Source organism: Haemaphysalis longicornis, unplaced genomic scaffold, assembly GCF_048455015.1.
Source record: "Haemaphysalis longicornis isolate Haplotype H1 unplaced genomic scaffold, Haemaphysalis longicornis Haplotype H1 scaffold_3, whole genome shotgun sequence".
NCBI lineage: Eukaryota > Metazoa > Arthropoda > Arachnida > Ixodida > Ixodidae > Haemaphysalis > Haemaphysalis longicornis.
In genome coordinates, this window is record NW_027526335.1 from 180,586,278 (window position 1) to 180,658,366 (window position 72,089).

Consider the following 72,089-nt stretch of genomic DNA (forward strand, 5'->3'; position numbering starts at 1 on the left):
GAGTGTCCAGTATTGAGGACTTGGAAGCAATTTAGTAGTGTCACTGTATGTTACGCGGTCGTGAACGTATTTCTTTAACCTCATGGTACGGGCAAAATTTTTCAAATCTCTAAAAAGCAGAAATTCGAAAAAACCTCCTGTTGGGTAAAAACTCAAACCCCTAGAAAGTATGCTCAAATCGGCATTGGACAAAACCGTATCTGACAAGTTGGCTATCTTACTATTCGCAACATGTTCATGCTGTGTGACTGGTAACGTGCGACGATTGGGCCTGTATGGTTTAGGGATAACATTATCACGCGATTATTTTCTGGCCTTGACTAGAGACAGCTTATCTCGAACCTATAATTCGTGCGAGGCCAGTGACTCGATCTCATGCTTGGTGAGATGGGGAAAGAGAATGTTTTTGTTCCTTACTTAGAGTTCAAAATTTGTCTAGTAGTGATCGATAATTATGTGGATAAAGTCCAATGAAGCGGGTTTGAGCACACTGTCCCACTTTTCCTTATTCGCCGGCGACAACTCAGATGTGGGTGGTTTTAATTCTATTGCAAGACCTTTGGGCACAATGGAGGAATTGAAATACTGTTTAAGAGTGAACGCATGCATCTCATATCGGACACGTTTGTCAGTTAGTTTTCTGGCATATAAACATCTCCTAGAGACATTATGGGTGTTTTTTTTGTTTTTAGATGATGTCTTTAGGTTGTGTTACCGGCATCAGTACGTCACAGTCAATCCTGGCGGCCGCTGGGCGGTAACTTTGAGGTGTTCGAACGGAGGTTGTACTGACGGCTCGAAGAAGCTGCAGTCGAAGGCGCCGCAGGGGCAGCGGCTGCGGTGGCGTAGCTGCACGGCGGTGATATTGAGGCCTGGAGGGATAGCACCGTCGACGCAGAGTTGGCGGGCCAGGTCGAAAACCAGGTTGCAGACGGGCCCCTCCTACTGAGGCACATGCCATGGAGGTGGCTGGCCTGACAGCGACACCTTCGAAGCTGGGGTGAAGGCCGTCTGCTGCAAGAGCTCGTGCCGCAGGATGGAACTGCAGTTCGCGGTCAAGGTAGAACACCGTTCTTGATCGTCGGGGGCAGTTCTGGAGAACCCGATTGAAGAGTGACGCCGCTCGGTTACACCGTCCAACAAACCGGTAATTACGGATCCTAAGGTGGCGGTTCTTGCTTCTTGGCAGCACCTGGGTCGCGTCCACACAATACACATTCGGACATCTTTACTAATCAAATCCAGGAGAGGCAGTGGATCCATTGACGGTGGCCATTTGGTTTGTTGGGACGTGCAGGAATATGGTTTTCACAGTTTCCGGAATGAAGTTTAGGAGGGACTGCACGTGCTCCGGGCTGGGATATAAAAGCTGGCGTACCTGGATGGTTGGGGTCAAAGTGCTGGTGAAGATGCTTGGTTTGGGAGTCGCCGATAACTACTGTGGTGGCATGGACCTTGAGGATTTGTAGATGATGTTTTTAGTCGTGGTCATGGCTGGTTCCTTCGTGGATTGGTAAGCGGTAGAAGAAACTTCTCGAGGAGCCAGAAGAAATAGTTGAGAAAATGGTTGACTCACGATTAAAAACAAAAACAATGGTTTACTGACGTTTCAACGGCAGGAGCAGTCTTCGTCTGAGTAAAATACAACTAGGAAGCACGCACGCTTTTATAGGTGCAGAAGGTGTGCTACAGTGCACCCTTGCTCAGAACATTGGCGGGTTGGGGCGAGCGAGCAGGGAAAGGGAGGGCACTATACATGTGCGTACAAAATTTTGTACCGTTGTGCTCCTCAAAAGCTCTCCACAGCAACAAAAAGAAAGCAAGGAGGTGCGGTACCCCAGACGAAAAACTTATTTCTATAAAGCAAAGCAATATACAACTTCATACAAAAAAGACAGGGCGGGAAGCTGGTGAAAAACAGACACTTACCGCACGATTTACACGAATACACGAATGGTGCAGGGAGCGTCCCGAAACACGATATGCGAAAGTAGAAGAACAAATACAGAACGGAGACCACCAGTCACACATCCATTTCTTAAAACACCAATGACTGGCGGCGCTGGCGATATATATATATATATATATAGTTATACAAATATATATATATATATATATATATATATATATATATATATATATATATATATATATATATACATATAGCGAATCAGAATAGGAAATGAGGGACTCGTAGAAATAACACAGAAATAAGGGTTGGCAGTCAAGAAGACCTCGGAAAGCAAAGGGGAGGTTGTGGTAGGCCATTGAAACAGATCAAGAATTTGGAAAGAAAGAAAGAAAGCGAAGAAAAAATGCCCGCCAGGTGGGATCCGAACCCACGACCTCCAGAATACCGGTCTGGTGCGATCGCACCAGACCGGTATTCTGGAGGTCGTGGGTTCGGATCCCACCTGGCGGGCATTTTTTCTTCGCTTTCTTTCTTTCTTTCCAAATTCTTGATCTGTTTCAATGGCCTACCACAACCTCCCCTTTGCTTTCCGAGGTCTTCTTGACTGCCAACCCTTATTTCTGTGTTATATATATACATATATATATATATATATATATACATATATATATTTGTGTGTGTGTACGAAAGAGAAGTCAAACTGAACAACATAACATTTATTCTAACGTTTCGACAGCGTACCGGTCGTTTTCAAACATACAAATAGTGCAGATCAGTTGTCTTTAGATACATTTCAGTTGTGGGCGGAGCAAGCGGATGTATAGAGCAAAACGTAGGCTCTACGCGACAGAGAAGTATGCCAGGCCCCAGAACGCAAGGGGGGGGGGGCGAACCTATGTACATTCGTGCCTATATTGTGCGGAAAAAGTACACAAGCAGTACACTGACACAGTACAAAGTACATTACGTACTCAGTACACTATACAAAGATTTGAAAAAAGAGAAAAAAGAAGAAGTAAAAAAGCTTCTCTTTAAGAACAAAGTTTCTCAGTTGTTCGTTGCATCAGCCTTCTCCGGTGCCTGATTGGCAAAGCAAGACAATCGGCCTGTGTTTTCATTTATGCCGCTCAAGACAGTGTTAAACTTGTAAATAAGGTACAATTCACGGGCTTCACGGTCAAAATGCGTTTTGAAATTCTACTGAAGCACCGTGGCTGTGAACGCGTGGAAGGGGTGGCCTAGATTATTTATATGTTTAGAGAGGGGAAGGTGTGGTAGGGACTTTATGTGTGCTCGGTGGCTGTTGATTCTCATTTGAAACCGATTCTCAGTTTGACCAACGTACTGGGGGTGGCATATGGTGCATTCAAGAATGTAGATAATGTTTGCGCTGTCACAGTCAAAGTTTCCTCTTATCTGAAAAGAGAATGAAGACGTGGTACTTGTGGCGACAGAGGCTTTAGTCATCATGAGGCACAGTTTGCACCTAGGCTTATTGCAGGGTCCGCTTGCTGTGAAACGGCGGGTGTTGTCCTTAGATGACGTTACAATATCTCTGTTGATCCTCGCACGTCGGTACACGACGCGGGAGGCTCAGGGAAAACACTTCGCAACCTTTCGCTTTGAAGCAAAATGTTGTGGTGTTTCCTGAGTATGCCGCTTACGTTGGAGGACGAAGCGGCATATGTCAGAATAAAGTTGGGGGTCGTAATTCAAAGATTTGGGTTTTGAGTTGGTTATCAGGTGGAGGGGGCCCTGTTTTTTAGACTTCCTAATGGCATCACTGATGACAGACGGTGGGTATTGTTGTCGTGTTAGTTCATTAGTTAGTTGTTGACAGTTAGAGGCAAAATCAGCTGGGTCAGAGCATATCCTTCTAAAACGCAGAGACTGGCTGTATGGTATGCCGAGTTTACAGTGTCTAACGTGGTTGCTTTCGAAATGCAAGTATTCATGTCGGTCTGTTCGCTTCCTGTACACTGAGGTCACAAGCTTGTTGTCTGATATTCTCACTGAAACATGGAGAAAATAATGGGAGATGCGGAATATGGGTGGGAGAATGAAATGTTCTGGTGGGCGTTTTCGGAACCAGTTATAAATTTTAGAAGTTCCTCTTCGCCATTGCACGAAATGAGAAAAATTTCGCCAATGAACCTTCGATAGAAGAGCGGCTGAAGCTGTGCGTTACTTGGAAATTCGGACTCCAATGTGCCCATGAAAATATTAGCATAGTTGGGTCCTATTTTTGCTCCCATCGAGGTCCCGTCCATTTGCACGTAGTGCTTATTGTCGAATTCAATGTTGTTCAGCTCCAAGGCAAGCTTTAAAAGAACGCCGAGAGTTTCACCATCAATTGAATTCTCTTGGAAAGCATCATCGTACGCATGGATGAGAGATCGGATGTCATCCGAGTGTAGAATAATTGTATATAGCGAAGCCACGTCGAGAGTGACTAGCAGGCTATCTTCCGGTATAACTAGATCCATAATATCAGCCAGAAAATGGTTTGTATCCTTTACATACGAAGGTAGTGTGGGAGGAATGTCTTTGATCAAGCTATCAATAAAAGTAGAGATCATTTCTCTTACCGTCCATATACCGGAGATGATTGCTCTGCCTAGATTTCCTGCTTCATGCATTTTAGGCAACATATAAAATCGTCCTGGAACTGGACTAAAAACTTGAAGTGAGGCTGCAGATTTTCCGGAAAATTTTGTCCTTGTCGAGCGCCATCAGTGTCTGGCTTACCTTGTTCTTAAATTGGGAAGTCTGATCGGTGTCGGTTGGTTTATAGAAAGTATAGCTGAGCTGTCTTTCTGTCTCAGTGATGTAGTCCTGCTTATTCATAATAACAATTGCGCCACCTTTGTCGGCGGGTTTGATTGTAAATGTCGGAGCGCTCGCTTAAACCTTTTAATGCATCTTGCCCTTTCTGTGAGAGATTTTTGTGATGCGGTGATCGATTTTTACATTGAGCTAGAATGTCACGTTGTACCGCCTTGATGTAGACGTCTAAGCGTTTGTCTCTTTGTGGGGGAGGTGTCCAATGGCGTAGTGATGGCAGCCTAGTGTCCATATTAGGTTCTTGTGATTTGCCATAGTAATATTCGCTGAGCCTAAGCGTTCGCGAGAAGTTCTCTAGATCCTTATAGATTTGGAATTCGTCTAGTCTGCTGGTTGCAGGGCCAAAACTCAAGCCTCTTGATAGCACGCGTTCTTCGTCATCAGTGAGGGGGGTGTCAGAAAGATTTACTATGTGGCACTCTTTGGGTGCACTCTTTGGGTGCCAGGGGTTCAGGTCAGGAATATTTTCGGGGGTTGCATGGAAAGGAAAAAAAGACGTGCCTACTTTTTCACGAGGGGAAGTTATACCGTCCCGAAGCAGCTTTTTCTGTTTTGTTAGGATTACTGGCCGCTCTTTGTTTTCTGCAAACACTTTTGAAAGGTTAATTTTATGGGGCGTCAAGTCTACCAGGTCAGTGAGTTTTCGTTCCTCACTGAGGATGTGCTCTAGTTGTGAGTTATCTTGGTCAATAACAATATTCAAAAGTTCCTTGGATGCTTCCTGTATGCAAAGCGCCCACCTAACCTGAAGCTCTTGAGACATGTCCGAGGTGGCGGCTTTAACGTCAATGCGCAGCCCTTTCGGAACAACATCACATCTGCGATAGAGAATGAGGGTACTGAGATAGCACTGATGTCGTACTCGCTTATCGCCAATTTTCCTAGCCTTCAAAAATTTTTTAGACGCGGTTGGTCTGTTCTGACCACAAGAGTCACCTGATTCTAGTCAGTTCCTTCGGTTTTGGTTCACGACGGCCGAGAAGGTCTTTCGCAAGTTGTAGCGAGGCTCCGATGGAGCCTGGGATGCTGCCGCTGGGTCCGATGGAGTTTGGCCTGAGGTTTGGGCTGGAGACCGGGATGCTGCCGCTGGGTCCGATGGAGCCTGGGCTGAAGCCCGGGATTCTGCCGCTGGGGAGGCCGGTGCTAGTGGAGGAGAGGTAGGGGCCGGTTCAGCAGCTGTCTGGCCCACAGAGTGCTGCTACCACGTGTCGTCTGCGCTTGCGTATCCTCGACGTAGGGTCTGATGCAGGTGGCTCGCCAGGATAGCCACCCTCTCGAAACTTGGGTGGAGCCCGTCAGCGGTTTGCCCCCGAGCCGGCGAGAGCCACTGGAAGCCGTGGTCGAGGAAGAAGAGGCCCCTCGTCTGCCGGCAATGCCGACAACAAATGCTGTTGAAGGGGGCAGCCTCCCTGTTGCATTTCCCGACGAAACGGCGGTTCGTTCCCCCCCGGCGGCGAGTGATGGAGCGGGGCAGGATTAGGGTGGCATACACCCTCTTGATGATGGGAAAGTCTCGTGCGATGACGTCCAAAAGGGTGCGATAGCGCCAGAACGCCTCTTCCGCTGAGGACTGGGCCATATCGTTGGTGCCGACATGTGGCACGATGGCGGTGGTTGTTGCAGGGACGAAGTCCAGCAGGGAGCAGGCGTCGTCGATTTTTGCACCGGATTGAGAGATGAATGCGGGCGTTCCTTTCCGCCCTGGGTTGAAGTGGCGATGCAGGTGCTTGCAGTGCGAGTATCCAAGTACAACTGAAGTAAGTATATACTTTGGAAATTTACAACTTATGTCTCTCGCGTTGACTGTGCCTCTAGCCATTGTGATAAAGTTAAGAGAAAAGGTTCCTGGCTATGAGGTTAGCTGTACGATGGAGAAGTCAAACTGAAAAACATAACATTTATGCTAACGTTTCGACCGGGGACCGGTCTTTTTGAAAGATACAAATAGTGCAGATCTTTTGGGTTTAAATACATTGCAGTTGTGGGCGGAGCAAGCAGATGTATCAAGCAAAACGTAGCCTCTACGCGACACAGAAGTATGCGAGGCCCCAGAACGCAAGGTGGGGGGGGGGGAAGCGTAGAAGTAGTGCCGGGGAACAGAGAGGAAAGGGGTGTGTAATCAAGGCAGGTGAGGCTACAGAATATGAGACGCTGCATGGCACTGAAGTCACCACGGGAAGCAAGAAAGTGAGGGACTAAGGAGGAGCTCGTTTCCTGCTCGTTTCTCGTTTCTTAACTGGACATTGACTGGTTAGGAGAAAAGCGTGGGGGAGACCAGAGTTAATTACGGATGCCTAGTGCAAGCGCTCACACACTCACACACAGAAACACACACGCACACACACAAAAAAAAGGAGGAGGAAGGAAGGAAGAGGGGGATTGAGACAAGAGAGGGGGGGGGGGTTAGCGGGAGGGGTGCGAGAACCGCAGCGGGGGAAGGCGGGTATGAAAGAGGTTCGAAGAAAGCCTCAAAATTGCACGTGGTTTCTCATGGGGTGAAAACGCGGAAGCGATTTCCTGCGTAAAACGGGGTGGGGGAATGCGGGCCAGAAAGCGGCTGAACCGGCCCCTACCTCTCCTCCACCAGCACCGGCCTCCCCAGCGGCAGAATCCTGGGCTCCAGCCCAGGCTCCATCGGACCCAGCGGCAGCATCCCGGTCTCCAGTCCAAACCTCAGGCCAGACTCCATCGGATCCAGCAGCAGCATCCCAGGCTCCATCGGATCCTCGCTACAACTTGCGAAAGACCTTCTCGGCCGTCGTGACCCAAAACCGAAGGAACTGACTAGGATCAGGTGACTCTTGTGGTCAGAACAGACCAACCGTGTCAAAAACGTTTTTGAAGGCTAGGAAAATTTTCGAAAAGCGAGTACGATATCAGTGCCATCTCAGTACTCTCATTCTCTATCGCAGATGTGATGTTGTTCCGAAAGGGCTGCGCATTTACGTTAAACCGCCACCTCCGACATGTCTCAAGAGCTTCAGGGTAGGTGGGCGCTATGCATACAGGAGACATCCAAGGAACTTTTCAATATTGTTATTGACCACGATAACTCACAACTAGAGCACATCCTCAGTCAGGAACGAAAACTAACTGACCAGGTAGAATTGACGCCCCATGAAATAACTCTTTTAAAAGTGTTTGCAGAAAACAAAGAGCGCCAAGTAATTCTAACGAAACAGAAAAAGCTGCTTCGGGACGGCATAACTTCCTCTCTTGAAAAAGTAGGCACGTCTTTTTTTCCTTCCCATGCAACCCCCGAAAACATTCCTGACCTGAACCCCTCACAGCTCAAAGAGTGCCACATAGTAAATCTTTCCGACCCCCCCCCCCGCCCACCACTGATGACGAAGAACGCGTGCCATCAACAGGCTTGAGTTTTTGCCCTGCAACCGGCAGACTAGACAAATTCCAAATCTATAAGGATCTAGAGAACATCTCCCGAACGTTTAGGCTCAGCGAATATTACTATGGCAAATCACAAGACCCTAAAATGGACACTAGGGTGCCATCACTACGCCATTGGACTCCTCCCCCCCAAAGAGGCAAGTGCTTAGACATCTACATCAAGGCGGAATAACGCGACATTCTAGCTCAATGTAAAAATCGATCACCGCATCACAAAAATCTCTCACAGAAAGAGCAAGATGCATTCAAGGTTTAAATGAGCGCTGCGACATCACAATCAAACCCGCCAACAAAGATGGCGCAATTGGTATTATGAATAAGCAGGACTACATCACTGAGGCAGAAAGAGCTCAGCGATACTTCTTTCTATAAACCAACCGACACCGATCAGACTGCCCAATTTAAGAACAAGGTAAGCCAGACACTGATGGCGCTCGTCAAGGACAAATATTTCCGGAAAATCTGCAGCCTCACTTCGAGTTTTAAGTCCAGTTCCAGGACGATTTTATATTTTGCCTAAAATACATACAGCAGGAAATCCAGGCAGACCAATCATCTCCGGTATAGGGACGGTAACAGAAATGATCTCTAGTTTTATTGATAGCTTAATCAAAGACATTCCTCCCACACTGCCTTCGTATGTAAAGGATACAAACCATTATCTGGCTGATATTATGGATCTAGTTATACCGGAAGATAGCCTGCTAGTCACTCTCGACGTGGCTTCGCTATATACAATTATTCTACACTCGGATGACATCCGGTCTGTCATCCATGCGTACGATGATGCTTTCCAAGAGAATTCAATTGATGGTGAAACTCTCGGCGTTCTTTTAAAGCTTTCCTTGGAGCTGAACAACATTGAATTCGACAATAAGCACTACGTGCAAATGGACGGGACCTCGATGGGAGCAAAAATAGGACCAACTATGCTAATATTTTCATGGGCACATTGGAGTCCGAATTTCCAAGTAACGCACAGCTTCAGCCGCTCTTCTATCGAAGGTTCATTGACGAAATTTTTCTCATTTCGTGCAATGGCGAAGAGGAACTTCTAGAATTTACAACTGGTTCCAAAAACGCCCACGAGAACATTTCATTCTCCCACTCATATTCCGCATCTGCCGTTAATTTTCTCGGTGTTTGAGTGAGAATATCAGACAACAAGCTTGTGACCTCAGTGTACAGGAAGCGAACAGACCGACATCAATACTTGCAGTTCAAAAGCAACAACGTTAAACACTGTAAACTCGGCATACCATACAGTCAGTCTTTGCGTTTTAGAAGGATATGCTCTGACCCAGCTGATTTTGCCTCTAACTGTCAACAACTAACTAATGACCTAACACGACAACAATACCCACCGTCTGTCATCAGTGATGCCATTAGGAGGTCTGAAAACCAGGATCGCCGCCACCTGACAACCAACTCAAAACCCAAATCTTTGAATACGACCCCCAACCTTATTCTGACATATGCCGCTTCGTCCTCCAACGGAAGCGGCATACTCAGAAAACACCACAACATTTTGCTTAAAAGCGAAAGGTTGCGAAGTGTTTTCCCTGAGCCTCCCCGCGTCGCGTACCGACGTGCAAGGAACATCAGAGATATTGTAACGTCATCTAAAGTCAACACCCCCCCGTTCCACAGGCAGCGGACCCTGCAATAAGCCTAAGTGCAAACTGTGCCTTATGATGAATAAAGTCTCTGTCGCCACCAGCACCACGTCTTTATTCTCTTTCCAGATAAGAGGTACTTTGACTGTGACAGCGCAAACATTATCTTCCTTCTTGAATGCACCATATGCCACGCCCAGTACGTTGGTCAAACTGAGAATCCGTTTAAAATTAGAATCAACAACCACCGAGCACACATAAAGTCCCTACCACACCTTCCCCTATCTAAACATGTAAATAATCTAGGCCACCCCTTCCACGCGTTCACAGCCACGGTGCTTCAGTCCAATTTGAAAACGCATTATGACCGTGAAGCCCGTGAATAGTACCTTATTTACAAGTTTAACACTGTCTTGAGCGGCATAAATGAAAACACAGGCCGATTGTCTTGCTTTGCCAATCAGGCATCGGAGAAGGCTGATGCAACGAACAACTGAGAAACTTTGTTCTTAAAGAGAAGCTTTTTTACTTCATCTTTTTTCTCTTTTTTCAAATCTTTGTATAGTGTACTGAGTACGTAATGTACTTCGTACTGTGTCAGGGTACTGCTTGTGTATTGTTTCTGCATCGTATAGGCACGAATGTACATAGATTTCACCATTGTACCCTTTGCTTTATAATATTTTTGTTTCATTTTTTTATTATTATCATTCTGTGTCCTTTCGCACTGAGCAATTGCTATTGGTAATATGATCTTGCATGAACGCTCTTCTAGAACTTCATGTGGCACTGTATAGCTCCCGCTTTGTATGTGTTATATAGCCTTATGTCGACTTATATTTCGGTATTAATGTGATCTAGCTTAAATTAGCATTAGTTTGCATTGTATTGTCCTTGCATTGCATGACCTTGCCTTTCTGCGTCCGCCTCGTGGACGGCCGTCATGTTTTACGCAGGAAATCGCTTCCGTGTTCTCACCCCATGTGAAACCACGTTCCGTTTTGGGGCTTTCTTCGGGCCTCTTTCATCCCCGCATTCCCCCACCACGTTGTACGCAGGAAATCGCTTCCGCGTTTTCATCCCATGTGATACCACGTGCCATTTTTGGGCTTTCTTCAAACCTCTTTCATCCCCGCCCCCCCCCCCCCGCTGCGTTTCTCCCCGCTGCGGTTCTCGCCGCGGGTTTCATCCCCGCTGCAGTTCTCGCACCCCTCCCGCTAATGCCTCCCCCCTCTCTTGTCTCAATCCCCCTCTTCCTTCCTTCCTTCCTTCCTTCCTTCCTTCCTTCCTTCCTTCTCCTATGTGCGTGCGTGCGTGCGTGCGCGTGCGTGTGTGTGTGTGTGTGCGTGTGCGTGCGCGTGCGTGCGTGCGTGTGTGCGTGTATGCGTGCGTGTGCGCGTGTGCGTGTGTGCGTGTGTGTGAACGCTTGCACTAGGCGTCCCTAATTAACTCTGGTCTCCCCCACCCTTTCCTTCTAACCAGTCAATTTCCAGTTAAGAAACGAGCAGGAAACGAGCCCCTCCTTAGTCCCTCACTTTCTTGCTTTACCGTGGTGACTTCAGTGCCATGCAGCGTTTTCCTCTTATCCTGGAGATAGTAGTCCCTGATACAGTGATTTACCTAGCGGTTAGTTTGCGCTAATCTCTCCTGTGCAACCAATGGTGTATGTGCCGGAGGAAGGACTGCTATACGCCGCATGATGATGGCATGTTCAAGGTGCTGGGCGAGAGAAGAAGAGGCACGGTCGGCAATTCCTCCAGCACAAGAAAAAAAAAGCTTCCAAATTTTTCTAATTTTCTTTGAATCATTCTAATTTTCTCATTCTCTTTGAATCTCATTCGAATTAACGACTGATGTTTGGCCGATCCCCTGATTGGGTATGCGCCAATAATATCAAGGAACAACAACAACAACAAAACCTAGAACGCACCGAGACATCGGTCTCTGCAGCCTTGCCCGTCTCTAGTCTGTGTCTCTTTCCAAGCGTCTTGCTGGTCCCCAGCTATAATCCTCCTTATAGTGTGGTAGTTCCCCTACGGCTTTCCAGCCTGGAATTTCGGAGGAAGCGCATAATACGACCAGTATTCTAAGAAATCGATGACGAAATGGCGCCTCCGCAACATGAGCCGATCATGTGCTTCGGATCCCTCCCTCACCGCGACCCTGCCAAGTTCTCCGGCACCGACGACCGCGACGCAGAAGACTGGCTCTCGTACAACGAAAGAGTGAGTGCCCACAACCGCTGGGATAATCCGATAAAGCCTGCTAACGTCGGCTTTTGCCTTAACGAAGTAGCGGAGCGGTGGTTCCTAAACAACGATGCCGACATGACAACGTAGTCTGCCTTCAAAACGAGATTCTTGGAAGTGTTCGGTCGCCCCGCGGTCCGCAAGCTTCGGGCTGAACAGATCTTACGTGGGCGGCATAGCTTGACGACGAAACGTACACAAGCTATATTGAGGACGTTGTCGACCTCTGTAGGCGCGTAAATCCTGCTATGCCCGAGTCCGAGACGATCAAGCACGTCTTGAAAGACATCGAGGATGGCGCGTTCCAGATGTTGCTCAGCAAGGACCCGCAGTCGGTTGGCGACGTCATCAAATGGTGTCTTAGCTACGACGAGCTCAGGAAGCAGGGCATTTCTACCCGCCAGTGCTCCCCGAATGACGACCCGCTTCGGGCCTCACTTTTAGCGCTGGCAATGTCCTCTGATCTTGCGCCTCTTCTACACACTGAACAATTCGCGCGCGAGGAGGTTGCGCGTCAACTGAACCTTCAGCCATTGGCATCCACGCCTTCTTGCCCCTTGCCTACGACGGTGCGCCGCGTAATTCAAGACCGAGTCGCCGAGGCGCCGCCGCCAGACTACCAGCCTACGTCCTCGACTGCGCACATGGTCCCGGCTATTACTGCCCACCCCGGCTCGCGCATGCCCGCGCCCGCAGCCGTACCCGTGGCCGCGCCTTTTTTTTCACCAATGGCAGCACTTATACCTCTCGTTAATGCTGCCGGTCATTTCACTTATGTGGCCACTATTTGCACGAGTTTATTTTGTTCGTCTGCCCTTCTCAACTGCAAAATGTTTTTTATATCCAAATTGGTTTTCCTTGCCAAAACGTTTTGGCTCCTAGCCCTGTCTGTTTATTGGCTTTAAAGCTTTAAACCTGCCATGGCTTTGCTGGATCAAGTTAGTTCCCCACATTATTTTTCTCATTCCTCATTGTGAGAGAGGGGGATGTGAAATTTTAAAGGGCAAAGATCCGTGGGGTGATACTAACGAACGCTTGCACTACTTTCTTGGTGTTTGTAAGTACTGAAAGCTATAGTTACCACCAACCCAGGATGGCAGTGTATGTTTTGCATGATACACTTTTAGTTTCTGGTTTACTTTTGCCATACCTCAGCAAAGTTGGCGTCCAACTCACTCACAATTTTTTTTCGAATCACCACTCACTCAAACTCAGGCTCAATGCTGAGCAGCACATCTGTGTTCCCTCAAACTCAAACTCAAAGTGAGCGCAAAACTCAAAACTCACTTAGACTCAAAACTCAAAATGCACTCAAACTTAAAATGTACTCAATCTCAAAATGTACTCAGTACTCAAAATATACCCAAACTCAAAATGTTCTCAAACTCAAAACGTACGGAAAACTCAGTGAACTCGGCCCTCAAAATGGACTGAAAACTCAAAATGAATTCAGAACTCAAATGTACTCGCAACTATCTCGTGCTAGGAATTTACTCGGGCTCAGATGGACTCTGATTTTATTAGCATTCGGTGTTTTAAAAGTCACGTGTGGTAAAAATATAACGGGTGCTAATTCGTGCACTCCAACTCGTGCATTCGGTACGCCATGACACCGTAACTCCTGTGAGGTCAGATACAACTTTCGTTGCAGATTTAATACAGCTGTACCTGCGGGTCATGATTATTAGCGCTGCTTGCAAGCAATTGTACGTATATATTGGATAGCAAACTCTTGAAGTAGGCTCCGTGTTCATGTTCATGACAGAGGCGGTCCAGACTCGATGGTGTGCCTGGGCCCTGGGGCGAAACAAACAAGATTGGGCGGGGGGACGCGCGCTCACTGCTCAGTTCATTTACTTCGAAGCTATTTAGGGTTACGCTTCCGTGCATTCTTCCACTGCATCCTGAAAAAAAACGCCTTGTATCAAAGAGAACTGCCCGCGCGAATCTCTGAAGTGCGAGGCGTTCATGGACATGCCTTTGCTTTTTAATCCATAGCAATCTTTGCCAATTACCCCCTCCACCTACCCCGACCACGATCGTTTCCCGAAGTGCATTTCCACAAAAATGCAGATATCACGGCAGTTCAACTTGTAATCATTATAAAAGCGTAAGTGTAGATCATTCATCAAACGAAATTAAAAAAAAATATTAGGCAAAAAATATCGAAAATGGCTAACCGTGTAACACGGGTGTCATGGATAGCCACTGATTGTGTTCAAATTCAAAGTGATGTGCCGCTAGGGCATGTGAGGTATCACATTGAAGGTCTCGAGGTGGAAAATAACGTGGGACAAACAAAAATGCTTCGTGTTCATATACATTACTTAGTTATCGTGAGAACACATCCTGGTAGTAATAATGACATAGTCACGGTGAATGATACAAAGATTTAAAATTTATTGGGATGTCGCCAGTGTGTCCCCCCCCCCCCCGCACTGAATTGAAGATTTCAGTGCGGGGATTCGCGTGGGACAAAAAAAATGCTTCCTGGTTATAATCGGGACACAGTCATGGTGAGTCATAGATATGGTTAAGATTCAAAGTGATGTGCGCTAGGGCGTGTGGGGTGTCAAATTGAAGGTCTCAATGTGGGAAATCACGTGAGACAACTAAAAATTTCTTCTGGTCATAATCATGACATATTCATGGTGAGTCATCGATTGGGTTAAAAATCAATTGATGCCGCCGCGAGGTATGGAGTATCAAATAGGAAGTCTTGATGAGGGGGATCACTTTATACAAATAAGTGATGCTTCCCCGTTATTCTCATGCGATAGTCATGGTAAGTAAATTAGGTTAAAGTTTAAAGAAATTCCCGCAGAGTGAATCGGGTATCAAAAAAAGGTTTCGATGAATAAAATCATGCGGGGCAGATAAAAAGGCCATCCCGCTTATCAGTGCTTGTTAGGATTAAACTGCGCAAATTTATCACAGATACTAGAACGGTAGCACAAAAGGAATTGTGGTGTCAAAGGGAAGGGTTTGTGGGAGCAAATTTACACAGGGCAATGACATTATCGTAAGATCATTATGTGCACTCACTTCATGAATAAAAATTCGGAGTTGTGTCGTAAGCTCATCGGGGCTGTACAAATATTGGTTTCCGTGAAGAGATTCGCAGTAGCTAAAGCGAACACATGCTACTCAGTAATGGCAAGTTCAGTTTTGAAGGACAGCCATAATGTATGCGCGAAGCTCCGAAGCGTGAAAATTCATTTAGTTTATTTCCACATTATCCTCATCATCGAACACGTTGAGGAACACTTCGTCTTCTTCTGGACAGACCATAATCATCGTTGGTTCCTGGACTGGTGTTAGGAGACGGCTGTGTCGTAGAATAAACGTCCTACTTCACCAAGTACCCAAGCCCCTTAAAATATTCAAAAACCCTCATCTGGTGCTTTAGACAGCTCAATCGTGATTGCGGCATTTCACCAGGCCATCTTTAAAACATAGCTTGGTCGACACCCTGCGGCTCGCAATGTATGGAAAAGCCCGCTTAGCCACCAAAACAACGCTGGTGAACAGCCACAGGGACAAGATGGAAATCGAAATCGGGAAAACGTTTTTTGATGTTGGAATGGGTCAACATCAGCAGTCAACCACTCGCACTGCACCCCGCTTCTATAAGTTGTATAGACTAGACTTTCGCCGGGTCGGCCATTTTCTAACAATCGAGGCACCACCTGACGGGCATTTTTTGGGGACTGCGAGGCCAGCACTTGACGTCGCAGTCCCACGCTGTTGCTCCGTTCCGGCCGTGGATATCAGACGTCCAGGCGGCATCGAAAATCTGTAAGTGCCCTTTATTCCGTATGTCAGCAGCGCCAAGTTCAAGAGGGCTTTATAGCGCTTTCCATTGGGCGAACAGGAGCACTTCTAACTGCACCCAAAGTGCTCGTCTTCCAGTGGTCGGGCAGGATCAGGGGCGTTGTGTTTCATTGGTCGAGGAGGAGCACTTTTTTGGCGCCGAGAGCAGCCGAGAGCAGTTCTCGGTGCTCCGTCGCCAGCGGCGGTCTAACAGGGAACGCCGAGAAAGTCACATGACCTCTTTTACGTCATTTCTGGTTTTATCCCCGGGTGGCGGAGGAAAAATGGCGGAATCCAGCAGCCGCGATAGTCGCTCAGTGCGTACGGCAGCAGCTAAGCGCAGCGGTCTGGACGATGCTGCTACTTTTAGATTATGAAAGCACCACAGATTCAAGCGCAAACTCATCATCGGACAGCAGCAGCAGCAGCGACGACGACGACGATTTGACATTGCATGAGTTTATGTTCGAGCACCTGTTCACCCCGCCGGAGCAGCGACCGAAGGTAGAGTAGTATCTGGAAAAGACGGCGGATGCTGTTATCGTTCGCAGCTATTTTTTGGGAGACACGATGGTGACCCTATCATGACATGAACATCCGCTCGGCTTCTTCATTCATCGCCATGCGGAAGGCAGACACAAAACCGCCGGCACGTATCTGGCAAAACTGGCGAGCAACAGCGTGCGGACAACACGAGCGTGCGAAATTCTCCGGCAAGCGTGAGCGGGAAAAGTTTAGTCACATGACTCTTGACATCACGCCCTCCCCCTCTTTTCACTGCTCCCGGAGCAGCGCGAATGTTTCATTCGAGGAACGAAAGTACACGTCCCCGTTACTCCCGTGTGCTGCTCTGGCTGCTCGCTCCACATGCTGCTGTTCTCCCAATGGAATTCGCCATTAAAGAGAACGCGCAAAGTGTCCGAGAGCTGTCAGAATTGCCCGTAAGTTCTGTCCCCAACTCGATAAGGCGGCGTGCCACCCCACACACGTTTTGTCCTGACGGGGCTTGCCAGTGAAGCTACGTTTAACCGTGCGCGCAGTAAGCCCGACTTTTCAACCAAATGGATGTTTATTTTCATAATTGGGGCAAGTTGCCGTCATTGCCTTTCCTTGGCAATGTGCAGGAGCCACTCGAACGGGCGTGATTACGCCATTGTTGGCTGCACCAGCAATCAGCGTTAGGGCGAAGGGCTCGTGTAACAAACGCGTGAAGTGCACCACGACAAAAGAAGTGTCTGCCTGTGCGGAATCTATTCGCTGCACAAATTTCCTGCGCCGCGATCTGAATAAGAAAGACTTCAACCCAAGCAAATTTGCCAGAATACGTACGGTCCTACGCTGCTTCCGGAAGAACTATTTATCCACCCTCATGTTCAATCCAATCGCACGTTTTTTTTTCTCTGTATATATGTGCTGTTCATCTCATCGACGGGAAGCCGACAAAAATCATCCGGACACCTATGCTGCAGCTCGGGTATGCGAAAAAGTTGAGCCGAGAGCGAAATAAAGCGTCGCGGTGGCGGGAGAATGCCAGGTCGTGTCCGGAAAAGGCTGTTTGGGGTTCCCACCCACCGCTGAAACGCTACATTTCGTCCAAGCAAGCAAACGGCCATCAAATATTGACATATCAATTAAGTTGGCCCTTGTTACGATCGGCGTATTGACATTACGACGCCCGTCTGCAATGCTATCGGGTTCAGTCACCCAACGCTTCCGTCGGCCCATTATCGCAAGTTTTCCTCTCCCCTACCCTCATCGATGGGGAGCGACCCGGCTTTGTATGCGATGACGCGGCGGAGCGGGACGCTTCTGCTGGACACAAGGCGCCTTCCGCGGCTTCCCGCCGGCGAGGCAGGGAGGCAGGGGGGGATTTACAAAGACGTGCAGCATTGCTTTTCCGGCGGCAATCGTCAGCGGGGGACTGCTTTGTTGTGGTCCGAGACGCTGCTATTCAACGAGTACTCCACGCCGGATTATCGACCGGGTCTGGGCGTCCTCCCGGCGCTTCAACCATTGCATCATCAGGAGTCAACTGAACATTAACCTGTGCAAAGTGCCATCTCTTTGTGAGTGTGTGGACGTCAGCTGAGGCGCCCCTGATTGGACCATACTGACGTCAGTCGAGGAAAGGGGGAAACGGGGCGGACCCAACCTGGGTATTTAATCTCGTGCGCGCAGGAGCGCAGAACCCTGTTCACTCAGTCAAACGCCATGTAGATATCTGTACATAAAGTTTCTTTCATCGCCCTACAAGCCCCAATGTTTGCCCCAACTCCGGATCAACGTACGCCACCACCGGTCACGCTACCAGATCCGCAACACTGGTTGGCAGCAAGTGGGATCGTCTCCACCACGGCGAGATCATCTGCACTGCGGACGGGATCGTCTCTATGAGGCATGGGTCGACTCCAAGCATCGGAACCGACTTCACGGAGGCCTGACTGCAAAGTTTGGTGAGTGCGAGGCCATTCTGTTTGAGGGATTACCAGGCTCTGCTTACAAAGTGTAGCGAGGGAGGTAAAGTGTATTACTCTTTTGACGCGAGGTTTCTTTGGTGCGTCGGGGTAAAGGATTTTTTTTGTGCGTATTACTCTTTTGATGCGAGGTTTCTTTGGTGCGTCGGGGTAAAGGATTTTTTTTGTGCGTATTACTCTTTTGATGCGAGGTTTCTTTGGTGCGTCGGGGTAAAGGATTTTTTTTGTGCGTATTACTCTTTTGATGCGAGGTTTCTTTGGTGCGTCGGGATAAAGGATTTTTTGCAGTAACAGTTGGCAGCACTCGATACAGACATGAACCTGAAGTCGCTACGAAAGCCGCAACTCGTAGAGTTGGCAAAAATGTTGCGGTTAAGCTTAGGCGATGAGAAAAGAAAGCCAGAAATCATCGAGGCTGTCGAAGCAGTGGGGGTAGACGACGATGAGCTCTGAGAGGGCCTGGAGCTTATGAAAGAACGGGAGCAAGATGAGAGAAAGCAAGCAGAAGCGGAAGCACAGCGTCGTGCAGATGAGCTAGAGATGAAGCGGCTCGAACTTGAAATACTGAAAGCCAGAAGCGGTAGTGGTGTTGGCGAGGCCTCTAGGGGGGTAGGAGTGAAGCTGTCGTTCAAAATGAAGGACCTCATGCAACCGTTTAAGGTGGGAGAGGACATGGGTTTATTTTTGGTAAATTTTGAACGCACATGCGAGAAAGTGGATTTCCCTAGAGACACTTGGCCTCAACGCCTACTGACTTTGTTGCCGTGTGAAGTCGCCGATGCGGTAGCCCGCTTGACTAGACAAGAGGCAGAAGATTACAGCAAAGTAAAAGCGTGTCTTCTAATAAAGTACAGGTTGTCAGCGGAGGCCTACAGGCAGCGGTTTCGGGAAGGTGAAAGAGGGAGAAATGAGTCAAACTCGAAGTTCGCGTATAAATTGATGGCGAATTTCGAGGAGTGGCTAAAGGAGGAGGGCGCGTTTGGCGGCCACGATAAAGTTGTACAACGCCTAGGTTTGGAGCAGTTCTACCGCCGGATCCCCGCAAGCATGCGTAGCTGGGTAATGGACAGATCAGATGTCACAACGGTTGCACGAGCCGGCGAGCTCGCTGACGAGTTCTTGTCGCGTCATGCTGGAGAAATAAGGGAGGGTCCGAAGCGGGAGTTCAAACCCAAATGGCAAAAAGACAGCGTTTCCAGAGATGCCGAGGGCGCTAGAGAGAAAGATTTGAAGCACCGTGACGATGACAAAGCGGAGACAAAAGACGACCAGGCGAAGCATCAGAAAAAGGTTTTCGAAAAGCGACAACCACTGACTTGCTTCAACTGTCGCCAGCCGGGACACGTGGCCGCCGGGTGTAGGAATCCCAGGGTAGCTTTTCTCTCGGCAGGTGAAGGCGATGTGAATATGAAGCTGCTGGAACCGTACATTCGGGAGATGACGGTGAACGGCAAATGCGGCCGGGTACTCCGAGATTCGGCGGCGACGATGGATGTAGTACATCCATCTTACGTGACCCCAGAGCAGTTCTCAGGCGAGTGCGCCTGGATTAAGCAGGCGGTTGAGGCAAACAGCGTGTGTCTTCCAATCGCGCGAATTTGTATCGAGGGCCCCTTCGGGATACTTGACACCGATGCCGCGGTGTTGCCTAGTTTGCCGCCCGAATATCCGTACCTGTTTTCCAACCGGCCTGAGGAATTGTTGCGGCAAAAGGGTTTGAACTTCGGGGTAGTTGTCCAAGCGCTGACCCGCTCAAAAGCTCGGGAGTTGGCGGTGATAGCCCCCAGTTCAAACGGGGTGGCACCCAGCGTAAAGGCGTAAAAGCACTCTAAGCGTAAAGGCGCCCCTGCCGGCCACGGTACTTGAGGTGACATCGCAAGGCTCTAAACTCGAGGAACAACCTAGAGACGAGGATGAATTTTCCGACTTCTTAGGTAAGGTGTTTGTCCCACCCACTTCCGAGAGTTTGCAAGAGCTGCGAGGAGTAAACAGATCTGCCCTGATAGCTGAACAAAAACGTGACGCAACACTTCAGAACATTAAGTTGGGCGGAAGCGAAGGAGTTGCAAAGAAAAATGTTCTTTATCAGGAAAGGGGTGGTATACTGTACCGTAGGTACAAGGATAGGAAGGGAGTGCAGTTTGATCAGTTGGTTGTGCCAGAGGCTTATCGCAAGAACCTCTTGCACCTGGCTCATGGCAGCGCGTGGTCCGGGCACTTAGGTGTAAAAAAACTAAGGACCGGCTACTACAGGAATACTACTGGCCAGGGTGCTTCCGCGACCCTGAGGAGTTTGTTCGAACGTGTGACACGTGCCAACGGCTGGGTAAGCCGGGCGATAAGGCGCGGGCTCCTATGAAACTTGTGCCCATAATCTCCGAGCCATTTAGACGCCTCGTTATTGACACGGTAGGCCGTCTTCCAGCAACCGATTCCGGCCATCGTCACATCCTGACCGTCCTTTGCCCCGCTACGAAGTTCCCTGAGGCAGTTCCGCTCAAAGAGCTGAGCTCGGCGGAAATTGTAAACGCGTTGCTGGCCATCTTCACGCGAGTGGGGTTCCCCGCCGAAATACACTGTGACCAAGGTACAGTGTTTACCAGCGCACTAACCATCACCTTTCTAGAGAAATGCGGGATCAAGTTGATTCACAGTTCGGTCTACCACCCACAATCTAATTCTGTGGAGAAACTTCATTCCGTGATGAAGCGCCTCCTACGGGCGTTGTGTTGGGAGAGAAAGACCGACTGGGATAGGTGCTTGCCTGCAACAATGTTCGCACTGAGGACAGTGCCTCACGAGGCGACGGGATTTGCTCCCGCCAAGCTAGTTTACGGCCGGTCGTTGCGATCACCGCTCCGCATTCTACGCGAGTCGTGGGAAGGCCGCGGTGAGGACCCCACGGTGGTCGAGTACGTTCTTGCCTTGCTTGATCGGTTACACCATTCTCAGGAGTTGGCCGAGGGCGCAATGGCTGAAGCCCAGCAAAAGGCTAAATGGTATTACGATCGCAATGCCAGGGCTCGCAAGTTTGAAGTTGGGGATGAAGTGATGCTGCTAAAGCCATGCCAGAAGAACAAACTCGAACTCCAATGGGAAGGCCCCGCACAAGTCATTCAAAATCTGTCGGACACAAATTATGTCGTGAGAATTTCAGGCAAGCGGAAACAGCAGCATGTGTACCACAGCAATTTGCTGAAGCCATACAGGCAGCGGGAAGCAATCGTAAGCATGGCTCTTAACTTCCCGGAGGAAATGCCACTCGATTTTCCCGAACTAGGGCCCGTGTCGAGCGAAGAGGACCCCTCCCGGGTCATCGAGGAAATGGTCGAGAAGGCAGACCTAGAGCCTAACCAGAAGTGTGACTTGAGACAACTTCTTCGGGAATTTGAGGACCGGTTTTCCAATAAACCAGGTAGAACCTCCTTCGTGGTTCACGATATAGAGCTGACCTCGGCCCAACCCGTTCGCTCAAAGCCTTACCGTGTGTCGCCGCGTCAGCAGAGCATCATGGAAGCAGAAATAAAGTGCATGATTGAGCTTGACGTAATCGAGGCATGCGAGAGCAATTATACTTCACCATTGATCTTGGTGGAAGTTCCCGGCAAGGACCCCCGACCTTGTATAGACTACCGGAAACTCAACCTAATCACCAGGGATCAAACGTACCCGATACCTCACATTGAGGAACGGATAGAGAGGGTGAGCGGGGCCCGGTTCATTTCAACCTTAGACTTAGTTAGAGGCTATTGGCAGGTGGCTTTGATGGAGCAGGCTAGCAGGTATGCCGCATTCATATCTCCTCTCGGAACGTTCCGACCGAAAGTCTTGAGCTTCGGGTTGAAGAATGCACCCTATTGTTTTTCTGGCCTCATGGACAAGTTGCTTAAGGGAATGGAGAGCTTTGCGCTACCCTATCTCGACGACGTAGCGATATTCTCTCGTTCGTGGGCTGAACACGTAGAACATCTTCGCGCCGTCCTTAATAGGCTGAGGGAAGCAGGCCTTACGGTCAAGGCTTCGAAGGGCAAATTAGTCCAGGCAGAGGTGACCTACCTAGGCCACGTGATTGGTCAGGGGCACCGACGGCCTTCCGAGGTCAAGGTAGCCGCGATTCGCGATTTTCCGCAGCCCCGTACTAAGACCGACATCCGCTACTTCTTGGGCGTAGCAGGCTACTACCAGCGATACACATGTACTCGGAGTTAGCCAGCCCCCTCACTGACGCCCTTCGGAAAACTGAGCCCCTTACGATAAAATGGGATGAGAAGAAGGAGCAGGCTTTCAATGATTTGAAAAAAGCGCTGACGAGCCAGCCGGTGCTTACAGCCCCTGACTACGACAAACCTTTCGTCATTCAGTGCGACGCTAGTGATCGAGGCATGGGGGTGGTATTGTGCCAGAAAGGGGAGACGGGTGACGACCACCCCGTGCTTTACGCCAGCCGTAAGCTGACAGTACGCGAGGAGGCATACAGCGCCTCTGAAAAGGAATGCGCGTGCCTCGTGTGGGCAGTTCAAAAGCTAGCTTGCTACATCGCCGGCTCGCATTTTTTTATTGAAACTGACCACTGTCCCCTCACATGGTTGCAGACAATGTCCGCTAAGAACGGCCGCCTCCTGCGCTGGAGCCTCGCTTTGCAGCAGTACTCATTTGAGGTCCGTTACAAAAAGGGGAAGCTCAATGGCAACGCTGACGGCCTAAGCCGCTGCCCTTAGTGTAGAGATGGCGTCGAGGAATATGGTTTCATATTTTTTTCCTGAACTATGTTTTTATTACCAATATTGAATTCTGCGGTTGGTGTCATTGTGAGTTCCTTTGTTGATGCTTTTTTCATACCAGATTTATTTTTATTCAGTTCATATTCTCATGTTGAGTGTTGCCACATTAGATGGGTTTTAGTCAGTATGTTTGTTTGAATTTAGAAGCAGCCTGGTGGTCTTTCAGGGAATCGTCCTTGCACCCGCTTGCTTTGTAGCTGTGTTTTTTGTGTTTCTCGGAACCTGCGAGGGCACGTGAGAGAGCCATGAAGCCCTTCGCGACAGGGAAAGCCAGGAGTGTTCCCGCAAGTGTCTGTGCCGTGATTCTGACCGTTTAGTCGTGTTAAGACAATGGGTTACCCTCTGGGAGGACTGATTGAGGTGTTTGTGTGCCGTCCCGAAGTCTCTACCTGGGACAAGACTCCCTCCTACACGGGCTGGAAACCAATGTCGTCGGGAGCTTCCCGCCGGCCGGAGATGCTGTTACGATCGGCGTATTGACATTACGCCGTCTGCAATGCTATCGGGTTCAGTCACCAACGCTTCCGTCGGCCCATTATCGCAAGTTTTCCTCTCCCCTACGCTCATCGATGGGGAGCGACCCGGCTTTGTATGCGATGACGCGGCGGAGAGGGACGCTTCTGCTGGACACAAGGCGCTTTCCGCGGCTTCGCGCCGGCGAGGCAGGGAGGTAGGGGGGATTTACAAAGACGTGCAGCATTGCTTTTCCGGCGGCAATCGTCAGCGGGGGACTGCTTTGTTGTGGTCCGAGACGCTGCTATTCAACGAGTACTCCACGCCGGATTATCGACCGGGTCCGGGCGTCCTCCCGGCGCTTCAACCATTGCATCATCAGGAGTCAACTGAACATTAACCTGTGCAAAGTGCCATCTCTTTGTGAGTGTGTGGACGTCAGCTGAGGCGCCCCTGATTGGACCATACTGACGTCAGTCGAGGAAAGGGGGAAACGGGGCGGACCCAACCTGGGTATTTAATCTCGTGCGCGCAGGAGCGCAGAACCCTGTTCACTCAGTCAAACGCCATGTAGATATCTGTACATAAAGTTTCTTTCATCGCCCTACAAGCCCCAATGTTTGCCCCAACTCCGGATCAACGTACGCCACCACCGGTCACGCTACCAGATCCGCAACACCCTGTTTGGCGGCAGGAAATAGTGTTGTCAGGCGGCAAATGTTTTACTTTTATGAGCATGTACGCCTACGACATGCATAGTTAAAGGCGTATTCCATGGCCTTGTTTAACAACCAACTCAGTATGAGGTATGGGAACACGCTCGCTCACCGACAGCAGCAAACCATGTTTGGAAATTTACACTATCGCACGCGCGATCTAAAGCCTTCGCTGAAAGCCTTCGCTGAAGGTGGCATGCCAACAACTAACGAGTGCAAATATATCTATCTTGCACTGAGTAAGACCTTTTTACTTAACTGGTCGTTATTCAGTGCCATAATTTCCAATAGTGGCATCCGATCCACCTTCATTCACCGAGACAATATTTTGATACCCTTCACGCCCTATTGCCTTCACTTTGAATTTTAACCGAATCTTTGACTAGCCATGACTATATCATGATGATAAGGAGTACGCATTTCTTTATTTATTCCACGCGATTCCCCTCATCCAGACCTTTATCTTGATACCCAAGAAGCCTTAATGGCGTAACTCTAAATTTTCACCCAATCTATGACTTATCACGACTATCTCATAACTATAACCAGAAAGCATTTTTATATTTGTCCCATGTGATTCCCCTCAACGAGACGCTTAATTTGATACCCCACACACCCTAACAGGATCATTTGGAATTTTATTCAGATCGGACTAACCATGACCCTCATGACTGTAAGCAGGGCTCATTATGTATATGCACCACGTGATTCCCCTAATTGAAACTTTAAATTTGATACCCCATTTGCTTTAGCGGCCCCACCTTGAATTTTAACCCAATCTATGATTCCCCATGACTATCTCATGATAACAACCACAAAGCCTTTTTTTTACTTGTCCATTTTTATTATTTATTTATTTATTTTTATTTGTTCGTTATGATCGCAAATTTCATACTCTACACGCCCAAGCGGGGACACTTCGAATTTTAAGCCAACATAAGACTCGCCATGACTATCTGATGACTATGACCAGGAAAGATTTTTGTATTCGTCCTACGTGATTTCTCTCACTGAGACCAATAATGTGATACTCAAGACATCCTAGTGGCATCAATTTGAATGTTAACCGAAAAAGTTAAACCAAAAACCATGACTATCACATGATATAGCCATACCCCCTTTTTTCCCCCTGTGATTTCCCTCATCGCAACCTTCAGTTTGATGGCCCGCACAATTTCAACCCAATTTATGACCTATTACGATTATGTCTTATGATAATAATCAGGAAGCATTTCTGCATTTGTCCGACGTGATTCCCCCATCGAGACCTCTAATTTCATACGCCACACGCCCTAGCGCTAAGAATTTGAATTTTAACCCTATCTATGACTAGCTATGACTAGGTCACAATATAACCATAACGCAATTTGTCCCACGTAATTTCTCTCATCTAGACCTTGAATATAATTCCCCACACGCCCTCGTGGCATCGTTTTGAATTTAAACCCAATCTATGACTTATTTTGTGTCTGATGACTATACACAGGAAACATTATTTAAAATTTACGTCTCGTGATTCCCTTAACCGGGGCCTTTAACTTAATACCTTACACGCCTTAGCGACATCTGTTTGAATTTTTACACAATCTATCTCATAATGCGGACATTATTTTGTCTAAACGGGTGTCGCTTAGTCAGTTCAGTTGAGAACTCATGTGAAACAGCGGAGGGGACAGCAAGAAAGCGCCGCCGTGTGCTTTCCCACCGCCCTCTCCCAGCTTCTTAGAGGATCCATCAGGAGAAAAAGGTGCGATAACCTTTTTTATAACCTCACCATTCGATTATTATTCACAGCCCAGCCACTAAATCAGACACCCCCCACCAAGCGATCATGCGCATCGCGAATGCTGCCATACCCGCAGCTAACCTGAATTGCGAGCCGAAAGCAGCACATGAAACCTAACCGCCATCCATATCTGCCTGCTAGGCTATTCATATGTACTCAGAACTCAAAATGTACTCAGTACTGAAAATGTAGTCAAACTCAAAATATATTTAAAACTCAAAATGTACTGAGAACTCAAAATATACTCAGTACTCAGAATGCACTCAAACTCAACATGTACTCAAACTCAAAATGTACTCAGTACTCAAATTCAAAATGTACTCAAACTCAAAATGTACTCAGTACTGAAAATGTACTCAAACTCAAAATATACTCAAAACTCAAAATGTACTCAAAATCAAAATGTACTCAGTACTGAAAACGTAGTAAAATGCACTCAAACTCAAAATGTCCTCAAAACTCAAAATGAACTCAGAACTGATTCGGTCTCAGGCGGGCTCAAACTCACTCAAGCTCAAACTCACCATGCCATACTAGCCTCGCACTCACTCAAACTCTAACTCACGGGTGAGTTTGAGTCCAAATGAGGCTGAGTGAGTGGACTCATGAGTGAGTCCTCCGACCTCTGGGTTTTTTGAGATTTTGTTTAAGCTGCTACTAAATAAATAAGTTTCGACCTAATGCAACCTAGCAACATTAATAATGTATCTTGTGTGACGTCCCCTAGCATACAACCAATTCCAAACCTTCCAGAGAAAAGGCAAAATCTCGTGGTGGGTTTCATGATACACATTGCACATAACATAGCAGTATTACGCTTGGGTATTTCAAAGTTATTGAATCTAAGCTAATTCAAAGGCCACTCCCTAAAGGCATTTCAACTGGAGAGAAAAGTTGGCCCACGGGTTGCAGGGGCCTCGTAGGTAGGCACTCACACTATCTCAGTAAGCGTGTTTGTGTAGCATAAAGTGCAGTAACAAATACGATTTCCATTTACACGAATTTCTTGGAAGCGTTGTCTAGTTCGAACTTCCATTCGCTAAAAAAGCAAATAGTTGTAAAGAACACCTCAACGGATCGCGAAGACAATCACCTGACGCAATCAGGGGAGGGGGGAGCTAGAGGCGTGGGAAACCTGTTAACATGGTGATGTAGAACGGGACAACAAGGAAAAGACTACACAGGACTAAATCTGTGTAGTCTTTTCCCACTTTTCCCACACACAAAAGAATATATAGAGAAACAGCATATGCTTAATACGGGGAAAAGCACCAGGAAAAAAATCAGGGGTAAACGCACTCAGGGGGCTCACCTGCATTCAACACAGTAAGCGAAATAGTAGGGGAAATAGGGTAGGAGAGAGAAAAGTGAAAATTACATATGTGAGGAAAGAGTAGAGAAGAGTAGTTCCACTGTGGTCGATTCCGTCGGACACAACACACCACGAATACTGTTGGCTAGCGTAACGCTGCGTCCGGGAGACGAGACACGTCCAAGGGAACGATAAAGCGCGGACACGAGCTTGCTGCGACGAGGAGCTAAGTATTCAGCGGTCCCGACCGCTTCGGAGTTCGCTGGATTGGTGTGCGGCCGACGGACGGGTACTGTGGGTGGGGGGTGCGGCAGCTCTGGCACTCGAACGCCCACACCAGCAGAGCGAAAGCCGTGTGACATCCAAATCTAGGGCGATGCACAACGGCGGCCCAAATGAAGTCCCTCCGAAGCACACGAGCACGAAAAACCACGTCCGCTCCACTCCTAAGCGACCACTGAACTTCCGTGACGCATACGCAAAACCTACCTCTCCTACCGTACGAAATACCCCCTATTCTACGCCCTATCCTTCTGCGTTGCGGAGAATTCAACACTGCATTTAACGCTTTAGCATGCATCAAAAGTTCGCTCCCTACCACATGGAAAAACTTCCCACAACTTGTCTAAACAGCAAAGTTGTCACGGCGCATTCATTGCAACGGTGGCTGCCCAGATGGAATTCGTTGGTTGCTAGGTGAATACCCACTACTGCCGCCAAGTCTAGTAGGCAAAAAGACAGCGGGAACACTGTGAGGGTGGCATCATGGCTGCGCTCAGGCTTAGCACGGTTTCAATGGATGGGCTGAAGGGGCAGCTTTTCCTCTAGAGTCGGAGAATTTACTCTATGGTTGCAGCCGATCGGACAGCAATGGCCTCAATGACGCCGTTTAGGCCATGACAGGGGTGCATAATGGTGCATAATGAGGAGAACTGAAGAGAGCGCGGGTGGTTTTTCCGCGTCTTTCACAGCGATTTGCGCGCTCACCGTTTCACGTGCACGTCTAATATTTGGCTCCGGTATTTCTGGTAGTGTAGCCTAAGCGTCGCGCAGGTTTACTTGCACTGCTGAAAGAGTGTTGCAGGGTCCCTTTAAGTTGTTGTTCTCTGTGTTCTGTTGTTATGGAGCAATCTATTAATAGTGGTCAAAGCTGTTTGCGGGCAGGTTACATTTAAATTTGACGACTGACTTCATTTCACTCTATGCAGCGCATGGCGGTGCAATAGCCGAGTCCGGGTATTCATGAGTACCTGAAACATCGGTCGGGGTGTGTAGTTGTTGATATTTCCCTTTGATTTAGACACTTTGTTTAGCTGGCGGTGCTCGTCCTCTTCAGTGAACACACATACAGTTGCAGCCACATTAATGGGAGCTCGTCGTGTAGCCTGCGACGCAGGCACAGCACTCGGTATGAGCTAACAATTTTCTGCCTTTGTGGACCGTCCTTTTCCGCAATACACTTCTCCTGTGCAGCTATTCTTCCTCAAAGTGAGTATTTAGCGTTGACCGATTTCTTTCGCATTCAGGAGAAAACATCCTGGACGGTCATTAAACAAAAAGCCTGTTAACCTTCTCTTCTATGCCCCATTGTTTAAAGACGAGCTCATCAGGTGGGTACATATTTCTTTCACAGCGCACGAAAATTTGAACTGCTGAGCATTTAAGGGGCCCGGCTCGCCTTTGTGACTCGTCCGCTGTCACGCCATCTACCCACCTCAGTCACGCGGCGTCACGCGCCCAAACAGAGGCTTCGAAGAGATACCCGCTTGTCCCTCGATTCAGCCTTGGCGCCAAAAGTCAAGAGGATACTTGACCAGGACCTATATGTAGCCGGCACTGTTAAAAACTCCTCCAGCTGTCGGTGGTTCTCATACATATTTCCAATATGTAACGAGAAAAAAATCTCAAGGTAGATTATAGGCATAATACATGTAGTAAACCTGCAGTCGCCGTTAGGAATATTTATTGGATTTATTTTTACAATAATAACAGAGAAAAACTGGCCGCCGAAGAATACCTACACGTTGAAAATGGCGCACAAAGGCTCCAGCACGTCCGCGATCAAAGCAAGCACAAAAAGAACACAACTCCTTCTCGTGGTGTTCCAGGCATGTGGTGAAAACGTTTTATCGAGCTGGAACGGAGTTAGTTGAACCGTTCCTTTATTGCGGGGTGCGTCCTCAGTCCAGGAGGCCCTGGGCACGTGCGGCCTGTTGCGCCCGAGATATAACCTCTAGCTGGTCACCCAGGTCGCCACTAGCCAGCTGGCCCTCCCTCGGCTCAGGGGTTTGGTTGGGAAGGGGGTGGGGGGTAGAGTTGGGGTAAGGTGGCACTCACCCACCATGTGGTATAGGGTGCATGCGGATGTGCAGTGTTTGCATTTTTAGAGGACTCTGCAGGATAAATAGCATCAAGGCGTGTGCCATGAGGAAAGATGTTGGTTTGGAGCCGCCGTAAGATGCACTCGTCGGTTTTGGGAAGGTTCGGATGGGGTGGAGAGAAGTGCTGGCGTTGTCGGCGTAAATCGTCTAGGATGTCAGCATAGCGGAGGGGTATGGGCGGAGAAGTTGCGTGGTCCGCTTCCGAGGGTTCCCGGGGTATGAGCGTGCGGGCAGAGGCGTGGGTTGCCTTATTATCAGTGAGAGCCGTATGACCCGGTGTCAACACGATGTGGATATCGGGGATTGGCGTTGATCGTTGGGCGAGAATGCGAAGGGCAATGGCCGAGATTCGTCCAGCTTGGTAGAAGCGGCAAGCGATCTTGTAGGCTGTCAGGATTGCCATGTACTCTAGATCGGTGTGGGCGGCCAAGGCGATTGCAATTTCATCGGCTGCTTTGATGTTGATAGGAGTGGTAGCTGAGTTAACAAGGCATCCCATAGAGTCGACGACGGCCGACATGTGGGCTGAGTGAGAGGAGTATGAAGAGACATTCACGTATCGAGTGTCGTCCCCAGATCCGTACTTGACGTAGAAGCGGATAGCCGAGACGAATTAATATGGATTGAACGGTGGTTGTTAGGAGGAGGTGTTCTTTTTGGCTGGTGAGGTGCGCCTTGATGAGCTCCTCAAGGGTGTTGTGGACCCCAAATTGTTTGAAATGGATTGTTGACGTGGTGATAGGTAGCCCAAATGCCATTTTGTAACTTCTCAGTACGAGGGCGTTTAATGCATTGCTTTCCGCAGGTTTTAGTGTGCGATATGGCGTGCCGTATGTTATCCAACTTCTTAGGAGAGCCTGTACAAGACGTACATTGTCGCGTTCCTTAAGGCCTCGACAGCGGTGAGTGATTCGGCGAATGAGGCCGACTAGTTGCATGACGGTGGTCTGCGGGTAGGTGAGAGCTGTGTGGCCAACCCCGTCTTGTTGTATTTGAAGTCCCAGCACCCCAAGAACGGTCAACTTAGGAACGGGTTTATTCTGTATGTTGAGTGAGGGCTAAAACGGTGGAGACGTTCGTCTGCCACGAGAGCGGGCGCGGAGAACGAGTAGACACAATTTTTCCGGGGCGCAAGTAAGGCCGCAGGTTGACAATTACGTGAGAGTGGCATCGTTAGCTTGTTGGAGTAAGTCTTCCTGGTCGCCCATTGATCCACCGGTAGTACAGATGGTGAGGTAGTGCGCGCAGAGTGCGTAGTGAATGTGAGAGAGTCAAGAACTGCTGATAACCCGAGAAGTTCAACGTTGAAGATGAGTGGGGATATTACTGGACCTTGTGGCGTGCCTTTGTGTGTTGGGTGGAAAGCAGAGCTCTGGAGGTCGCCGATCCGACCGTATCTGTCCGGCAATTTAAAAATTGGCTTACGTAGTTATAGGTGTGGAGGCAGCAATTGGTGCTTTGAAAGTTCTTTAAGATGGCAGCATGGGAGATTTTACCGAATGCTCATTTGACGTCTAGAGCCAGGATTGCTCGTGGGGTGGATGTGCTGAGATGGTCTAGAACCTCTTCTTTGATTTGGAGCAGGACGTCTTGCGTTGAAAGGTGAGCTCGAAAACCAATCATCGTATGGGGGACTAGATTGTTGTCTTCAAGATAGGCTGTAAGGCGAGTATGAATGAGGTGTTTGTAAAGCTTGCCTAGACATGATGTCAGAGAGATCGCGCGGAGAATAATGGAGAGCGGTTTGTGAGGTCTTGGGACAAGTGTTATATCGGCATGTCACCACTGAGCTGGAACAGTGCCTTGCGTCCATTGGGAGTAAAAAAGTCCAGTAGTGCTTGGAGAGAGTCGTTGTCAAGGTTACACAGGCTTTTGTTATTGATGCGGTCATGGCCGCGAATAGTGTTGCAGGTGAGCTTGGCCAGCACGTCTTGAAGTTCTTGAATTCGAAAAGGGGCATTGATGGTGGGATTTGGAGCCCCTGAGTAGTCTGGATGATCTGTTGTACCAGAAGGGGAGGCCCAAATGGGGTGGTTTCGATATCAGACAGTACCTGGACTTGGGATCCGGGGTAGTTCTGATCAAACGTTTGAGGTGATGCGCCGTAGTTGATTTGGAGGGTTTGTCCTCGAGAAGCGATCGCAGTATGTGTCATGTCCTTTTAGTTCCAAGAGTTGCTTGCAAGCTGTTCCAAAAGTAGCCCAGTTTTGCTGATGTTGCGTGAGGGCGCATTCGGCTGCCTCTTGGGTGATCGCATTATTCGTGCGGCGAAGTTTCATGTTGTGGGCATTATCCTATCCTTACTTAATCCTTGTCATTAAGGAATAATAGAATAGAATAATAGAATAACGCGCCACCGTTATTCTCACTGCTCTCGCGCAGCACCGAACTGCCCTGCCGAGAGACTCTGCCCACAACGGGTTCGAGAGCGAGCCACGACTCTCGCCGCGAGTGTACGTTGCCAGTCACTTCACATGGAAGCGATACATTTTATAGTACAGGGGTTCATTACGCGGGCAACCACGATACAAACACTACACTGTACTACGCACCTAGCCCCTGGGGCATACAGCCGTCAGCGTGTGCCCAGCCCGTAGTCGGGCAGCAGTTAGCGTCCGCCGGCGTTGGCCGGCCGCAACGCTCGCTGACATATGGGAAGGGGGCTCTCTGTGGCCGCTACACATTTCAAGCCGCTGGGCTCGACAGGGCGGCATCGGCGCTCGTCCGCTTACCTTAGGCGGCGCAAGCCGTCACATCGCGGACGTGGGGGCAACCCACCAAGAAGTGGAATATGCCCGCGGAGACTCGCCGGGCATCCTAGATAAACGCACTGACGCAAATCGAGGCATGGGCTAATCGACACGGTGGGTGCCGTGACCCACGGAAGTGGGAAACAACGGCCAATGCAAGAAACGGCCAGAAGTGGCCGAAGGGCATTTACGTACCGTGCGATCGCTGCGCGTGTCAAGGGCGGTCTCCCCGGGGAGTCTCCTGCGCGCATCCCCCGTCGCCTCGTAGGGAGAGGAGGGAAGCGCGCCAGGATCGCCCTCGCCCCGCCAAGGAGGAGGACGTCGCTAGCGCCTCCTCGCCCCGATTTGAGGGGCTTGGCTCCCACATCCCCCTCTCCTTAAATGCCCCCCTGACGGTCGGAAAGCCGGCCATCAGGTACTCATCCAAAAAGAACAATCCTAATGTAAGTAAAACAAAGCTAGTGCCCACCAGCATCTACTACAGCCCTTAAACAAACACTGCATTCACAACGCACGCTACACATACTTAAGATATACATACACACTATGAACAAGGTGTGAAACAAGAAATGTACACTATAAACAATGCTCTACTCACTTGGTGAGGGAACTAATGTTACGCTATACAGAGGAGGTCAACTAAGGTTGCACTACGTACACTATACTACACGAACACAGCTGTTACTTATATTACACAACCTACGGTTAATTATAATGCACTAAGAACACTTAATTACATTACATACGTACACTTCATTACATTGCACTAGATACACATGTGTCGAAAGATACACAGAGGTGGAAATATTGCACTAAGTCCGCAAAGGGTTGCAGTGGTCATCACGGGGCTACGCATTGTTCGGCAGTACGGGGCACAAAGGGGCGAAAAGATCCTCCCGCTGTCAGCGTTCGTTGTCGTCACTTTGGGGTGCCACACTTAGCATCGAGTCTGTCAACGCAGAGTTCTCGAGGCGCGCAGGTAATGGGCGGACACGGAGGAGCGATTCCACCGTTGCTTCGAGCCACGTCGCTCCGCAGAGGGGTGGAGGGGGAGGAAGCAGCGCGTGAGCCGATGACCCACCAGGAAGGCACCTCAGCACGTGCACCGGCTGGAGGCCAGGAGTCGGGATCGGCGCTGATGAACGGGGCAGCAGCCAGAGAGAGGAGCGGCCCGAGCTTCAGCCCCACGCAAGGAAGGAGGGTGGGTAGGCTGAGTCGAAGGCAGCCCAAGGTCAGCTCGGCCATTCAAGGCGCCAGCATTCCTGGAGACGAAGGGCACCTCTGCGCTCGGTTGTCGGCGTCCCTGGCCGCAGCGAGCCAGCCGAAGAGGCCGCGATGCCGGCACACACCACAAAACATGGCGCGCTCTCCACAGACACGCACCACCAGCGGGGTGTACTGTTCGGGCGAATGAAGCTGGCACACACACGCACGCACTCACACACGCCAGTCTGCGGTGTTGCACGCGAGGATGGAACGCGGGGGCGGAAACAACCACCGGGGGCACACTCGTCCCCCTCTGCCGCCGCGCACACACGTCACATTCATCAAGGCGGCAGAAGCACAAGACTAGCCGCGGCGAACGGACGAGGCCTCCGACGAAAGTTCGCTCACAGCAGACGCTGACGAAAGCGCGCGCGCGCGTACACACACCCCACAGCTTGGGCCGAGAACACGCAACAAAACAACAGCATACGCAGTCCCCCGCGCGTCAGGCCCGCGAAAATCGTCCTAACGGCCGAGAAGACGCGGAGAACAAACCGATGGGCAGTAACTCACTCACTCCACACATAAAATGAACACACACACACAACAACAGATGATATAACGAAAGCTACCGCCAACCCCTGCAAAACGGCGCTCCCGATCTCCCCTCCCTCGTCGGCGGCGACAAGAAACCAGGAGCCGAGGGAAAACGGAGTACAGATGCCCAAGCAAGCGGGCCATCACCCTCTCTAACCCAACGTTACTGCTCTAACCCGCCTCTCTCTGCCGCGGAGAAGCCCAAAACAAAATACAAACTAAACCACCCTCGGAATTTCCAAGAACCGAAGGAGGGGACAGAGAGGGCCTAGCAACCGCCCGGAGTTCCCCCCTCCACGGCGAAGGCGAAAACCATTGCGCTTTTTTTTTCTTTTTTCGTCTCCTCAACACTGTCAAAACTAAGGCTCTTTTACACTTCTCTATACAGGACGCTTGGGACTAGACAAAGAAATGCACAATTCTTATCACAACCATACGAGCACTACCATGGAAAGCTGCAAGCATGTACACACAACGCAAACACTAACAATACAAAGCAAAGAATTCACAATAAGAAACATGCTTTCGTTCACTTACATAACGGGCTGGAGAAAGGGTCAACGGGCTCACCAGGAACCGCCTCGGGAGGATAGTTGACAGGCTGGTGTGCGCGTGCGGGGTCATCAATCGGCTATAACCGTCATCCGACCAGGCGACTCCACAAAGGTGATGTCGGCAGAAACGGTACAATGTGTCCGCCAAAAACAGTCGGACATCCCGAAGGTGCTCGGGCCACGCCGCGGATAAGCCGGGCGCGGTATTGCGACGTGCTCTAGGAATAATCCAGGTGCACAATTTCCACACTATGCTGGCGGCACATGACTACGGTCATCACAGGCCAGGTGTCTCCCAACAATGGAAAACCCAATTAAATAACTAAAACGTCCCACTTCACACCTGCCAGTGACACTGCGGCTGATCATTTACAAGATCTTCGAGCCTACCAGACTGTATGGCCAAGGTGAGCTAAGACAATGACGCAACAATACGCACATCTGACTTTTCGGGACTTCCGCCTTTAACCGTTCATACTCATTAACGGTGGCGTGCATTACACCACGAGCCCCCACTCGGCCTGGCAATACACTCATCCCCGGAACCACCAGCAATACAAGCTGGTCCTTGTCCCCAGCGCCCGTTGCAAAGCAAGTCAACGTCACGGCGCTCCGCCTACCAAAGGCGGCCGAGAAACTGCTCGGAAAAAGGAATCGTTCCGCCAAAACCGTGGCTAGCTCTTCGGGGTGAATACCTACGATACATGGCATCCCACAAAGGAAACCGGTCGCATTAATCCCTATAGATACGAGATCGAGCACTAGCTTGAATACTCTGAGCTGTGAAATGAGGTTACTCAAATTCTAGCATCTTCTTTAGCACCCGAGCGTGGGTTGCGTCAAAATCAACCTTAAAGTCGAACCCAGCTCATAAGCCCTATGTTCTCATGCTCGAAGCGAGGAAGCCCTCGCGCTCTCGAGCTCCGCCGGCATCCACAAAACGAGGAGCCGGTCCGGCCGGCGGCCCGAATGCGGGCTCTTACCGGAACGTACACTGCACGCAACTAGCGTGCCTGGCGCGGCCAGCCGATTGCACAAGCAAAGCTCGCTACGGTATGGCAGCAAATGAGCAATCAAACGCTGCCCCACGTTGGGCGCCAGAAATGTGGCCTCACTTCTGTGATGCAGTGCAGCCTGCCAAGGTGCCAACCATGGGTTCGAGCGCGCCAAGCCGTAAACGGCCGCGGCGGCCCTCGCCACGCGTGCGCAGTCACTCCGTGGAGACGAAGTAGCTCCTAAAAACGTGGTTTTATTCCGGGTAATCCATGGTACAGCAACCAGCCCTGGTATTACACTCCTAGCCCTGGGGCAGAGAGGGGGGAACCCGCCGACCGTACGCTTCAAGCCACAGAGCCCGACGCGCAGGGGGGGGGGTAATCGGCAGCTGTTGTTCCAGTGGCGTAAGCCACCGAAACGCTGCGGGTGATGGGGCCGGCTATGACCGGAACCGACCGCCAGACTGACTGAGAAATCCAACTCCCGGTACGTTCGCCGACCTCACGGAAGTGAGAAAACGGCGGTCGCTCAGGCCGAAGCGAGGCGAGCAGCGTGCAAGCACGAAGTACCTGTCGGAGTCGGCACCCAGCCAATCTCTGCTGGGTCCGACCGAAGCGCGCGCCCGCCGCCGCGAGCCCTTCGGCGGGGCCACTACGTCACGCCCCACGTGGCCCACGGACCGGCGCGCATTGGTCAGCCCGTACCCCCTTGCAGGGAGAGGGCGCGAGGGGCTATCCTCGCCCCTCTGGGAGAGGGGATCGCGGGCTAGAGTGCTCGCGTAATTGGGAGTAGCCCCAATTAAGATCCCCACATCCCCCCCTCCTTAAATGCCCTCGCCGACCTGGAAGCAGGCCGACTACTACCAACAAAAAAACAATCTTCGTGCAAGTAACAAGGGTAGTGCCCATCAGCCTCTCCTCCAGCCCTCAACAATACCCTACATGCATTTATCTTACCTAAGCTACAACTACTATTACACACCTTGAGACCGTATTAAAAAAACAACACTATACACAAGAACGTTACAAAAGAGACTAAAAGATGTAGAACTGCAAAATACGACATGAATAATACAAACTACCACAAACAAAAAAACTAAACCATGTCAAACCGACAAAAGAAGGCTACATGCACAATTCGCTGCACAAAAATAACTAACAAGTCAAAACTGCGAAATACTACAGGGGAAATAAACACTACAAGGAAGGCAAACTACACAAGTTTGAGTATCCAGAACATTAATTTTACAGGTGGAACTTTAATCCTGTCTGCAAAACTCATTCCTATCTACACACGCACACACACACACTCACACCCACGCACACACACACACAACGTGGCGCACATTTGCAACGAGGAAAAATGAATGAAATAACCGCCACTCGATAACGTTAACCAAATGGGGACGGAGATTAGTTATGTCAACCAAGTCCGCTAATTAAACAAGACACAAATTACGCTTCTATATGACACACGGCCGGAGAGCGTCTCTTTCACGGGGTTCCCGGATTGTTCGGCGCTCGGGGAGCGAATAGGGGCGAAAAGTTCTGGTTCGGCAAGCGTGCTTGGCCGTTTCTTTGGGAAGCAATGCCTGCTCACGCAAGAGCGTCGCAAAACGCGTCGATGCCACTGAAGGGCTGACGAAGAAGTTGGAAAAGGGGGCGGTAATGCCGGAACGGGCTCGCCACTGCGTCGAGCAGACTTCGCGGACGGGCAGAAGAGCGGGAGTCGATGAGCCATTGGAAGTCGCCGCAGCGCGGGCACCTGCTGGAGGCCAGGGGTCCGGAATAGGCCCCTGATGGATGGGGCGCCAGCCAGGTGAGCAGGGCACGAGCTTCATCCCGTCGCCAGGTCGCAGGATCATGATGGCGTTGACCCGGGAAGCAGGGCTTGCGGAGCATTCATGAGGGCCCCGGCAAGGGTGGTGACGAGCGGGCATGCTGGACGCTCAGCGCCCGCGAGGCAGCAGCCAGACGACTGCCGATGACGCTATGAGCGGAAACGCCCACAGGACCCGAATGCCAGGCTCCGATGATGAAACACCGACCATCAGCGGGATGCACTGCTGGATCCGTTGTAGCTGGCCCGCACGCGCACACACGCGGTTTCGCACAGCGACACGGTGCACGGGAACAGGCACGCACTTCCTAAAGCACAAATCGTCCTCCGACCGCCTGCGTGCTCACACACAGCACACTCGTCGGCCCCGCACGCACGACAAAAAAAAGAAAAAGACAGGAGCAGTCCCCTGCGCATCTCTCCGGCAGAAAGTCCTCACCCGCGTGTAGCACCGCGAAGGACGCAACCGTAACTCACTTATTCCACGCACAAAATAAACACATTCACACAAAAACTACTGGGACCCCAGATACACGGCCGGCAAGCAGAAAACGCCGCCAAACGGTCCACGCCACGGCTCCCCACGCTCCCTCTCGTTCCAACCATCCAAGGAAGCCACCGTCGAGCGTCAGCAGCCGGGGGAAACCAACCCAAAACAACAAGAAGAATACACCACCCCTCGGAGCTTCCGAGAAAAAAAATTCCCCGCATTTCCCCGAGGGGAAGAATGTGAAATTGCGAATGCACGAGTTGAATTTGCGTGGTTCGGTAATGTTCGCGAAAGAGAGATCACACACACACACACAACTACAAAGAAAGAAAGATGCATTTATTCACAGACACCTATTTGTGTTGTCGTTGTACTTGATTGCTAGAGCGGATCTTAGCTTTCAAATTTCGTGTCAGTACTCCTTTAAGCAGGTGCATTAGCCCTTCTCACGCCCGATTCTTGCCCAATCCCCCACGTGGGTATGTGCCATGTCAGCGGCCAGGCAGCGCGCGCCCATCTCCCCCGTTGCCAAGGAAGACGAGGAGATTCCTGGCCAATCCCCCACGTGGGTATGTGCCATGTCAGCGGCCAGGCAGCGCGCGCCCATCTCCCACCGTTGCCAAGGAAGACGAGGAGCGCGCGCACCCGCAGATGTTGCTATGCGGACGGCGGCGGACGCTTCAGGCTCGCTTAAGAAGTGCATTCGCACTTAAAAGAAGGGCGGCTTTGCCGGGCTCAGCGGGGACCCCAAAGAGCAAAGTTTTTGCCTCTCGAAAACGGGGGCCGAGAAAATGCGAGGAAACGCGTTCTTTTGCACACAGTTTAAAATGAACCACACTATTATACTTCCCACCGAATGCGGTTGGCTAAACAGCAAAAATAAGGCTTTTTTTTACGCAACTGTATACATATCATAAACAAACCACTAGTTTCTCAACGCCATGCGACACACACTACAATTAAAAAGAACATGCACACTTTGCCTAAACACGACAAAATACATTACACTAAGAGAAACATGCACTTTTTTACACTCACGTGTCGGGGCTGGAGGCATGATCACTGGCTCACCCGGGAATGCCACGGAGAAAAGCTCATTATGAGAAGGCTGATGTGCGCGTGTAGGGCTTTCAACCGGGAAAAGCCCGGTATTAAGCCGGCCGACTTCCCAACTGTGGGCGTCGGCGGAGGGCATACCGATGCGGGGGCCGGAAGCGACCCGACACACCGGGTGTGCTCGTTTGCCCTGGCGCGAGGTCGTCAGACCCCGGCTTCAACTCTGCCGGCCTACAATGGTATGCTTTCAGGTCGGCAATGTGAACGCGGCCACTGGATTTTCCTGTTCGGGGATCTTTAAGCTCGTACACAAGCGGTGAGAGTCGCCTCTCAACTTGGTAGGGCCCAACCCACTTAGGAGCCAATGCAGCGGAAAACCCCTTGCTGGCATCGCTAAGAGCGTGGCTGCGTTTGAGCACAAAGTCACCTGCCTGATAGCAAATGTTACAGTTACTCTTGTCGTACTGAGCCTTTTGTTGGGCTCGAGCTACGCCGAGGCTCTTCCGCGCCTTGTCGAAGGCCAGATTGAGCCGGGCGCAGAGTTGGGACGCGTACGAGGAACAATCCCGGTGCGCGCTCTCGTCCGAGTCTTGGCTTTGCGTGACAATGGTCAGGGGGTTGGCCAAGTGTCTCCCAAAAGTGAGGAATACGGGCGAGAATCCCGTTGAACGGCTCTCCGCTGTCCGAACAGCGAACGCAAGCTCGTTCAGGTGGTCGGCCCAGTCCTTTTGGCTCGTGGCAAAAGCCCTGAGCATTGTCTTCACACTCCTATTGAAGCGTTCTGTCAAATTGGACTGGGGGTGGTAGGGCGACGTGGGACGATGCTCGATCCGCAAGGATGAGCATGTTTCACGGAAAAGTCGGGCAGTAAAATAGGAGGCATTGTCCGTGATGAGGCGCTCCTGGAAGCCGAAGCGAGTGAATACCTCCATTAACTTGTCCAGCACAGCCCGGGATGTTACCTTACGCAGTGGAAACAATTCCACCCATTTCGTAAAGTGGTCCACCACTACCAACAGGTGCTGATAGCCGTGCTTGCTCCTGGGGAAAGGCCCCATAAGGTCGCAGGCGGCTATTTGCCACGGCCTCTGGCTGTCAATCGGTTTCATCAGCCCTGGCGGGCGCCCACCGCGCGATTTGACAGACTGACAGGCATGACACGACCGGCAATAGCGGAAAATGTCCCGCCTCATGCCGGGCCAGGTGACAGTGCGACTGATCTTCGAAAAGACCTTCGAGCCGCTCAGGTGTCCGGCCAGTGGCTCGTCGTGAGCGTACCACAATAGCGCGCACCTCAAACGTTTCGGGATCACCACCTTGAACGGGTCGATACACTCGTCGTCAGGGGCGACGTATTTCAGCACGAGCTCGTCGTTGTCCAGCAGGTACGTATCTTCGGGACTACCAGCAATGCAAGCTGGCTCCGGTCCCTCTGCGCCCGTTGCAAAACCAGCAACGTCACGGCGCTCCGCCTCTCGTAGGCGTCCGAGAATGTCTCGGCAAAAAGGATAGTCTCGCTGAGCCTGAATTAGCTCTTCCCGGCTGAATATAATCCCGAAAGGAGACCAGGCACGGACCTGAATCTCCGGCGTCGTGGCCTGGGGCCGCCCGAATTCGGGGGGCCGTTTTGGCTCACGAGCGTTGCTGGCGCTCCCTCGAGAGGGTCCAGCTTCTGTACACAGCGCAACAGCAGCGCGTTCTCCTTTGTCGGCGCGGGGCATGACACAGACGGTTTTCTCCTTCGGCGCTCGAGATGCGCTGGCCTCAACAACAGAGGACCCAACCACGCTTGCTACGGGTGGTGACAATGCACCAGCTGTGTTCTCCCGTACCGCTGTGCACGGCTTTCCGACTGCGGGCTCCGCCGCAACCGCCTCCTCGCCTGCGTTGGCGGGCGAAACATTCCTCTCGGCGCTGGCCGGGAGCGAAAGCGGGGCGCGTGAAAGCGCGTCGGCGACCACATTGCTGCTTCCCTTCCGATACTGCACGGAAAAATCGTAGTGCTGTATGAGCAGAGCCAAGCGTGCCAATCGCCCGTAGGGTTCTCGGAGCCGCATCAGCCAAGTGAGCGCGCTGTGGTCCGTTTGCACGACGAATTTCGTCCCGTCCAGATAGACGTCGAATTTCCGCAGCGCAAACACGATAGCGAGGCACTCCCGCTCCGTCACTGAGTAATTCTTCTCAGCGGGGAGAAGGGATCGGCTGGCAAAAGCCAGGGGTGCAGCACGCCATCGTATTCCTGAAGGAGGACAGCCCCCAATCCAAGGTCGCTTGCGTCCGTTTGTACGACAAACTCCCTGTTCAGGTCGGGCAACCTGAGCTGCGCTGTCTGGGAAATTGCACGGGGCAGGCTGCGAAACGCACCTTCTTGCTCAGGGCCCCAATGCCACTCGACAGATTTCCCCAACAGCCGCGTCAGGGGATCCTGGAGTTTAGCGCAGGACGGAATGAATGACCGATAAAAATTGGCCATTCCCAGAAAGCGGCGCAGGCCGCGTACTTCTGTGGACGCAGGGAAGCCCAGGATAGCCTGGAGTTTCTCCGCGTTTGGCTCGATGCAGCCACCGCCCAGCGTGAACCCAAGAAGCTGCACTTGAGTTCGCGCTATCTGCGCTTTCGCCGGATTCAATGTCATGCCCGCTGCCTTGAGCCTACCGAGCACATCTTCCAAGTGACTAGCGTGCTCTTCCAGTGAACGCGAGTATATTACAATGTCGTCAAGGTAGCACATTGCATGTGACCACCTTGACTCCCCAAGAACCCGGTCCATCAGCCTCTGAAATGTTGCAGGGGCGTTACACAGCCCAAATGGCATACGTGTAAACTCAAACAAACCCCGGTGGCAGGTGAACGCTGTCTTAGCCTGATCCGCCGAATTCATCTCCACCTGCAAGTAACCCTTTGAGGCATCCAGAATGGTGAAATGCCTAGCTGACCCCAGGTTCCCCACTATCGACTCGATCGTTGGCAGCGGGTAGGCATCCTTCCGGGTGAGGGCATTCAGCCTACGGTAGTCAACGCACAAGCGAAAACTGCCGTCTTTCTTCTCTACCGGGACTACAGGAGACGCCCACGGGCTGTCGGAGCGCCTCACCACATTTGTCGCGAGTAACTCGTCCAGCGCGCCGTCAATAGCCCGCCGCTTAGCGAGGCTAGTCGGCCTGGGGTAGCACTTCAAAGGAAGCGCATCTCCTGTCTCGATACTGTGTCGCACGAGATCAGTGCAACCCGGCAGATCCGTGAAAAGCTCCGCAAACCAGAATAAAATGTCCGAGATGTGGGCCTTCTCCTTCCGATCCCAACCAGCCACATCGGCGATCAAGGGATGGATCGCGTCATCGCGCGCGGGCTTGTTCTTCAACCGAGAAGCGGCCGAACAACTTTGCTCCGCCCCGGGGTATTCCCCGGTGCGCAGCAATCCGCACGGCGGCGACGCTTCTCCCGCACAAGCGAGAGCCGGCGAAGGCGGGCTAGTGAAGGAAACAAGGGGGGACAAAAGTCCGGCCCTGTAACCGCCGCTCGCAATGTCGATCGTAATTCTGTACTTCCGAAGAAAGTCGCGGCCCAAAATTACGGGGACACTTAGCCTTGGCAGGTGGATAAAACGACATTGTCTCATCCGCCCGTCCCATCGAACTGTCAACCTTGCGGCGCCGCCAGCGCGCACTGCACCACTGGCAAGGCTGAACACAGCTCGGCACTCCCTGAGGCGAACAGAACGCTGTTGCAAGAGGTTCAACACTTCGTCTCCGAACAAACAAGCGCTAGCTCCCGTGTCCAATAAAGCCGGGAATTCTCGTCCCGCAATGACGACAGTGATGAACGGCGCAGGCTCGCCAACGGGGCAACCCGGGCGGCCTAGGGAGGGGGCCAGAATTACTTCGGCCGAACGGGCCTTCCCGCTCGGCCGGCCCCTGCGTTTCCCAAATGCGCCGGCGGCTGGGAGCAGCTGCGCATCATGTGGCCCTCTTTTCTGCAACGAAAACAGCGCAGCCCACCACGGGTATTCCCGCGATTGGCATCCCTCGGCGCGTCTCCGCCTGCCACCGGACCTGGGGGTTGTTTCGGGCGGTTGTTCGCTGCAGATTGTTTGGAGGCCATTTCCCGGCATTAGCCGTGCGGCGTCCGTGGGTGTATGGGTCCAAAGCGCGTGCGCTAATTTCCCACAGACCTTTTTCTTCCGCGCCGACTGCGTGGGCGGCGTGCGGCGGGTGGCGAGGAAAAGAGGAAGCTCCATTCCACGCGCAGCGGGACTCGAGAGCCTCGCTTGCCGGCGGAGGAGGGCGATACGCTCTTGAAGCGAGTATTTGGCCCTGTATCCGCTTCGCCTCAGCGGCTAGCTCCTCCAGGTCGCGGAACGGAGCGCCGCGCAGGTACGCCGCAAAGGTGGGGTGCACCTGCCTGATAACCCTCTCGACGCGTTCATCGTTCGGGGCTGTCGGTTCGGCGATTTGATATAGCTCCTCCATACTCCGCACAAACTCTAGGAGCGATTCCTCGGGGGCCTGTGTGCGCAGCTCCAGTTCACGCCGCATCCTCCGATGGTAGTGCACCGGAAGGAATTCGCGGCGGATTGCCGCCTTCAGTTCAGTGAACATGGCGGCTCGGTGACCGGCAAGCCGGTACCACTGCGCTGCTCGCTCCGAAAGTGCGACTGGCACGACACGAGCGAGCATATCGCTGTCGCTGAGCCCCATGGCTGTCTGGTAGTGCGCGAGAGATTCCATGAAGTCGGCCACGCTGTTGGTATCCTCGTAGCCGCGGTAAACTGGCACTTCTAGCCTCACCAGCGACTTTGACAGCTTCGGTGCCCCCAGGGAAACCTGGAGAGCACCTGAAAGGGACTGGATCAAGCGAGTAGCTTGCTGCAACAACGAGGTTGCATCTGGGGAAGCATCTCCGTTATGAACGACTGCGTGCGCGGCGGAGGGGTCCGCGTCGGGGCGAGATACTCGCGGGTCGTTCGGCGGCTCGGCGGCCGGAGGGAGAATTCGTGTGCCCAGCCCGCTGGTGTTGGCGGGTGGTGCTTCCCGAGCCTCTTGTCATTAAGGAATAATAGAATAGAATGATAGAATAACGCGCCGCCGTTATTCTCACTGCTCTCGCGCAGCACCGAACTGCCCTGCCGAGAGACTCTGCCCACAACGGGTTCGAGAGCGAGCCACGACTCTCGCCGCGAGTGTACGTTGCCAGTCAGTTCACATGGAAGCGATACATTTCATAGTACAGGGGTTTATTACGCGGACAACCACGATACAAACACTACACTGTACTACGCACCTAGCCCCTGGGGCATACAGCCGTCAGCGTGTGCCCAGCCCGTAGTCGGGCAGCAGTTAGCGTCCGCCGGCATTGGCCGGCCGCAACGCTCGCTGACATAGGGGAAGGGGGCTCTCTGTGGCCGCTACACATTTCAAGCCGCTGGACTCGACAGGGCGGCATCGGCGCTCGTCCGCTTACCTTAGGCGGCGCAAGCCGTCACATCGCGGACGTGGGGGCAACCCACCAAGAAGTGGAATATGCCCGCGGAGACTCGCCGGGCATCTTAGATAAACGCACTGACGCAAATCGAGGCATGCGCTAATCGACACGGTGGGTGCCGTGACCCACGGAAGTGGGAAACAACGGCCAATGCAAGAAACGGCCAGAAGTGGCCGAAGGGCATTTACGTACCGTGCGATCACTGCGCGTCCCAAGGGCGGTCTCTCTGGGGAGTCTCCTGCGCGCATCCCCCGTCGCCTCGTAGGGAGAAGAGGGAAGCGCGCGAGGATCGCCCTCGCCCCACCAAGGAGGAGGACGTCGCTAGCGCCTCCTCGCCCCGATTTGAGGGGCTTGGCCCCCACAATGTTCTGCTTTTGTTTTTTACATCGGCGAAGGAGGCTCTTGCGGGCGTCTCATAAGTGGTGAAGTTGGGCATCCATGACTGGGTTTTTGGTGGTAAGAGGGGAAGTTTTGGTGTGTCATGATACGGTTTCTTGAATTTGAGACACCCGTTGATCAAGGTCCATGATGGTGGCGGGGAGCTGGTTAGGGTTTTCGCGAAAGGCTTTCCAGTCGGTAAGGGTGGCTTGTTTAATGCGCGTTTTCGCTTTATGTTGAGGGAGAGTCACTTGAATGATGTGGTGGTCACTTCCCAGGGTTTCGTTGAGGCGTTCCCAGATGAGGTGGGGGATGTTGCATGAGAAAATGAGGTCAGTGTTTTTATCACTGGTGGAACTGTAGAACTTCGAGTGGAAGTGCTCAAGTCATTCCACAGAGATAGTTGGTGGCGATTCCAGGTTGTGAACGGATCCTGGGCTTTCCGTCTGTCTAAAGAGCAACGCGATGTGGTGTTGAGGGCATTGAAGGCCCCCAATAATAGTAAAGGGTGCCTCTGAGGGTGACAGCGGGCACGTTGGACGAGGTGGTCGAGCGACGCAAGTGATTCCCATTGGGGCTGTACACACTAAGCACGAATATACTAGGCGTGGTAGGCGAAGTAGGGAGAATTTCGAGAAATGTATGGTCAATTTGGGAGTGAATGTCCATAAATTTCGCTCGGCTTTTGTCTTTCAAAAGCCGCGGAGACCTTTTGGACGGCCCAGGTTTGGTTTTATTGGTCGTAGTACTACTCCGCAGCCCCTAGCTGCGGCGGAATTGTATTTGTCGACGCTTCCTCGGAGAACTTGGTGCAGTCACATAGGATGTGCATAAGGGTGGCCCTCTCCCTCTGGCACACGCGGCACACATCACTCACATACAGTTGCGGGTGCACATGTTTTATGAATGCTGGAGTGGGTAAGCACCCAGTCTGTAGTTGTCTGATTAGCACCGCCGCCACTCGGCTCAGCCACGGGTGCGGGGGTGGGAGAGTCCTTCGAGCCAAGTGGTGGAAATATGTAAGTTTCGTTGAACGTCGTCAAACGGTCCTTGGCGCTACACCACATTGAACGGTCGGTTGCAGCGGCACGGTTGCTTAGCGCTCACGCCACTGCGTGTGCCGTCTCGTTGTGGTTGTCGTGCTTCTCCGACGCATCGTTGCCCGAGTGCGCCGGGAAGTACTTGATTTTAACACAAGTGATCTCTCATTGGAGGTCGGCCGAATACAGAATACGCAGAGCCTCACCACACAGATCTCCCTTTGCATAATTACGCAATGCAATTTTCTAATCACACAGCACTGTCCGGCACCTGGGGTCAGCAATGGCAGGGCAATGACCACCTCCTCCGCCTGGCACGCCTCTCGGACCCAAATACTTCCCGCCACCGTCGTAGCGGCGTAGGATACCTTGACGGCGTAGCCACGAATCCCTCGCTGTCTTCCTGCTATTAGACTGCATCCACAAACCTTGCGTGCTCGTCCTTGGCGTGAAAGTCGATGAGGACCTTGGCACTCCCCGCTCAACTCTCATTGTGAAATTCCGGATTCATGTTCCTCGGTATGAGGTCTACCCGTATCCGGCGCCGGGTCTCGTCCGGGACAGGAGCGTCGCTGCTCGTTTTCCTCGCCCTAGGCGTGACAGCCAAGTCTTGAAGTATGCTCCTACCAGTCTTGGTTGTAGATCCGCTCCAGCGGGGTGGACCGTTGCGCTTCCGCAATTTCCTCGAGGGTATTGCGTACCCCCAGGCTCAGGAGCTTGTCGGTGCTTGTACACTCGAAAAGCCCGCGTGCCGCCTTGTACGTTCGGTGTATCAGGGCCTTGATCTTCTTTTCGCACTGCATGCAACTGCAGAAGGCTGCAACGTACGCGACGTGGCTGATTACGAAGGAAAGCACCGGCGGCCGAATGAAGCTCTCCTCCTTCACCCCGGCCTTGCGGTTGGCGACCCATCTGAAGAGACGCATTCTGTTAGTGATCTGTGCTATAAGGCCGACAATGGTCTCGCCATTGCCGCGACGTTTGTCTATAATCTTGCCGAGAACCCGTATCTTGTCGACCTCCAGGATCACCAGGCCGCTCCTCGTCACGATCTTTAAGCCTTGTAATCCTTCGGTCGCTCTTTTTTCGTCTGATGTATATCGCTGGTAACATCAGCGCCGACTTTCTCGGCAAGAAGATCAAGCCGGATCCGTTTAGCTGGTCTTCAGTCGTGTCGACGGCATTTTTGCAGCGTGCTCTACATGCGACCATCACCGCTTCCCGTAACCCACCGAGTAATGCCATCGGCGAAGATGGTGTGCCAGACCCCTTTACCTTGAGAGTCGCTCGGCCGCCGCGATCACAACGAGGTTGAATAACAATGGCGAGATCACCGAGCCCAGGGGGTCCCGACACTGCCGAGTTTCTTCTGTTGGAGTAGCAGATCGCTGGCGCAGAGCTCAGTGGTCCGACCCGTCAGAAAATTCATGATGTAGTTATACGTTCTTGCGCCCATGCTGAGTATAGAAAACCGGGCTAGGATGGCAGAGTGCTTCACTCTGTCGAAGGCGCTCTGCGGGTCGAGCCCCAGGATGGCCTTGTTGACTTTTGTTACATTGTCATTGTCAATGAACTCATTCTCCTAAAGAATCATCGCATCCCGTAGTGCCGAGGCAGCGGCGAAACTCCATGATCGCGGCGGGGTAGAGTCCCGAGTCCTAGAGGTAGTCCGGCCACCTACATATGAGGACGTGCTCCAACACCTTTCCCAACTCAGGACGTGAGCGAGATGAGCCGGAGGTTGTCCGTGTTCGGTGGCTTGCCCGTTTTGTGGATGAGGTTGGTATTGGCAGGTTCCACTGCTGGGCCGTGACCCCGCCCTCCAGCTCTTGTTATTGTAACCGGTGAGGATCTCGATGGCCGTATCGCTGAGGGTCTTCATCGCTCGGTTCGCTGTGTGATCCGGACCGGCCGCCACCTTGCTTTTAAGGTCGTGCAGGGCCTCTCGCCCCTCCTCGACGCTAATGTCGTGGTCGAGCTTATCGTTTGCTTGACCTCCGTACTCCGGATGCCTTTCCGTGGGTGTAACCGGGAGGTACTTGCTGTCTATGCGTCTGATTACTTCGGGTTCCCGTGTTCCTTGACTGCTCTGTGAATGATCTTTGTGAGGCGGTCGCGTAGATGGGATGTCTTTTAGTCTCATCGAGCACATGCCGCATTAAGTTCCAGGTCTTGCTGGAATGCATCCGCCCGCCCGCAGCGCTACAGATGTCGTTCCACTGTTGCGTGCATAGCACGCGATAGTGTACTTCGATGGCGCGATTTAGCTCCGCCACCTTCTGCCTCAACCACCTATTCATCCATTGTTTCTTCCACCTGTTTAGGATGGATTGTTTCGCTTCGATAAAGTGCGCCAGGCGGCTGTCTATCTTGTCGACCTGCGCGTCCGTTTCTATAATTTTGGTCGCCTTCATGATGTTCCCCGCGATGACTGCCGACCGACCCTTCTTCGTGTTCTCGATGTCATCCTCCTCCGTTGGTAACAGGCACCGGAAGGCATCCCAATCACTAAATTTGTGCTGTTTGGTGTACTCCCATGCATTGATCTCATAGGGTATGAAGACCTTCACGATGTAGTGGTCGCTTCCGAGCTCGGACCCCGTGTTGTGCCAGGTGACCTTGCCCTTCTCGTCGTTCTTCACAAACGCAAGTTCCGGATTAGTGTCCCTGGCCACGGAGTTCCCGATCCTCGGAGGATCCGTCGGGTCCATGATGAAGTTGAAGCCCAGGTTTATCGTGTCTTGAAACAGATCTCGCCCCTTGGCCAATTGCTTGCCGTATCCCGTTGCCGGGTGTGCCGCGTTGAAGTCTCCGCAGCCGACGAGTGGTTCCCCACGGTGGTGCTGTCTCTGTGAAGGAGTGTCTTGCATTTTGCTTCCAGTGGGAAGGGCTACTGTATATGTTAAGCAGAAAGGTGCTGTTCTTGTGTTTCTTGCCCGTAGAAACCTCAATAAAAGTGTATTCTATTTTACTCTTTTGCAACTCGTCTTCAATAAAGGTGAGTTCCTTGCGAACCAATGTGCATACCCATCTACCACCGGTGACAGCCGGAGACCTAGTGTAAGCGCTGTAACTGTTGAGTGATACCGCGGCAGTGCGAGTCTCTTGCGTCATGAATATATCACGCTCGCTTGTTACTTGTGTGATGTGTTGCTGCAAGACAGCCCTCTTGCTAGCGAAACCGTTACAGTTCTATTGCCAGGTCACTCGACTTTTCCCTGCTGCTTTTGTTGCTGTTGCTAGAGCGGTCATTATTGTTGCTGAATGCACTGCTGCGTTGTGATTTGCTGTATGGCGTTCGCTAGCTGCCGATATGTCTGTTCTATGATGGCGAACTTGTCGGTAATCATCTTAGTGAAGGTTGTTTTAATATATTCCTCGAACCCGTCAAGGTGTTTCTCCATTGGGTCGACCTTGTCTTCCAGGTTGTCCAACCGGTCGTTGAGTTTGCGCTCTTTCAGATTCTCGATCCCTCGTCTCTTGGGTCCCGGTTTCGTCGCTGCGGATGTTGGTGGTACAGCACTGCTGGGGCTGCGTGTGGGTTCACATGATGCCGCTTGGGGCATTTCGTTATTGGTGGAAGGGGTTGTAAGAAGCTTCTGCATTTCCGCTCTCTCTTTTGCCATCTTGCTAATAGTCGCCTCCTGCCTGGTGACTCTCGTCTTGAGCTCGTTGTTCCTGCACAGGAGTTTCTCGTTGGCTTCCTTGAACGCCTTGATCGCCTCGTCTTCCTTCGTCTTGCTGCTGTTGTTGGCGCCGACGTTCTTTGTGGTGGAAACGGTGGTGGTGATTAAGGGGATATTTGAGGTGATGGTGGCGGTACCCACCTGGTGGTGGTGATTAAGGGGATATTTGAGGTGATGGTGGCGGTACCCACCTGTGCTTTCATGGCCTCACTTTCCTGCTGCATCGGCCAAACTCACGCTGTCACGTCACTGTGACCGCTTAAGGCTAACGATAATTCGTCTACTCCCGCTGACCTTCCCCTTCGAGGCGGAACGCGATGCACGACGACCACGACCAGCTATGCCGGCAGCAGTGGCGGCTGCTGGTGTCAGCGGTTAAAATTCCCCAGCTTCGAGTGCTGCTCGTTGCTGCTGCTGTACTCTCTGTTCGGCCATATTGCGCTTCCATCGCCTGATGTAAATACGTATGCGGTCTTGTACTTATTCTTGCAAACTTATCAGCGCTAAGATGTCGCTTTGCGCACAATTGTCAGTGGGGGTACACGTATGGTCGTCCTTAGGGTTTACGGCCCCGCAAGCGAAGTAATTCTTCAAATTAGGGTTTTTTTATTGTTTATTGAAATGTGGAAAAAACATCCAGGGGTCTCTTTCTAGTGCATCAGAACCCCTTAGGGGTAGCGATAAGTTAAGGTTCACGACGGGTATGGGTGGGAAATAGCAAGGCAAAAATAGTGGGTTGGGGTAATGAAACGCAGGAGAGTGTCCCACACTGACCTCGCTAAATTAGGCGGGTAGGAGGGACGCAGGAGATCATTTAAGGAATTTGGTCATACGTTAGCGGGAAGGGTGTCTAGGAGAACCTGTCTTTCAGGTTGAAATCGAGGGCATGTCCAAATATTGTTATCAGTAGTGACCGTAATTTCACAGGGGATACACATGCCTTGATAAGGTGACGAATCAAAAAACTGTTGTCGTTTTGCCGGGCAAAGATTCGTAAGTGTCATTAGATGTCTTAGGCGGACTTGTTGAGACCGAGAATAGGACTTGAGAATGGGATTGTGCTTGAGCAGGGAGGCCAGAAACTCTTTCCGTTGCTGTGTGATGGCGGTCCGGTGCTCGTCATTCCGAAGGCGTCCAGCAGGCTTGGGGCACGGTTGTGAACGATGCACGTGCCGGCAAATAGGCTGCCTTATTTACAGAGATTCCGGCATGGCCGGGCACCCACGTGATGGTGACGTCGATGTTCTGTTGATGAAGGATGCTCTTGATTTCTTGGATCTCCTTAACTTGTAGACTGTATGATAGTTTATGGCGATATTCCAGGAAAGCTTCCCGACTATCTGTGTGAATGTGTATGACTTTGTACAAAGAAAAAGGTGATATGTTATGAACAATGTGACGAAGTGAGAGGATGATACTTTCCAGTTCTGCCCCTTTAATGGTGATATCTGGTGGCAATGAATGAACGCTATTGAAGTTAGGTGCCGGTATATGCCACGCCATAGTTGTGCTGGATTCTGTTCTAGATGCGTCAGACTAGATGCTGAGTGTATTAAGGTGGCAAGACCGCTTCTGCTGTTTTGCAGATTTCCTCCTGTTTTGTGGTTTGGGATCTGGTTATGGATCCGTTATTGATAGGGTGATCCATGGTTCTGATGTGTTGGCTATGTCTCGCAGCTGCGAGGTATTGTGGTTAATGGCTTCAAGGATGTGTCGTCCGTACCGTGAGGTGGACAATCGTTGTACATGCGAGTTACGGAGTGCGTATGCCCTGTCGGCCTATGTAGGCATGTTACTTCAGTCGTAAAGGTCATGAATTCTAGTGTAAGTGGGTAGGCCAGTAATGAGTCGTAGACTTTCTCTATTAAGTATTTCAAGGGTTTGTTGTTGCTTTTTAGTAATATTGAGGTAAGGGTAGGCATACATGACTCGTGAAATGAGGAGGGTGTGAGTGAGGTGTCTAAGGTCATGTTCTTTAAGGCCAGACTGGTGTGTCGTGAAGCGCTTTATAATGAGGATGATCTGTTTAATTGTTGTGATTGTGTTAGTGACCCATGTAGTAGCCTGGCGGTCTTGATCAATATGTAAGCCTAGTACCCTAAGAGATGATTTGGGAATAATTGGGAGAATTGGGAGCTACAGCTCGTGAGTTGGTTGCCTTCTGTAGTTGGCGGCCATTAAGTACCACGACGTACTCCTATTTTTCAGGTGAGGCTTGCATACCAACATCGCGGAAAGAAATTTGTAACAGCGACAATACCTTGCTGAAGCATATATTTTTGTTCATCTACTGAGCCTTTCTTTTACAACAATGTTACATCGTCTTAGTAGATACTTACGTGCAGATCAGGTATACTGGTGAGATATGGGGGCAGGCGTGCCATTGCCAAATCAAAAAGAGTAGGAGACAAGACAGCACCTTGTGGCACACCAATCCGACTAGGTCGAGGGGCCGAAGTTATGTCTCCTATTGCAATTTTATTAGTACGATTGAATAAAAAGACAATGAAATTCAAAGCTCGGCCGAAAATTCAGTGCTTTCAATTACTGATTTATGCGTGACACTGTCAAACGCCTTTTTAATGTCAATGCCTACTACTGTTCTGGTATCAACTGTACTAGTAGCAAGATGAATGTGCTCGTGAAGGAGCAGTAGAGCATCCTGGGTACAGACATGCGGTCTGAAGCCTATTTGAAAAGGTGTAGTACGTCGTTCATTTCTATATCATGTTGTAACCGATAGAAGAGCATCTGTTCATATATTTAGACATAGCGGAGGTAAGTGATATTGGGTGCGAACAGTTTAGGAAGGTAGGTGGTTTGCCTGGTTTAGGAATGGGGATAACAACAGAATATTTCCAATCGGGTGGTAGTGTGCCGCGTTCCCAAATATTGCATATTTCATCAGTGGCGTCGCTAAGGGGGGGGGGGGGGCAGGGGGGCCCTGGGCCCTAGGTACCAACCCCTCGGTAAAAGGGGGTGCCATTTGTGTCCCTACAATGTGTAATGCGGACACCTTAAACTGAAAGACGACTGTAACAAAACCACAGCTTTGGCCTGTTCAATTTATGTCCCCACCAGTCTATTTAAATTTGTTTCCTGTACAATGGAAGAAAGCAAGTAGAATTTTTGCATCCAGGAATATCGCGGTAGTCCAGTATGGGCACGGCTTGAGGAGTTAATTGGCTGCAGGGTAAGCGGAGGCAAACAAGGAACGATTCATGGAGAGGGGGTGCTGTCGGTAGGCGTGCGACGCTCGAAGAGGTGTAGCGAGTGAGCTTGTTTTTAATGGGACGACAGGAGCTAACAAAGTCCCTTCAAAGCGGACTCGTGATATCATTTCCTCAGCTACTTGGAAAAGGTGGATTCATCCAGGAGTCATCTTAAGCTAGTAAACTGCACAACGACGTCAATAAAATTTTTGTCACCAACATATCGCGATGGGCGCGACCAGCCGGTTCTGAGCCAGCGTGTAGCGGTGATGCAATCTGGCCCGTACGAATCTGATATTTTACTGAAGAGTTCCTTCTTTATCGCTTCGTAACCTCCTTCAATTCGGATTTGCGCCATTGGCTGTTGACTGCTTCACTGATAAGCCGGAACCTCACATTTTATATTGTGTTTATTTTCCTCAAGGCGCCAATGTCAATTAACTTGCAAATGTGTGATGGCATATGTTTTAGAACGTACGAAAGGAAACGACGACATCGTTGCTGACAAACATCTACACGACCAGCCGGGCACTGACCGCGTAGACGACTCGTGTACGGCCAGTCGACTCTTTCCCCGCTAAATGTCACCTTTCTATCAGCTTCCATTCTCAGTAACCAGATAGCCATTGAAATAGAGTCCCGACAATGTATCTATTTCAAACGTACTGAAATGCTGGCCTAGAGAAATTTCCACCATGCAGTTACTGCCACAGAGGCCGCCTTTAGTGACAAACCAATAGGCACAGGCGGTTTTTCCGAATTTCGGGGTCGGCAATTTTCTTTCACATTTTATACCACTTTTCCTGCACGATATTTGTAAATGGCTGTTTTAAGCCAGTCTGGCCTTTGTTTGTTTTCTTGGACAACATCTATTTCTGCCCCAGCCTTCTTTTACCAGGGTCAGAATGTGGTCCTTCAAGATTCATTCGTTTAAGGTTTGTTACTGGACACACGAAAATAGATCTAAATGAAACTATTTGTCTTGCATTTGCTGCCTTTAAAGAGCGCTATCATTGCTGGCCACCCTACTCCAGGCCCGCGGTACTTCTGCATAAGTAGTCGGCACAGCGGGCTGCAGATCTTTCCGAATGCCTCTGGCGACCACCTCAGTGTCGTTTTATGATGAGGCCTGAGACCCTCTCACACCCCCAGTGCTCTTGCAAGCATCCATTCAGCATACCACTATAAGAAGTGGTACTCTCAGCTGCCCTGTATCAGCCTTCACTTTTCCGCTACCCCACTTTGGTTTGGCGCATTACAACCCTGTGCTGCCGCAAGTAGCTCTTGGCCACTTCTTTCTCGGCTTCTTACGGTGTTCTCGTGCTCATGAGCACATAGCCAAATGCTCCTTACTGTTAGGATTTTTATCCATGCCTAATTCACTGAAAAGGTCGGTGTTGTGTATTCGAAATCTGCACCCGAGTCGCCGTCTGGGGTTCTCTAAACCAAGCTCGTGCACATATTATAGTTGCGTTTGCCTTAATAACATACGGCTTCTTATCTTGCTGCTTACTTTTCTGATATATTGCCCTTTCTTTATAAAGAACTACACATCAATTATCCTGTGGCTCCATTTTACATCGCATGTTGCATATTATGCATTCTTGCCCTGACATTTCGAAGACCACGCATTCAGTATCTGTGAAAAGTTCTTTATACATTGGTATCTAAATGAAATATACAAAATTTGTCGAGACCAATCGCTCATGTTGCGCGACGATAGTGATGCCGAACGACAGGAGCGACAGAAATCGCTTTTTGTAGCTGAAGTCGTAAGTGTGAACAAGGCTTAATATGGTAACAATGGAAGACATTATTATTATTAATAATAACAATAATAATAGTTTTATTATTATTAATTGTTTTGTATATGTGAGGGAGGTGACACATTTTCTGGGCCCCTGGTGCAAGTTTACCCAGCAACGCTCCTGTATTTCATCTAATAAAGCTGTTTTCGCATTCTCGAAAGGATTTTTAAATCGCAATTTGTATTCGCGTCCTTTCCAGGTTCTCCATTTGACTTGGTGGCGTGCAAAGCAAGCTCTAATGCGCCTAACATGAAAGGTGAGTCCATGTCCGTAGTAGGTGGATGTGGGAGGATAGGCGCGTAAATGGAAGGATCTGGGGGCATCGATGGCTGAGGAAAGGAACTGTGTCCTGCCTTTATAGCCAGTTCATGAGGTGTCATATTCAAATGTAATGCAACACTTTCGGCAGCCGTGCGGCTTTTGGTCTTACTGAACATTGAATGAAGGAGTGCCCAGATTCGTGAAAGATGAAGAGACCCTCTTAGAGAGTGACAGAGGTCTCTCCACTGATTAGTGTACAAGTCCTTAGCATAAGATGTAGCCCTTTTGGTTGGGAGGTTGGGTTTCCGCCTAAGGCGTGGTGTGATGCCTTCTCTCTGTATACGCTTCCATAAAAGAAGACGGGAATTCCAGAGGTTAAGCAGATGCCGATCAGGGTCTTGAGTTTTGGGATGGGCACGCGTCCTGGTGACGGATTGTTTTCTGGCGTGGCGCATAGCCTCCATAATTAAACTTAGGCTCGATGGTTCTAAATTGTTGCTCATGAGGGCGCAGCGGTAACTGTATCGATTGATGTGTTGTACATATCTATATGGAATGTTGCTTTCAGAATGCAGGGTAACAGCGATAGGGAGATGGTCTCTGCCCATAGTATCAGGTAGCGCAGTTCAGGTATGCTTTAGTTCACAACTACCCCATGGTAAGTCTGTTGTAGTATTGTTTTGGCAAATGCATTCAGCTAATCTAGTTGGCATGCCTACATTGTTCAACAGGACGAACTTAGCCGATTTCATGCTAGATAGTAATTGATGGCTCTTGGTGCTTGGATAACCCCAATCCTGATGATGTGCATTGAAATCTCCTCCAGGTATGAACAAACCAGATGGGAATAGGTTACGCAAATGAGAGATTTAACTTAAGTCATAGAACAAAGTAGATAGGCGTGCTGGGCGAGAATAGGCCGAAACAATAATGTATGTATGATGATGAAATGTGTAGCGAACTGCAATGACTTCCTGCAATGTGGTGCAGTATTTGGTAGTGTCTAACTCTGTGTGGGGAATGTACTTGTCTATGTATATTGCAGCTTTACCTGAAGTTGAAGGCCACCCCATGCGTCTATCTTTGATTGAAGGGTGGTGGTAGCCAATGTAACCGGGTAAAATGGTGCTACAGTCGTTGGTTTCCTGAAAAAGTACCGCTATAGGGTGAGTTCTTGGCCGACGTAGGCAAAGTTATGCCTTCCTTTGAGGTAAACTTCGACAGTTCCATTGGAGAATCCACGTTGAAGTCTGAGGGGGCAGCTGGTAGTCATTCATGATAGTTCGGCAGCTGGTGGAACTTGCAGTTGACGCTGAAGAGTGCTACGGATGATGTTAGGAAGGGAGGTCGTTACGTCAGAAACAGCCCGGTGAACCTCGGCCGAGATGTATTGTTGGAGCTGTGGGATCACATTTTGTTGCATCGCTTGCATGACATGGTGCTGGAACTGGTTCGTTATTTCTTGCTGCAGAATGGAGATGACCTGCTCTTTGATGGCGGCAAGAAGTGACGTTCGCAACGATGCCGAAAAATTTCACCAGCTTCTCGTAAGGGAGCCCTGAGTAGTATGCGAAGCAGCCATGACTCAAGTTCCCATTAGTTTTCAGTTCAATCGCGGTGTTGCGGGAGGAGAATGAGGGCAACGGAGCGCTCGCGCGCGTCGTTTATACCGCGGAGCTACAATGGCGCCCCCAGTGGAGTAAGCAGCGGCTATCGTCGCATTTCTAACCCTAAGCTGCTTCGCATTATCGCGCGCTGAGCCTCAGGTGTTGCCATTCGTCGCGCAATCCCGGAAAGGAGAGGAGCTTCGGAGAGGAGAGGAGGAATGCTGGAGAGGAGAGGAGTGCCGTAGAGGAGAGGAGTAATGAGGCATTGTTTGTACTACTCAGGGTTCCCCTACGGGAAGATGACGACGCTGGTTGAACGCGAACCTATCTCGTGATGGATTCTTTGGTTGGTCAATTGCTAGGGGCATCCTGCCACAATCATCATCAGCGGTGCTTGGCCAGGCATGCGCAGAGGGGGTGTGGTACTCAGGGTTCCCCTACGGGAAGATGACGATGGTGGTTGAATGCGAAGCTATCTCGTGATGGATTCTTTGGTTGGCCAATCCCTAGGGGCATCCAGCCACAATCATCATCAGCGTTGCCTGGCCAGGCATGCGCAGTGGGTGTGCGGACGGCGGACAACGACAACGACAAGGGAGGCAGGAACATAGCCCCGAGCATGAGATGCTTCGCATCTAATCCAATCCCTAGGGGCATCCTGCCACAATCATCATCAGCGGTGCCTGGTCAGGCATGCGCAGTGGGGGTGTGGTCTCAAGGTTCCCCTACGGGAAGATGACGACCGTGGTTGAACGCGAAGCTATCTCGTAATGGATTCTTTGGTTGGCCAATCCCTAGGGGCATCCTGCTACAATCATCATGAGGTGTGCGGACGCCGGACAACAACGACAAGGGAGGGAGGGAGTTGCCCCGCGCATGAGATGCTTCGCATCTAAAATGTCCGGCTTCAGGCTTTCTAAGTTGGGCAAAATCGGCTGGTCGGGTGGAGCTGGCTGGCTGTTCTTGAGTTGGTCTCTTATAGATGGAAGATGAAAGCCCGTTAATGGCGATTCCTGTTGACACGGCAATGGTGGAAATTCATTGCTTGAAAACGACGGAACATAGCTAAGGTTTGGGCGTGGAGGCATTTCATGTCCAATTTGCGCATGGTGCTTGGGCCGTTTAAAAGTTGCGTCCTTGGCTTGTTTACGGGCCGGGCATGTCGGATCCGTAGCGAGATGCGCACCTTTGCAATTGGTGCAGGATGGTGTAGTCGCATACTGGTGACATTTCACTGCAGCCAGACCACACGTGGAACATTTGGGGGCTGTATGGTTTGAGAAAACGTCTTTTTATGACCCGTCTGGTGACAGGTGTCACATACAGGAGTGCGTGTCTTATGGGGGATGACTCTTGTAACGACGCTGAAGAGGAGAACACTGCGTGGGAGTGAGGGGGCACTGAATGTGACAAGTGCTGAGTTTGTCTTGACTAGCGGATGAGCAGACATGATTACTGCGCCCGAGCAGCGCAGGTGTTGCTTGAGATCATTAGGCGGAATGTCCTGTATTTCGTGTATTCCGCCTCTGATAGGCCCGACTTGAAGGGCCCCGTACCCGTAGACTGGAATGACGTTTCCTTGCACCTACATTTGCGTGAGACTGAGTAGATGAGTAGCAAGCAGAGGTGACTCCAAGTGTACAGCGAGTAGGTTTGAGTATTCCAAAAGGCACACCTGAAAGGTATAGTTCATGGGAAGGGTCTTGACATGGCGCTTAATAGCCCGGTGTGCATGAATGAGGCCTATTTGCCTTAGGTTGACTGGCTCCTTGGGGCGGAAAATGACGGTGATGGGCAATCGGGTTCGCTGAGTTGGCATAGCTGCAGTCTTGTGGTTAGCCTTCCTGGTTGTCGGGGCTTCTACGAACTTGTGTTGGTTGCCAGTAGTGAGCTGAGAGGAGCTCGTGGAAGCGGCGATTGATAATGCGGCTGATGGAGTAGGCATAGCGCCGTCGGGGAGAGTGTTAGAACGGGAGGCTTGCCGATTGGCCTTTTATGTCATAGGAATTAGGAAGTCTGCGTTGTTCTGTCCAGTTATATCGTAGATGTGTTCTGTTGGATCGACCACATCCATCTCCAGCGCTCAGTAGGGGTTGAGATCATGAGAAGCCATGTCAGAAGCGGCAGCTGTCACTGCAGAGGAGGCTGGGTTCGTCGTGAATAAGTTACTGCGACCCATGGAATTCTCTGAATTGAAGGGCCCACGTACGTCAGAAAGAAACCCCAAGGGGCGTTTTGACAAATGGGATAAGGTAACCGTGAGAAAAACAGCGTTTTCACAGGAACGGCGTGAAGGCACTTCCGGGCCCTTCGTGTTTCTCTTCTTCTCCACATGAGGGTTGGGACAAACGTCGCTGGGGTGGCCCACCTTTCCACACTGCTTACACACATTGATTTGCTTTCAATATAGGCTGCACGTGGTGGGAATGAGACCGTCGCACACGTTATTCAAGACCTTCAGATCCTCAAAAGCCACGATGACGGTTGTTTAGCTACCAATCCTCTTCGCGCTAAGGGCCAAGGGATTTCTCGAGTTTACAATGTTCCGGTCAATTGCGGCCGGGCAATCCTCTATCGGGATACAACTAATCACTCATTTAACTGTGCCATATGGCGCGGTTTGTTATGCGCCAACAACGTGTTCCTTGCCACCAATGCAAATCGATTGTATCTTGGCGTAACGTAAAGCACGTGCATCGTCGGGGGTACTTACCACCATGCAAATTGGGGCAGAAGGTGTCCGCTGCCACGTCCTCCCTTGATACTTTCGTCACCGCCATGATTGCCAATGCGACGATAGCGGTTTGAGACTTCGATGTTGAGGCCTCCCCGAGGCCGCACCACCAACTTGGTCTCCTCCCTCTGTAGAACGTCTGGCATCCTTGCCGCCCTCGTCACCGAAGCTTTCGCGTTACTGGCAAAGTTCTTCGCCGTAGGCCTTGACTGGTGAGGGGCAGCGCCCTCACCGGCCGGGCTCTTTATACGCTGACCCACGTGCGGCCAGGCCACACCGTCGTCGAATTTCTCGAAAGAAAAATGTTTCCCCTTCAACTTCAATACACATCTGGCTAACGCCATAATTCACCGTTTCCCAAACAATAGACGTCACCACCTCGGTCGTGATGTTTCTTCAGCCGCCTCCCGAAGACAACGCCCTTCCCTCTCCGAGGTTAGGCTAAGCTATCTGTGGACTCCAGCTGTTCAGTCAGGCGTGCCGAAACCGCGCCTGGTCTCACCAGAAAAGTCCATTTGGCGAAAAACGAACCTTTTGTTAGCGACTGGCACTTGTTGATGACCCGCACCTTCACAGAAACATTGGTAATAGTTATGCCGTGGTAACTAATAATTTGCACTACGAAAATGGTCATCAAAGCCGGAGCCGGTATAAGGAGGTCAGCTCTCGTCCTCTGTTTTTTGAAGAACCGGAACGTACGGGAGAAATTTGAAACCGGGGCTTGGCTCTACTGCGAAGAGAATCATGTGTACCGGTTGGCACCATTATGAACGAGAAGTATACGCTCACTTACCGGAGCGTCTTCTTTAACTTGCGTTTTGCATGCGAGTGCAACCATCTCTCGAATAGTAGGCGGGATTGAGTTGTCTATTGAAATCGCCGTAACTAATTGAATACTTAGCCGTCTACGTGGCTGATGACTTTGGCGGTCAGCTCAGCATGAGCAGGGGCTGTTAAAAGAAATCGCTTCTTTGATCGGACCGGATAGAACCTGGGTCTGTAGCGTTAAGAGCCCGCCTTCAGACACATGTCACTGTGTACCGGTCTGTCGTTGGCATTGACCATGCCATTCTCATGCCGCGTTGCATGCTGCGAAATGAGTGGCTTACTCGAAAATTGTATAGCGTGGCCCGTTGCAGACAAAACATCACTGTTAGCAGCCGCCGAGTTGTCATGGGCGCTGCTGCTTTTCGGGAAATGAGCGGCTAATTCGAGTGTTGAACGCGCTTGTGTTTTACACCAACGGGTTCAGCAAAACAAAAATTGAATCGGTAGCCTCGAGAATTTCTCAAGCTGGAGGAATGGCCGGCGATAAACGTAATGGAGACCCAGCTTAAATTAAGGAATGCTTGTAATGTATACGTGTCGCAGCTGTCACTGGAGGACACTGTACTCACCAAAAAAATATTTTTTGACGCTCCACGCGTGCTCTTCTCCCTCCGTGTGGGTCTGACTTTCCTGGCGGCTTCACCCGCAGTGAAGAGGTCGTGCCTCGGAGAATCCACCTGGGCGTCGCACTGACGCCTGCTGTGAGAGAAACGTGCACTTCTAGTCTTCCGGACCCCTCACCTACTTGCCCCTACTGTCATGCCGCTGTTGCTGAGGCGACATTAAAACATTTCCTAGGGACGTGTCCAGGGCTGTAATGAGCCCGAGCTGGACACATGGGGCCACGTGACATCGCCCAGGCCGCCCTCCCAATATGAAAGACGATAGTCTTTCTTGGGCTACTTTAACTCAGAAATTTTGGTCTGTCTGTCTGTCTGTCTGTCTGTCTGTCTGTCTGTCTGTCTGTCTGTCTGTGACTCGATTCAGCCACCCGGCCAAAGTAAAACAAGGCCTGCGCAATAGTATTTTATAGTCACAGCTAAATCTACACGTATACGTTCAGTGTACGGCACATACTTGTCAAATTGTTGAAGAACAAGACATCACGCAAATACAAGGCAACAAATTAATAAAGCAGTGATATCAGCAGTGTTCCTCTATTAAAAATCCTACATGCTTGATTTTTGCGAAATTAAATACTTCATCAACGGGAAAAAAAAATCACTCCGCCGTCGCTTGCTGTCGCCCGCGCCATTATAGCTTCTGGCGCCATTTCAACAAATCAATCGGCAACAGTTACGAGAGGTTCCACTAGATAGGTTCCACGTTCTGCTTGGAACGCTAGTGGAGTAGGGCAACGTGGTTCTATCAACGTTGAAGTAGGGCGTCTTTTATACGCGCGTCTCCGCCGTACGGCAGCGTTGGCATCGATACACCCGGCCTGGAGCAGTGGAACGCGGTAAATTTAAAATAATTTAAGCAAACCTTTGGCGTCTTTACTTTGGGAGGAGCGCGACGCAAGAGGAACAACATGACAGGTGAGCGGAAAAGTATTGATAGGCATTTACTTAGCAAAAGTCGATAGACAATCGTCTTTTTTCGACATTTGCAATGAAAGCAGCAGATACGCGGCCAATTTTTTCATCGGTGGACGCACTGCCCCCTTTACAAGAAACTCTTATAATTCGTTTCCGAAACTGGACTCTATAGTTTCCTGTAGTGCCCCGCATCATTGTGCTTTCTTTTTTCCGTCTGTGTCGTACTTCTGTCCTCCTTTGTTCATTTTTTCGTAGTTACTTTTGCCCTGTGGCAAAATGACGGAATAAAAAAAGTGAATCTGTTGGTCTCAACAAAGCAGAATGGTCTCAATATGAACAGAAAATGAATATGTTTCTGTGTTTCAGGAACAGGAAATATATTTCAGGAAATATGTTTCAGGTTGCGCTCTTGTAGATTTTGCCAAATTTGCTTTATTTTGTCGTGAATTTCTACGAGTTTGGCGATTGCCCCCAAAGACGAGTTGATTACATTTCCGAAGAATTTGATGCCATGTCATGTAGGTAGGTGCCTTTCGTATATGTTTTAGAAGTTCAACGTTACTTACCTGCATCTTGTCATGAGAAATTCGGACTAAGCAGAAATGCGACCTACGAAGTGACACCGTGTACAGTTCTCCTCGGTACCCAAGAAATGAAACGGATTCTCGCTTTTATCTAGCTTCAGGGTTACGTCTTCTCGAGTTGGCGCTACATCAAGGAATTCCGTAATTGCGAGCTTCCCATGCACCGGACACAAGGTAAGCCGGAGGCGTTCCTCTTTTTTTCGTGCAACGCCGCAAGTTATTTACAGTTTACGTATGTTGATCGGCCGCTCCACGAAGCCGAGAAATTCTTCCTCTCGATAGACACAACCGTCGTTTACCATTATGTGCACACTGCGGTGCGAATATCCAGCTGGTGGATGATTTTTCGAATCCGCGCCAACCTAGTTAAATTTTTCAAACCTTTTCGCACGTGCTTCGCCAACATTCGTGAGCAGCGTATGCATGTTCCGCTTGTTATAGTGTATTTTTGGTGAGCTGATTGGTATAAAAAATGCTCAAGATTTTGCCTTATTCAGGTTAACCACGCGATCGCTAATAACGTTGTGATCAACAACCATTTCGGTCACCTTGTAATTGCCGTCCGCAAACTGTGGCCTGAAAGAATTGTCAAAAGCTCCCTTTTGTAACTGAAGACGCGTAAAGTCCCCCACTGTAAACGCTGGCTTCCCCGTCTCACCGTCTCGCGTTTCGCTGTACGGGTAAAGCAATAAAAAACATCTTTTTGTTCTCAGCTTTTACATCACATGCCGTGAAACCACGGAGACTTCTATGCAGAGCAGAATTGTATGAACTTCCAATTAGCGGAAGTCGAAAAGACAGCTTTGCGATCAAGTTGCGCTCTTGTACCAGTCTAAGCGCGTGTATAGTGTTCGTTGCACACATTCAACCGTTGCAGCTTTGTAAATAAAATGAGTGCTGGAGTTATATATATTGTTGTCGCGAAAGTATTCCTGAGCCTTTCTCAATAAGAATTCAGTACTGTTGTGGGTTTGCACACGTTTAAAAAAGCATTGTTTTAAATACCTTTCTTGAAGCCTCGAGTTCCTTTATCGGAGCGATTGTTACGTAGCGGCACCGTCGCACCGTCAACTGAAGCAATAATTCCAGAACACGAGAAACTGCAGCGGCCTCAAAACTTCGCCTCACAATACAAATAGTAGCTGTCAATGCCTTGAAAAAACTTTTTGGCTTCCATTTGCATTACGCAGATCTCGGTCCGGAATCTTTGCACTTCGCCCAGACTGGGTTTATGCTCGCACATGGGGTTGACGTGACTCGTCAGCGTCTTCTTTGACGGCGAGCTTCCAAATTCACGTGGGCGTTGATCACTGCGGACAGCTTGCCTCGATACCATGAGGGTGCGCTGTTCCGAAGTTCTCAGGAAATTCGCTGGACAGTACTGAATCCATCGAGTGTCTCTCTGCACACAAAGTTCCGTCGAACTGGTACACGAGAACGTCAAGAAGGAAACATGATATAGATAATGCTTTGTTTCGATGTCTTCTGATAAACTGGCTCAGGATGTAATGATCATCAAACTAAACTGCCACCCAGTCCATTTCGTAGGTTGTCACTTGGTTCTTTTAGACTTACGTTCTGCCCCAGGTCGTAGAGTACTGTAAAAGCAGCAAACCGCCCTTTGAAAAGAGTTAACCTTTCACGCCACATTTGTATTTTTACCGTAAATTTAGATTAAGTATGAAATCTACAATGCCTTAACTTGATAATAAGCAAGTTAAGCAATACTTCACAACTGCTTAGTCCTGCTGGTGTTCAGGGGGTTTTACGGGCCTTTATATTTAGGTCATGCTCAAATGTATTAGGTGAATTTAACAAACTTGCCCAAAAGTTTATTGCATGTTCAATGAATTCACTTCAGCCAGATAAAATATTGAAGCAGTTCCTCTCAACCTGAAATCTCCAATGTGCGGAGCACTGATTCGCTAGAGGGGCTGCGGCGCTGTTCTACACTCTTTGCTCCCACCTTGCACGCTCTTCTACTCCCATTCTCACTCCCCTTTTGATAAAGTGAACAGCGGCTTGTTAAACTCCATTCACTTTTACCGCCGTCGCAGTGCTCGTGCGCCTTCTCCTCCGACAGCTCGCATCCTTTTCTTTTTAAAGACGATAGTCTTTCTTGGGCTACTTAAACCCAGAAATTTTGGTCTGTCTGTATGTCTGTCTGTCTGTCTGTCTGTCCGTCTGTCTGTCCGTGACTCGATTCAGCCACCCGGCCAAAGCAAAACAATGCCTGCACAATCGTCTTATATAGTCACAGCTAAATCTACCCGTCTATGTCCAGTGTAAGGTTCATACTTGTCAACATTGTTGAAGAAGAACAAGACATTACGCAAATATGAGACAACAAATCAACACAGAAGTGATATTTGCAGTGTTCCTTTATAAAAAATCATACATGCTTGGCTTTTGCGAAATTAAATACTTCATCAACTGCAGAAAAAGAATTCACTCCGCCGTCGCCTGCTGTCGCCCGCGCCACTATAGCTTCTGGCGCCATTTTAAGAAATCAACCGGCAACAGTTACGCAAGGTTCCACTAGATAGGTTCCACGTTCTGCTTGCAACGCACGTGGAGTAGGGAAACGCGGTTCTATAAACGTTGAAGTAGGGCGCCTCGATTAACGCGCGTCTTCGCCGTACCGCAGCGTTCGCATCGAGACACCCGGTTTGGAGCAGCGCAACGCGGGAAATTTAAAATGATTTAAGCAAAGCTTTGGCGTCTTTACCTAGGGAGGAGCGCGGCGCAAGAGGAACAACATGATAGGTGAGCGGGAAAGCGAAGGGAGGCATTTACTTCGCAAAAGCCGATAAAGACTATCGTCTTTTGACGACATTTGCAACGAAAGGAGCAGATACGCGGCCAATTTTTTTTTTTTTTTTGTTCCTTGGTCTGCCTCGAACATCACGAGCGGGAGTTGCATTCTTTTGTAGCGGGAGCTACAGTGACCGATGTTGAGCAGTCTTCCGTGCCCCCTGGAGAGACGTGCTGCGCTTGCGGGAGGAGCAGTGACGTCACACTACGCACAGAATGTTCCATGGTGCCCGGCGTCTTTTACAAAACCCACGTGCCTAGCGTCATCGCCGACCTCCGTTCCGCACGTGGCGGCCCCTTCCACTTGATGATCATGCGAGGAGTGGCCGGGTGTGGAACCAATGGCTCGAGCATTGCAGCAACATCGGCGGGTACCTGTGGAACCAGCTTAGCTATGGGGCGATTGGTGACGCTGCGCGGGAGCCGCTATATAAATATACATGTGTCACATAATGCGTATAGCGTGTGTGTGTGTCATTCAAGCAGCAGTAAGCATGATAATCAAGCTAATACTAGAACTACAGGAAAGCTAAAATTTACCAGCTGAACCTTAGCTCACGCTACGTATATCCTTGCATAGCCGACCTAAGCCACTGCTAGTTTTTGTGCTTGGTTTCATCTTGCACATGCTTGAGCCTTTGTGAGCCGTGTTTAACGCGTACTTTTGTTTTCCGCCGCCACATTTTTCGCTTACCATCCCAAAAACCAAACCAATAAACATTCCTTCCTAAATAGACGCGGGCACTACCAATTAAATAACTAAATTTACCTCAAGTGTCCGCGCAAGTTTCTTTACGCCAAATAATGCAGACATGTATAACAAGTGGCCGCGGTTCCAGGAGTTACAAACGCTCTCGGCTATGTGCACCCATTGATCACGTTTCTTACCTTTTGGCCACAAGGATGAATCGATAAATACGCGGGAATCTTTTCGAAACTTTGCTTCGGGTGCTTGACGCCACGTGACAATGGTAGCTAGATACCGTGACAACGGACAAGCTACGATGAGAAGCCTGGTCCATAAACCGCTCCGCACTTACAAGTTGTGGCGGAAAAAATGAATAAGTGCTCCAAAAAAAATGAAAAACCCCACGAGGAAAAGGCTCTGAGGATGGGCAGCGGCCGACAGCAGAAAGTGCTACATAGGGCTTGTGTACGTCACTATGTAGGCTTGCAGCTTTTTAGATGCGAAGCATTTGATGGTCGGGGCTATGTCGCTCCGTTGTTGTTGTTGCGCCGTGCACACACCCACTGCGCATGCTCGGCTCGCTGAACGCCCGGTGGTGTCTTACCCTTTAATGGCTCCTGGAGCGACAGTGTTGCCAGTGTCTTCCTGGGCGGCCCGAGACGAGCGTGCTTCCCCTTTAAAGGCTCCTGGAGCGACAGTGTTGCCGGTGTCTTTTTGCGCCGGCACGAGACGAGCACGCTTCACGCGCGCCTTCGACGTTTCATCGTCGTCGGCAGCGGCGTGCGTCGGCGGGTCTCGGCGGGCCGTGATTACAAGCAGCCCACAACCATCCGGGGAACGCGCATCGACTTCATCTTCACAACATTAGGGTTCATCTACTACAACAGCCCTTGACTTTACATTTCACAGACCATAAGGTGGTAATAATCAAAGCGGAACGCTAACCACAGCTCGACGTCACCTACGCTGAACATGATCATAATGCTTGAGCAAAGACAAACTCATACCACGTACAACGTCTCTCTGTCTCTCTCTCTCTTTGTTGCCTCTCCACTCTAATACATCCCACCCCCCTCCTACTACTACTCGGGGGAACCCTGAGTAGTAGGCGAAACAGCCATGGGGTCAGCGCCATTTCCCATTTCGTAGTTCCGGTAAATAAAAAGTGTGGTAGTTACCATGGAAACCAAACGGTAAATATAACAGTAGCTACGCACTTCAACCTAACGGAAACGACGCACTGAAAACTAATGGATACTTGAATCGGCCCCATGCCTGCTTCGCATACTACTCAGGGTTCTTCTACGGGAAGGTGATGTGATTTTTTTCCGGATCGCTATGTGTGAGGGCGTAGCAGACCCTAAAATTGGAAGGGGGAAAATGTACCGCACGGCAGAAGTAACTTGAGCAGCTGAAAACGCCGCTAATTGTAACTGTCATAGGCAAAAAGTGGCTATGGATGAAGCCTTACGAGAGGCAGTTTCAAAAGAAATTTCAACTACATTGGAACAGAAGGTCCCACTGGACATTCGCGATCCCGTTTTTCTTAGAGGCTGCTAAACCTCCCCTGTAACTTTTTGCACGCTGTTCTGTTCCATCAACGCTAGGTTGAAGCATAGAAATCGAAGTCTTTCCCTTACGAAGAACGCAACATATGCCCTGAACCAGCCTGAAGGTGGTCTTGTGGATGTAATTACAAGCGCTCGTCGAAAGTTACGCAAATTGTCGGTGTCTTGAATGTTTTAGTGGGCTGCTTTGTGTTATTTCGTGTACATTGGGAGGCTCTCAAACACTCATAATTCATATGTGGCCAGGTTGCGACGACTAAACACTGAAATATCACATGTATTTCGTATTAAGAGCACCGTGCTGTGTCACCTGTTTGATTAACCGGAAAAACCCTTATATATTTAAATCATGCCCACACTAGATATGGTAAATATGCAAAACCTTTCAGCGCTTTATCGCTTTTCATCTACAGGGCTTCACGTGAGAAGACAGGGTACCAGAGCAACACCGGTTACCTAAGGATGGCCTTCACTTGCCTCCCAAAAACCGCATAGAAATATGACACCTTAGGCATTTGGAAAAATTTGTACTCACACAACTACACCAGAAGGACATACGTATATTTGTTTCGTATTTATTTATTTTTCAAATTTGCTGACATGGTGTTTTAAAGGGACACTGAAGTGATACGTAAACATTGCGGGATTACTAGCGCAAATTATAGTCCGGAGTCCCCATGCCATGTTTCGACCACTCTGGGCGCGTTTACGCGATTTTATTTAGTAGAAAAATTAATTCGAAAATGCTGTCCTCCTCTCTTTACGCTCGCCCATTTTCTGTGGCGTTCTCGTGTGGCGTCGGAAGGAGCCGAGCTCGCAATTGGCTGCTCTACTGCACGGCTCCCCGGCCTTCAGACAGAGTCAGTCGGCCCAGCGTTTCGTCCGCCGGCCGCCGACGAGTCGTCGCAATTCGTTCGCTCAGTTGAAACGAAGCCAGTACACGTTTGTGAATGGAAGAATGTGCCTTTCTTTACTTGATTAGCTTGTACACTGTGTCTAGCTCCAAGTCAAGGTCGCTTCACACAAGCGCACATGCGACGCTTCGCTGACTGGTACGCCAGTAGGAAAATATAAGGCCTCTTGAAGGCGGGAGAAGAGTCAGCGAAGTCAGTATGTTTACTAAGGAAATAAAATCAACTGACATTTGTACCGTACAGCGTAAAACTAGGGAGCGGGAAGCACTTTTTTGCGCTGGACGAACAAGCACAGCGGCCAGCAGCACGACTATGCATCTGCGAACGCTTTTCCGTCTAAGAAATGCATTGCTAGACGTGAGATATTGTGGAAACTTGGGGGATGCTCACTGCACGAGCGCAAAACAACAAATAGTCGCCTAAGCAGCTTGTAATTCTAAAACTAAATAAAAGTGTAAACTGGGTATACATTATATACCTTATATATCCATTCCCTGCCAAGCTGGCTTGTGGCGGAGTGGTCTAAGGCGCAAGGATGTTTGTTTTGCAAGTCACAAGTTCGAATCCCCGCGGGTACGTGCTTTTTCTTTTTTTATATATAATTTATTTTTTTCGTTTTCCGCCGATGTTTGCTATACTGAGTTCACCTTTTTTTGGGCCGCAACGTTCATTGCTCCACGAACTAGTTCACAGAACGCGCGCAGGCTGGCACTGGCCCGCTAGCGAGTTCTCGTTGGCGTGCTGTTGCCATAAGCACCGACTGCTTGCGCGCAGTGGGCATAGGCCAGAATCAACAGACCCTTGGCCTGGTGCGAACACGCTTTTACGATACAGGCATGAGGGAGGCAAGCTCCAAATATGGGGGAAAAGCGCATGACATTTGGGCGTCTACGGGTACGCGGAGGGCGTTCCTGCACTGCGTAGGTCTCGGCTAGTGAATGCTACGATTCCAAGCCGTCCTGGGAGGCTTATCTTATGCATTTTACAGCCGACAACATGGCAGAAGCGCGTTACGATGATTACTGAGATATTGAGAATGCCCATCCAACAACGCCATTGGTTGTGTTTTACAGAACCGAAACCGAAACCAAAACTTAATTGATTGCTAACCTTGGGCATTGTCCAATCACGGTGCCCCCTCCTCCTAACGTCACAGACTTACTTGGTGCGGCCGCCGCAAACCGCGCATGGTAGTTTTTCTTCTTTCGCGCTTTCTAAAATAATTACGGATTTGTCAACCGGATAAACGATGAAAAGTGTGCTAATTTGAGCCAGTCTACGCAGTGCAAGCAAAAACTGGAGCTTGACAAATTCACTTCAGTGTCCCTTTAAGCCAAAGCGGAGCACGAAACAAAATTGGTTACAGCACATGCAAGCCAATACAATACAATACAAACCTTATAGAATATTTAAGCATATTAGCACAAAACAAAGAAAAGCCTCCATTTGAAAACAGAGATGGACTGCGACCTGCAGCCAAACGTCAACGCGATGGGGGCACACTACTCCAAGTTGACACCGTGCGAGCAAAGGGTGAATGGGAATACAAAAAACGGTGTACACGCGGTTATAAATTCAAACAAGGGGGCATAAATAAGCATTGGCATTGCAAAGCGGGTAGAGAAGATACACTATAAGTAAAATACGCCGACCTGTCATAGTGTGGTTCGAGACTCCAAAGTGTAGCAGCCAATTGAAAGGTATTGCTTTTTCTGCTTGATTCTAACATTGCATTTTTATTCATCTGCTGGGATTTGGGGAGAGGAAAATTTTGCCTGTGTTTCTGATCGACAAAAAACTCTCATCTAACAGGGTTCAAATTTCAGCCAAGCTACCAAGCACGAGAGCTCCCTAACATACAGATAAGTAACAAGATGACACAGTTAATTCTTGCTCTAGTATAACAATGATTACATGTTAAAGCTGTCTGTTTGGCATAGAACCACTTCCATTAGAGCAGCAGGTACTGCAGACTCTTCCGGCACCTTCGATGACGTGTTGCTCTCTGCAGTCTTTCGTGGGCCTGCTTCTTCAGCTTTACGCACCTCCTGAAAGATATCTTTGTAGGCAGACCTAATCAAGAAACTTTTCAAATACACACCACCCCGAATTCAGAAGATTCGCGCTCACTGCGCTTTTTCTCCAAGCAATTGCAGCGTTTTTTTGGTCACTGTACACTCAATAAGGGAATTTTTGTACTAACTTATGACCTTATCGCTTATTGATGCCTCATCAAGTGCCATCTGTTTTATGGCATGGAGCAGGCCAGGGCTTGTGCCTAGCATATTGCAAGATGCGTTAGAGTTGGCAAGATTTGATGCGGAATAATACGCCACATGATGTGAAAACCCCTGCGTTTTCCGTAAGTGATGGGTAGTTAAATTTCACAAGGCTCATGCCTTCAGCTGAAGAAAGACAGCCAGGTGCGGGAATCAAGCCAAAGTACGCCTCATTACCGTCAGGTGACTCATTAACTACTCTGCGGACATGAAACAGGACACATAAGAGTGGAGGACAATTGTTGCAAAAACACGTTGAAAACAAATCAACGTAATGCTAAATGAGCGCGCGGAATTTTAAAACAAAAATGTTTTAATCCCGGATACACAAACATTTGCGTGACGCCATATCCGTCACGGAAGTGCCGCCAGTACAACGAAGCAAGCGGACTGTAAACAGTGCACCCCTGCACACAGGGTCTTCTTGCGGGGAAGCAAACTTTAGAACCAAAGAGAACGTTATACTTAGGGTTGTTCGTTTTCTGGTTTTATATTTTAACACGGAACTGTTTTATGCCGGATACACCAAGAGTTCACTGACGTCATATCCGTCACAGGAATGACGCCCGTACAGGTTTCCCGAAGCGACCCGTCGGCAGGACGTCGCTCGCCAAGCACACCCACAAGACAGCCACCGACGCGCAAATCATGCTCAGCTGCAGATTCGCTGCCCATTTCACTTTTATGTTTTACTGATTCCTATAACAGAAGGAGCAACCACAATTTTGTTCAAATATCACACCCGAGGGAAAGCGCTTCTCCATTTGTATCCGCAGCAACTTCTCCTTTGTTACGGCTGCGAGCACTGTTTGTTTCTTTGGGGCCTGACGCCGCCTAAATCAGCTTATTGTTTCAAAATTCTAGGCTTCGTCTCTCACAAACGAACTGTATGATGACGGTGGGACTTGATTTTCCAGAGATATCGTTTCTACCACGTACACACCGAGAGCTGCATAACGCAGATGTCACGTAATGTCACGTGGCAATTACAAAATATTACAGGAGTAGGAAGGGTCAAACGCTGAGCAAAAATTGAAACAGCAAAACAATTTGCATCCGCACCGGAACAAAGTTAGAAATGCATGTTTGGAACCAGTACTTCACGACTGCACCGACTAGCATTCGCACTGAACAGCTCTAAAATGGCATACAAGTACACTTAACGCACTAGTTTTAAGCCACAAGTAGCAGGAGTCCGCACACAACAGAGATATTCTAATGGAAATTTGGCCATTTCCCAGGTAGTAAAAGCTAGAGCACTATAGTAACGCCGTGTGTTCGTACGCTACGGTCAGCGCCTATTTATTGCAAAACAAAGCGCATCGCTGAAGAAGTTGTGCAGAAAGTGTTCTTGTGTGTTTGTTACATTCATTAACGAACGCTTCGATCTATTTACTTTTAAAATTTCTCCAGCCAAGTTTAACCATTGGCTTTAC